The sequence below is a fragment of the Scyliorhinus canicula genome, chromosome 12 (genome assembly GCF_902713615.1).
Source record: "Scyliorhinus canicula chromosome 12, sScyCan1.1, whole genome shotgun sequence".
In the NCBI taxonomy this organism is placed as follows: domain Eukaryota; kingdom Metazoa; phylum Chordata; class Chondrichthyes; order Carcharhiniformes; family Scyliorhinidae; genus Scyliorhinus; species Scyliorhinus canicula.
In genome coordinates this window covers 146,385,756-146,457,844 of record NC_052157.1, presented here as the reverse complement: position 1 = coordinate 146,457,844, position 72,089 = coordinate 146,385,756, and the positions used below count along the sequence as shown (strand labels likewise).

At 45.1% G+C, this 72,089-nt stretch overlaps 2 protein-coding genes across 2 annotated transcripts in view; both read right to left on the bottom strand.

The window, feature by feature from the left end:
• Positions 1–9,318, bottom strand: part of cuedc1b (CUE domain containing 1b) — a 150,203-nt gene extending 140,885 nt beyond the window's left edge. Inside the window, exon 1 of the mRNA XM_038813108.1 lies at positions 9,091–9,318. The gene's annotated coding sequence lies outside the window, so the exon portion shown is untranslated. The remainder of the gene's footprint in view (positions 1–9,090) is intronic.
• Positions 9,319–41,691: 32,373 nt separating this feature from the next.
• On the bottom strand, positions 41,692–71,653 carry LOC119974337 (vascular endothelial zinc finger 1-like). The gene is given in 9 exon segments (XM_038813107.1): positions 41,692–41,822; positions 44,409–44,645; positions 50,840–51,034; positions 54,182–54,353; positions 58,172–58,235; positions 63,180–63,487; positions 63,489–63,681; positions 63,683–63,852; positions 71,636–71,653. Coding segments are annotated over 8 exon segments (1,338 nt in total). The 3' UTR covers positions 41,692–41,822; positions 44,409–44,427.
• Between the last annotated feature and the right edge of the window lie 436 nt (positions 71,654–72,089).

The following is a 72,089-nucleotide window of genomic DNA, read 5'->3' as shown; positions in this document are numbered from 1 at the left end:
TCGCAGGAAGTCGTACAGGTCACCCAACCAAACCGCTACCCCCGGTGGCGATGCCGACCGCCACTCCAGCAAAATTCATCACCGTGCAATCAGAGAGGCGAAGGCCACGACATCGGCCTTCCTCCTCTCCGTGAGCTCCGGCTTCTCTGAAGCCCCAAATATCGCCACCAAAGGGTCCGGGTCCACCCCCTCCCCCACTATCCAGGCCAAGACCGCGAACACTCCGGCCCAGAATCTTCCCAATTTTTCGCAACTCCAAAACATGTGCGCGTGATTCGCTGGCCCCCGCCCACACCTCTCACACTCATCTGCTGCCCCCTGAAGGAACCCACTCATTCTCACCCGGGTCATATGCACCCCGTGCATCACCTTAAACTGTATCAGGCTCATCGTTGCACAATAGCAACTCTGATCTGCTTTCGGATTGTCTGATTTGCTTGGGCTTGCAATGAAAAATCTGCTATTTCATAGCTGCAGCTAGAACACTGGCATCCAGCCAGGAGAAAGATTGCCCATATATGTTATAGCTACAAATATCAGGATAAATCAAACCTCAGCAGGAGAAATTACCACTTTATCAGCCTCCTCTCAATCTGCAGTAAAATGAGGAAAAGGAATCATCAGAAGTGTCATTAAATATCCATCAAGTAATAACCTGCTCATTCCCGGTCAGGGAACGAGCGTTAAGGGCAGCACGGTGGCCTAGTGGTTAGCACAGCTGCCTCACGGCGCTGAGGTCCCAGGTTCGATCCCGGCTCTGGGTCACTGTCTGTGTGGAGTTTCTCCCCGTGTCACTGTCTGGTTGAAGTTCTCCCCGTGTCTGCGTGGGTTTCGCCCCCACAACCCCAAAAAATGTGCAGAGTAGGTGGATTGGCCACGCTAAATTGCCCCTTAATTGGAAAAAATAATTGGGTAATCTAAAATTTTTTAAAAGTAATAACCTGCTCATGAACACTCAGTTCAGGTTCCACAAGACTTTTGGATCCAGACCTCATCCCAGCTTTTGATTATGAGACATGCGCAAGAGCTGAATATCCGAGGAGAGGCGTGGGTAACTGCCCTTGATATGAGCTTTCCTCCATCAGAAGATCAGGATCTGCACTGACGATTCCACAACCCCCAACTCCATTCACTATTCCTCTGATAATGAAGCAACTCATGACCAGCTTAGAGCAGGGCCTGGACAACATCCAAGTATGGACTGACAAGTGACTGTACGTCATCTAACAGCAATTCTCTTAATCAGACCCACTGCCACCGAACTCAAATGTCCACCGCTCTATCAGCCATTGTGGCCGCACGAGATGATTGACTGCATCAACCCAGTACTTCCCTAAACTCAGTTTACCATCAAGAAGGACAAGACCAGGGCAGCACGGTGGCCTAGTGGTTAGCACAACCGCCCCACGGCGCTGAGGTCCCAGGTTCGATCCCGGCTCTGGGTCACTGTCTGTGTGGAGTTTGCACATTCTCCCCGTGTTTGCGTGGGTTTCGCCCCCACAACCCAAAGATGAGCAGGGTAGGTGGATTGGCCACGCTAAATTGCCCCTTAATTGGAAAAAATAATTGGCTAATCTAAATTTATTTTAAAAATAAAAAAAAAGAAGGACAAGACCAGACAATGTCGTTGGACAATCATCACTCGAGGTTCACGTACCATTGCTACTTAGAATCATAGAATTTTACAGCACAGAAGGAGGCCATGAGGCCTATCATATCTGCACCGGCACCCGAAACAGCAACTTGGACAGGTATTTTATTGTTACTGGTTAAGTACTGTTCCTTCAACATCGCTGGGTCAAAATCCTGACCCAAAACCATTGTGGGGCTACCCTCCTTCAAGAGGGTAAAGATGGAGAGGGGAAAAGAGGGTCACCACCTCAGAGTAACCAAGAATGGGCAACAAAAACGCGGCCCTGTTGGCACTGCCCGCATTCCAAGAGTGAACTAGTGCAATGTTGCTTTTCCAGAAGTGTCTGAGGTAGCCTGTGCACTCTCTCAGTGTCCCAACCACCACATTGAGCTAAGGTAATCCTATCCTACCAAGGCTTTGGAAGTAATCCAAAATCAGAACACCAAGAAATGCCGGTGCCAGTAATCCAAGACCATGAAAATTAATGGAAACATGGATTTAAACTTTGTAAATGGCCCTCGATGCTCCAATGGGCTACAAGTACAAAAAAACATTAACCACTCCATTGTTGTTGGTTTTTCCTGACAAAGAGGGAGACTTTGTTGTGTTCCTCTTTCCCCCCCATACATTGCAGTTGCTGATCCATCATTCAACCGTCCTCTGGCAAGCAGTGAGCAGGCAATATGCCAGGATGTGCTCTGCTTTACTCAAGTCAATTAAAAGATGAGGAGAGCTAATCAATCTATCTTAGGCTTTCCAACCCAACTGACCTTAAAGTACCCCGCCCTCTCCAGCATTCAACAGTTCCCGATAGATTCCTGGGATCTTGCCCCCAGACATTGGTTGATCTATTCCAAGTTTTGATCGCTCTTTATATGATGGATATCAAGTATAAATTTGCCTTTTGAACTCTTGACCCCCTTACCTTACTCTTTGTAATTTAATTGTCCAGATTTAACATTTCTTCATTAACTTAACTCCATTTAACTATTTTTATATCTCTATATAGTCGTCCGCTTAGACACCTCCCTTGCATCAGAACGTTGACATGTCTCCAGTTTTTCTTCGTACCTCAGATAGCCAGGATGTTAACTCGGAACATTAGGATTTCATCAGCAGCTACAAGAGTGATGGCCTACTTGCCAGATTTACAACAAGCCCACTGACATTCTAAATGCACTGAGCTGGTGCACTTGTAACAGCTTCCTGCTCATCTCATGAACTGCCCACACTTACTGCTCCCCTCTAAACCGGAAAAAAAGGCTGATTCAGGGATCAGAGTCTTCCATGCAGACTCCAACAACAATTCGCACTTGCCTGTCACACCAAATCCTCAGGAGCTTCACAGAAGCATTGGCAGACATTTGACACCGAGATAAAAAGGAGTTAGTATGAAATGAAAATGAAATGAAAATCACTTATTGTCACGAGTAGACTTCAATGAAGTTACTGTGAAAAGCCCCTAGTCGCCACATTCCGGCGCCTGTTCGGGGAGGCTGGTACGGGAATTGAACCGTGCTGCTGACCTACCTTGGTCTGCTTTAAAAGCCAGCGATTTAGCCCAGTGTGCTAAACCAGCCCCTTAAATGGGATATCGAATTAAATGGGATATTGGGGCGGTACGGTAGCACAGTGGTTAGCACTGTTGCTTCACAGCACCAGGGTGCCAGGTTGGATTCCTGCTTGAGTCACTGTCTGTGTGGAGTTTGCACGTTCTCCCCGTGTCTGCGTGGGTTTCCTCCAGGTGCTCCGATTTCCTCCCACAAGACCCAAAAGACATGCTTGTTAAGTGAATTGGACATTCTGAATTCTCCCCGTGTAGCCGAACGTGCGCTGGAATGTGACGACTAGGGGCTTTTCACAGTAACTTCATTGCAGTGTTAATGTAAGCCTACAATAAAGATTATTAGGTGGTTGGAGGTACTTGAAAAAAAAAACAGTACAGTTTAAAAAGTACAGAGGCTTTAGGGAGGTTAATATATATTATTTTGTTTAGAGTGCCCAATTATATTGTTCCAATTAAAGGCAATTTAATGCGGCCAATCCACCTACCCTGCACATCGTTGGGTTGTGGGGGTGAGACCCACGCAGACACGGGGAGAATGTGCAAACTCCACACGGACAGTGACCCGGGTCCTCGGCGCTGTGAGGCAGCGGTGCTAACCACTGCGCCACCATGCTGCCCTCCAGAGGTTAATATATAACCATGAGAAGAAGAAGTTCATGGATGCAGAAAATATTGGAGGAATTCAGCTAATCTTGTAGGTCGCAGGGTTGAACGGCATCACAGAGAGGGGGGAGAGCAAGGCCGTGAAGGAGTTTAAACAACAGGATGTGGATTGAAATCAGAGGTGCTGCTGGACTGCGAGCCAATGTAGGTCGAAGAACATCTGAACTTGTGCACCACACATAGCTCAGGTTTCCTTATTCTACCAATAAAACAGGGGGAGTGTGGTTCAGTCAGATGTTGAGGTTTTAAGAAGGTGACCGAGGTGGCTTTGTTCCAGTTGTAAAAGACAAAGTAGTAACGACATTCGATATCCCATTTAAGTCCTAAGTCTGGTCGCTCTCTCAGCCTCCATTCTCTTCCGGCCTCTTTTCAAGGCTTCAAACAAATTATCTGGAAGCCCCCGCCTCGCACCCGTTCCCCCAGTGTGACCCTCAGTGCATGAAATGAAATGAAATGAAAACTGCTTATTGTCACGAGTAGGCTTCAATGAAGTTACTGTGAAAAGCCCCTAGTCGCCACATTCCGGCGCCTGTCCGGGGAGGCTGGTACGGGAATTGAACCGTGCTGCTGGCCTGCTTGGTCTGCTTTAAAAGCCAGCGATTTAGCCCAGTGAGCTAAACCAGGTCACATGCGGGTTAGACTCTGTAACCTTATTTATTACCTTAGCATTGGGCCTGACACAACCTCAAACCTACTCCCCCGAGTGTTTGAAGAACTTTGGCTGCATAAGTGACCAGCAGTTCCTGAGGAACCTGTCTATATAGCAACAAAAGACCATTCCGGGGGGGGGGGGGGGGAGGGGGGTGCACAAGCACAGGAAATGGAGGGGGGGTGAAAATACGGGGGGGGGGGGGGTGAAAATACAGGAAGGGAGGGGGGGTGAAAATACAGGAAGGGAGGGGGGTGTAAATACAGGAGGGGGGGTGAAAATATACAGGAAGGGGGGGGGTGAAAATACAGGAAGGGAGGGGGGGTGAAAATACAGGAAGGGAGGGGGGTGAAAATACAGGAAGGGAGGGGGGTGAAAATACAGGAAGGGAGGGGGGTTGTGAAAATACAGGAAGGGAGGGGGGGTGAAAATACAGGAAGGGAGGGGGGTGAATATACAGGAAGGGAGGGGTGGTGAAAATACAGGGAGGGGGGTGGTGAAAATACAGGGAGGGGGGGGTGGTGAAAATACAGGGGGGGTGAAAATACAGGGGGGGGGGTGAAAATACAGGGGGGGGGTGAAAATACAGGGAGGGGGGTGAAAATACAGGGAGGGGGGTGAAATACAGGGAGGGGGGTGAAAATACAGGGAGGGGGGGTGTAAATACAGGAAGGGAGGGGGGTGTAAATACAGGAAGGGAGGGGGGTGTAAATACAGGAAGGGAGGGGGGGGAATATACAGGAAGGGAGGGGGGGAATATACAGGAAGGGAGGGGGGGAATATACAGGAAGGGAGGGGGGTGAAAATACAGGAAGGGGGGTGAAAATACAGGAAGTGGGTGAAAATACAGGAAAGGGGGTGAAAACACAGGAAAGGGGGTGAAAACACAGGAAAGGGGGGGAAAACACAGGAAAGGGGGTGAAAACACAGGAAAGGGGTGACGAAAACAAGGAAAGGGGGTTGTAACAACACAGGCAAGGGGTGTAAACACAGGAAAGGGGGTTTGGTGAAAACACAGAAACGAGGGGTGTGAAAACACAGAAAGGGGTGAAAACAACAGGAAAGGGCGTTGTGAAAACACAGGGAAAGGGGGTGAAAACACAGGAAAGGGGTGAAAACACAGGAAAGGGGTGAAAACACAGGAAAGGGGGTGAAAACACAGGAAAGGGGGTGAAAACACAGGGGGGGGTGTGAAAACAAGTGAGGGGGTGAAAACACAGGAGGGGGGGTGATGAAAACAACCGGAGGGGGGTGAAAACACGGGTGGGGTGACAACCCGGGGGGTGAAAACACAGGGGGGGGTGAAAACACAGGGGGGGGGTGAAAACACAGCTGGGGGGAAACACAGGAGGGGTGAAAACACAGGGGGGGGTGAACACACAGGGGGGGGTGAACACACAGGGGGGGTGAAAACACGGGGGGGGGTGAAAACACGAGGGGGGGGTGAAAACACGGGGGGGTGAAAACACAGGGGGGGTGAAAACACAGGGGGGGTGAAAACACAGGGGGGGGGTGAAAACACTGGGGGGGGGTGAAAACACTGGGGGGGGGTGAAAACACGGGGGGGGGGTGAAAACACGGGGGGGGTGAAAACACGGGGGGGGGGGTGAAAACACGGGGGGGTGAAAACACGGGGGGGGTGAAAACGGGGGGGGGTGAAAGCACAAGGGGGGTGAAAACACAGGGGGGGGTGAAAACACAGGGGGGGTGAAAACACAGGGGGGGTGAAAACACAGGGGGGGGGTGAAAACACAGGGGGGGGTGAAAACACAGGGGGGGGGTGAAAACACAGGGGGGGGGGTTGAAAACACAAGGGGGGGTGAAAACACAAGGGGGGTGAAAACACAGGGGGGGTGAAAACACAGGGGGGGGTGAAAACACAGGGGGGGGGTGAAAACACAGGGGGGGGTGAAAACACAGGGGGGGTGAAAAAACAGGGGGGGTGAAAACACAGGTGGGGGTGAAAACACAGGGGGGGAACACAGGGGGGGGTGAAAACACGGGGGGGGGGGGTGAAAACACGGGGGGGGGGGTGAATACACGGGGGGGTGAAAACACGGGGGGGTGAAAACACGGGGGGGGTGAAAACACGGGGGGGTGAAAACACGGGGGGGGGGGGTGAAAACACGGGGGGGGGGGGTGAAAACACGGGGGGGGGGGGGTGAAAACACGGGGGGGGGGGGGAAACACGGGGGGGGGGTGAAAACACGGGGGGGGGGGTGAAAACACAGGAAGGGGGGGTGAAAACACAGGAAGGGGGGTGAAAACACAGGACGGAGGGTGAAAACACAGGACGGGGGGTTAAAACACAGGAAGGGGGGTTAAAACACAGGAAGGGGGGTTAAAACACGGGAACGGGGGTTTAAAACACGGGAACGGGGTTAAAACACGGGAAAGGGGGTGAAAACACAGGAAAGGGGGTGAAAACACAGGAAAGGGGGTGAAAACACAGGAGGGGGGGGGTGAAAACACAGGAGGGGGGTGAAAACACAGGAGGGGGGTGAAAACACAGGGGGGGTGAAAACACAGGGGGGGGGTGAAAACACAGGGGGGTGAAAACACAGGGGGGGTGAAAACACAGGGGGGGTGAAAACACAGGGGGGGGGTGAAAACACAGGGGGGGGTGAAAACACAGGGGGTGTGAAAACACGGGGGGGTGAAAACACAGGGGGGGGTGAAAACACAGGGGGGGTGAAAACACAGGGGGGGTGAACACATGGGGGGGGGTGAAAACACGGGGGGGGGTGAAAACACGGGGGGGGTGAAAACACGGGGGTGTGAAAACACGGGGGGGGTGAAAACACGGGGGGTGAAAACACAGGGGGGGGGTGAAAACACGGGGGGGGGGGTGAAAACACAAGGGGGGTGAAAACACAGGGGGGGGTGAAAACACAGGGGGGTGAAAACACAGGGGGGGGTGAAAACACAGGGGGGGTGAAACACAGGGGGGGGAACACAGGGGGGGTGAAAACACGGGGGGGGGAACACAGGGGGGGTGAAAACACGGGGGGGGTGAAAACACGGGGGGGTGAAAACACGGGGGGGGTGAAAACACGGGGGGGGGTGAAAACACGGGGGGGTGAAACACGGGGGGGGGTGAAAACACGGGGGGGGGGGTGAAAACACGGGGGGGGGGTGAAAACACAGGGGGGGTGAAAACACAGGAAGGGGGGTGAAAACACAGGAAGGGGGGGTGAAAACACAGGAAGGGGGGGTGAAAACACAGGAAGGGGGGGTGAAAACACAGGAAGGGGGGTTTAAAACACAGGAAGGGGGGTTAAAACACGGGAACGGGGGTTAAAACACGGGAACGGGGGTTAAAACACGGGAACGGGGGTTAAAACACGGGAAGGGGGGTGAAAACACGGGAAGGGGGTGAAACACGGGAAGGGGGTGAAAACACGGGAAGGGGGGTGAAAACACGGGAAGGGGGGTGAAAACACAGGAAAGGGGGGTGAAAACACAGGAAAGGGGGGGTGAAAACACAGGAAAGGGGGGGTGAAAACACAGGAAGGGGGGGGGTGAAAACACAGGAAAGGGGGGGTGAAAACACAGGAAAGGGGGGGTGAAAACACAGGAAAGGGGGGGTGAAAACACAGGAAAGGGGGGGGGGGGTGAAAACACAGGAGGGGGGGTGAAAACACAGGAAAGGGATGGTGGAAACACAGGAAAGGGGGGGTGAAAACACAGGAAAGGGGGGGTGAAAACACAGGAAAGGGGGGGTGAAAACACAGGAAAGGGGGGGGTGAAAACACAGGAAAGGGGGGGTGAAAACACAGGAAGGGGGGGTGAAAACACAGGAAAGGGGGGGTGAAAACACAGGAAAGGGGGGGGTGAAAACACAGGAAAAGGGGGGGGTGAAAACACAGGAAAGGGGGGGGGTGAAAACACAGGAAAGGGGGGGTGAAAACACAGGAAAGGGGGGGGTGAAAACACAGGAAAGGGGGGGGTGAAAACACAGGAAAGGGGGGGGGGTGAAAACACAGGAAAGGGGGGGGTGAAAACACAGGAAAGGGGGGGGTGAAAACACAGGAAACTTTTAAAACCCTGAGCCACTGGGGAGAGTGGGAGAAAACCCAATAAACTTTCATTTGGATTGAGAATTCCTCTGCACACTGATACAATCCGACACTGTAACACATGGGAAATGTTTCCTGCTGGAGGAATGCTCTTTAAATATTAAAACAGCAAAGGCTGATACTGACTGGGGGGAGTGTTAGTTTCAATGCTGGGGGACCGGAGAGACAATAAACAAAATAAATAAATAACCCCCCTCCCTCCCCCAAGACTGAAAGGCCCTGATTGTTGCCCCCAGGAGTGCTGTCTTTAACAATATCCGCCGTCGCCAAGACGGAACTGAGGAGGCCGATTGTTGTTTCAATATTATACACACATCGATACATCAGTGAAATTACAAATCATTGCAACCGGCCCGAGCCACAGAGAAGGGGGGTTTAAACCCCCCTCCAGGACAGCTCTGCTTCCTGTTGTAAAGCGGAGAGCCCCTCGGAGCTGTAGCTTTGACAAAGCGCTGATTGTCCCCAGTGATCTCCCCTCTCCCTCCCGTTTTCTACTCACCCTGCGCTCCAGAGAGAGGGAGACTCTCACTCCCCACAAGCGGCCCCCTCGCTGCTCCTGCAACCACTCTGACCAAGTTTGTCGGCGGCAGGCAGGGAGAATGTACTTCCCTCCTCTCTATCTTCGGCGTCGAGGTCAACAGATAGAAATGGAGATGGAAAGGACTCAGAGAGGATCTGGCAACACACACACACACAGGGAGAGAGAGCAATGCAGCTTCCTAGTGGAGATCCGGCAGAAATGCAGCTCCTGCACGAATAATTGAACCAGGCGGGATTAGCAAAAGATTCTGGTTTATTGAGCACTGATTTATTAAACACTGGAAAAAAACTGATTTATTAAGCACTTGCGAAAGCTCTGGTTAATTAAACGCTGCAGAACACTATATTAAACCTTGGTTTATTAAATAACGCAAAAACTCTTGGTTTATTTCGTCTGTGCGCCCTTAACAAGGTCTAGCTCTTTTAAAATTAGTTTTATTAAATTTCCCAGTTTATTATTGCAGTATAATTTTTCAGATATTGTACATGCTGCATTGAATGCCTTTGCTTTGGTTTCTTAAGAGATCCAATTTGATATGGTAATCAAGATTTTCTTTGTTTTTAAGATTTATTTATCTCACTAAAGAATGAAATGCCAGGTTTATCTTTAGGGTGGCCGCATTTATTGCCCTTCCCGAGGAGCACTGATCTGAGAAGATAATGTTGGACCTTCTCCTTAAATCACAGCAGGGTCTCTGCTGTTGATAATCCCAGAGTGGCCTGAGGTCAGGAATCTGGGCAGCACAACGGCACAGTGGTTAGCACTGCTGCCTCACAGCGCCAGGGTTCGATTCGGGCTTTGGATGTCTGTCTGTGTGGAGTTTGCACTTTCCCCCCGTGTCTGCGTGGGTTTCCTCCCAGTGCTCTGGTTTCCTCCCACAGTCCAAAGATGTGCGGATAATGTTATGGGGATAGGGTGGGGGGTTTAGGTAGGGTGCTCTTTCAGAGGGTTGGTGGAGATTTGATGGGCAGAATGGTCTCCTTCTGCACTGTAGGGATTATATGGACAAGACAACAACAATGAAGGAAGGGTGATTATATATCTAAGTGAATCATTTTGGTAGGAGCATTGATATGGGGCAACATGAAATAAAGGGTCAATTCTTAAGGGTGCATTGATAGAGGGACCTGTGTGTACATGTGCATAAATCAATGAACGTGGCAGGACAGAATGAAGAGTGGTGAATAAGGCATGTGGGGTCCTGGGTTTTATAAATAGAGGCATAGAATACAAAACATAGGAACTTAGGTTCAGAAGTCGGCAATTCAGCCGTTCGAGTCTGCTCCGCCATTCAATCAGATCAGGGCTGATCTCTTCCTGGTCTCAAATCCACCTCCCCACCTGCTGCCCATATCCCTGTAACCCGTTTTTTAAATCAAAAATATATCTATCTCCTTCTTGAAACATTTAATGAGGCAGACTCCACCGCACTGTGGGGCAACGAGTTCTACAAATTCACCACCCTCTGCAAGAAGTAGTTCCTCCTCATCTCAGCTCTAAATCTACCGCCTCTCAACCTATATCTGTGACCTCTCGTTCTAGATTTCTCCACAAAGGGGACCATTTGATCAACGTTTACTTTATCAATCTCTTTTAGTATTTTATATACCTCGATCAAATCTCCTCTCATTGTTCTAAACTCCGGCGAGTATAAGCCCAAACTGTATAATCTCTCCTCATACGTCAACCCTTTCAACCCCAGAATCAATCTGGTGAACCTCCTCTGAACTGCCTCCAATGCCACCACATCCTCCCTCAAATAAGGAGACCCAAACTGGACACAATGCTCCAGATGTGGTCTCACCAATACCCTGTACAATTGCAACAATACTTCTCTACTTTTATACTCCAGTCCTTTTGCAATAAATGCTAACATTCCATTTGCCTTTTTAATTACATGCTGTACTTCCAGTGACGGCGGGCGGGAGGCAGCCACGCAACTGAGGGCTCCTGCTCGGGAACGGCATTTTGGGGGTTTTAAGCCCGGTCCCAGGGTCCACGGTCACATAAAAAGCAGGCAGAAGGCACGGAGAAGGCACAGAGGAGGCACAGCAGAAGAGGATGTCCAGGATCAGTAAGAAGACGGCCGTTAAAAAGACAGCTGAGGGTCCACCAGGGAATGGAGAGGTCACCACGGGGTCACCAAGGAAAAAGGAGGCTGGAGCACCAGGGGAGGCCGCATTGCCTACGGCTGAAGAGATAACCAAGGTGATGGCTGCAGAATTCGAAAGGCAGTTTACAAAACACTTGGAGGCGATGAGGAAGGAGATGAGGGAGGTTTTGAGTGTGCTGGTGGAGGAGGCGATTTCCCCGGTGACGACGGCGGTGGCGAGTGCAGTGGCGGAGGTGCGGGAGCAAGGGGAGGCGCTGAAGGTAATGGAGGACGGTGGTGCAGCACGGTGATCAACCTACCTCGATGGGGAAGGAGATGCAGAAGGTGATGGAGATTAACAAGGATCTACGAGGCAAAATGGAAGGCCTGGAAAATAGATCCAGACGACAGAATTTGAGGATTGTGGGGCTGCCCGAAGGAGTTGAAGGGCCGAGGCCGACTGAGTATTTTGCTGCGATGCTGGCGAAACTATTGGGGGAGGGGGAGGATCCCTCCCGTTATGAACTGGATCGGGCTCATCGGTCGTGGAGGCCTATACCAAAGGCGAGTGAGCCGCCAAGGGTAGTGACTCTGTGCTTCCGTAGGTACAGTGTGAAGGAGAAGGTCCTGTGCTGGGCCAAGCAGAAGCGGGTGGTGCAGTGGGCTGGAGCTGGTATACGTGTATACCAGGACTTTACGGTGGAGCTGGGGAGGAGGCGGGCTGCTTTCAACCGGGTGAAGAGGGCATTGTACATTAGCAAGGTGCAGTGCGGCATTGTATATCCAGCGAAGCTGAGGGTGACTTATAAGCTCAAGGACTTTTATTTTGGAACGGCGGAGGCAGTGGAGGAGTTTGCGAAGGCAGAAGGACTGTGGCAGAACTGAGAAATTGAGAAATGGCCATGTGCCGATGTAACCTCAGGACTGTAGTTTCTTCTTTTTTGTTTCACTGCGTGCGGGTGTATGGGCTAAAGGAGCCAATGGTGTATATATTTGGACAAGGGAGGTGATGGGACTTTCACTCGAAGTGAGGGCTCTTTGGGGTGTGGGTGGATATGCGGGGTGTGTGTGCTAAAAGGGGATTTCTGGGCTTTCCTGGGGCCGGGCAAGGGGAAAGAGACCCGGGCGGGGCCTCCGCGCTGGCCGGTTTAAACCGGCCAGTGAACGGGAGTGAGGTAGGGGGAGGAGCTGCGGCCATCGGAGCCTGGCAGAACAGGGTCCGAGTGGTCTAGCCGGAATGGAAAGTTGGGGGGAAGGAACCGAGGTTGGGGGGAGGGGTTTTACATGAGGCAGTGGACAGGAGGAGTTGGAGAAGGGGGGGGGGGGGGGTTTACAACTCTTGGGTATCACGTACGGCACTCTTTCAGAGGTTGGACGGCGTTGAGTGTGGGGGTGGGGGGTGGGTGGGGGGAGTGGACTCTATGGTGACCATGGGCGGTCCCGGACTCCTTTTTTCTTTTTTTTTCCTTTGTTTTTTGTTTCCACCATGGGAGGGTTTGTTTTATTGGATGCATATATTGACAGGTGGGCCGTTGTTTGGGGTGGTGGGAGGATGGGATCGTTGTTATTGTTAAGGGGATTGATTTTGTATTTGTTACCATTTACTGTTTGTGGGCGGGTGTAAATTTTGGAGGAAAATGTGAAAATGGAGAATAAAAACATTTATAAAAAAAAATAATTACACGCTATACCTGCACACCAACTTTCTGCGATTCATGAACAAAGACACCCAGATCCCTCTGCCCAGATGCATCTTGAATCTTCTTTCCATTTAGATAATAATTTGCCTTTCGATTTTTTCAGCCAAACTGGATAACCTCACACTTATCTACATTAAACTCCATCTGCCAAACTTTGGCCCAATCTCCAAGCCTATGTATATCTGTCTGTAAAATCTTTATCTCCAGGGGCAGCATGGTGACACAGTGATTCACACTGCTGCCTATGTATTGCTATATTTATCTGGTTATAAATACAGCGGTCAATATGGTCGCCTTCCTTAATCCTAATTATGTTTTGCTGTAGAGTCGCCAGGTATCTTTCGATACCGCCACAAGGTTCAAACCCGAATACTGATCAAAGAACCAATGCACCAGTTAGTTAGTTCAAAGTCAATACTATTTATTTACACACACGATAATATCTACTCATGCACAAAATACCATAAACTAAACTATCTCTAACGCTAATGCCTATACTTAACTTCGGGTGCCCACTCAGTCAGAGGAACAATGGCCGTTGTTCGGATCTGAGGCTGTTGGGTACGAAGGGGTAACAGGAGAACAGCTAAGGTCGTCCATCTGATGGCGAGCGTTGAACTTGGACTTACTGCTTCTGATGATGCTGGTGGACGGGTCTCTCTGCTTTGAGAGACGAGTCCAAGAGAGCGATTCTCTCTCGGGGGCTTCTTCTTATACCTGAAGGGGCTTCGCGCGCTTTTGGACGGGCCTTGAACCTGGCCCCGATTAATTGGGCCGCATCTTGATCACTCGTATGATCTTGACCAATTAAAGGTGTGGGTGCCCTGATGGCTGGGCGTGTCCTAGGTGGCCGTTGGCCTTGCTTTGTTTGTGTCTTTCTGGCGCCGGGTGTCTGCAATAGGATCGGTTACTTGAATGTCATTCCTTTGTTCCCGGAGATGGGCCTTCAATATGCTAATTACCTTACAGTTTCAGTCTCGTCTGGGAGTTGCTTTCTCAATACGCATTCAGGGTCTGTGCCTGCTTGCTTTCCTAACATTGTCCATATTTCCCCACAGTCATTGCAATCATCCATTTTGTATTCTGGAAGTGGCCATCCCAGATGGCTACCTATGGCACTGAAGATCCAGGTTCGATCCCGACCCTGGGTCACTGTCTGTGTGGAGTTTGCACATTCACCCCGTGTCTGCGTGGGTCTCACCCCCACGACCCAAAGATGTGCAGGGTAGGTGAATTGGCCACGCTAAATTTCCCCTTCATTGGAAAAAAATAATTGGGTACTCTAAATTTTAAAAAAATCTTTATCTCCTCTTCCCTGCCTGCTTTTCCCACCTATTTTAGTATAATCTGCAAATGTTGCTATGTTACACTCTGTCCCTGCTTGCAGATCATTTATATAGATTGTGAACCGTGGAGGTCCGAGGACTGACCCCTGCGGTGATAAAGCAAGGTGATTTGTAGAACACTGATTCAGCCTCAACTGGAATATTGTGTCCAGTTCTGAGCACCATCACTTGGGCAGCACGGTGGCTCAGTGGTTAGCATTGCTGCCTCACAGCTCCAGGGAATTGGGTTCAATTCTGGCCTTGGGTGATTGTCTGTGTAGTGTTTGAACCTTCTCCCCGTTCTGTGTGGGTTTCCTCTGGGTGCTCCGGTTTCCTTTCACAGTCCAAAGATGTGCACGTTAGGTGGATTGGCCGTGCTAAAGTATCCAAAAGGTTAGATGGGGTTACTGGGTTTCGGGGATAGGATGGAGGTGTGGGCTTAAGTAGCATGCTCTTACCAAGGGCTGGTGCAGACTCAGTGGGCCGAATGGACTCCTCCTGCACTGTGGGGCTCTATGAAAGAACCAAAACATTGGAGAGAGTGCAAAAAAAGATTCACCAGAGGGTTGAGGAGCTTCAGTTATGCGGATAGACTGGAGAATCTGGGACTTCTGTCCTTGGAGGAGAGAAATCGGAGAGGCGACGCAATAGAGGTATTCAAAATCACAAGGGGTCCGGAGAGCGGACAGGGAGAAATTGTTGCCATTGATGGAAGGATCAAGAGACAGAGGGCACAGATTTTGGCAAAGGAAACCATGGGGACATGTGGAAAACGTTTTACGCGGGTGAGTGGTTAGGATCCGCAATGCAGTGCCTGAGTGTGGGGACGGAAGGTTCAATTGAGGATTTCAAACAAGAATCAGATAATTATCTGAAGAGATATATTGTGAAGGGTTGCGGGGCAACGGTGTGGAAGTGGGACAAGGTGAGTTACTCTTGCAGAAAGCCAATGCAGGCACGCCCGGTATGTTTGTACGGCTGGAAAAATAGTTCGGTTTTGAAGTTAACAATCCATTCAACGACCTGAGCTGATGCAGTGCGGAGAGTTGTGATGTCACCAGGAATGGATCTCTCGGGGCAGGTGTGTGATAGTTTGACTGGGACACCCAAAGTCATCCTCCAGCGGTTGAGGGTTGCCCAGGTTATCCATGGAATGTTGAAACCTGGGCCTTCACCAGTTGGGCCAGTTCCCAGGTTGTGGCTGGTGATGTTTGCAGCCAACCAAGAAGTGCGCCATCGGTCAGTGGAGCCCTGATCAGTTTGTGGAGTGCGGAGTATGTTCCAGCAGGCTGTGAGATTTCACATGTGGGGCTTTTGGAGATCCTATATCAGTGGAAGCGCTTTGTTGGCCGACATTCCTTGAGGGAGATGTTTACCCTCAGATGATGGGGCCGAATGGCCTCCTTTTGTGCTGTAACCATTATTCAATTTAAGGGAAATGCAAGTGGAAGTGAGGCATGCGTGGTTCAAAGTCTTTCTCTCCCTTTCATAAAAAAATAATCCTTTACTGTAACACATTTTTTCCAAAAGGATTTTACCCCCTGGGCCAGCCCCCTCCTTCTTTTTTTAAAATAAATTTAGAATACCCAATTGATTTTTTCCAATTAAGGCATGATTTAGGGTGGCCAATCCACCTAGCCTGCACATCTTTGGGTTGTGGGGGGGGAGGAGACCCACGCAGTCACAGGGAGAATGTGCAAACTTCACACGGACAGTGACCCAGAGCTGGGATTCAACCTGGGACCTCGGCGCCGTGAGACTGCAGGGCTAACTCACTGCGCCACCGTGCTGTCCTCCCCCTCCTTCAACCAACAGGTAAAGAAGTCCGTCTGTCCGGAATAAATGTAGGGGAAGACAGGTCTACATCACAGGACTACTTACATGGGCACTGCGATAACCTGATTCCTCATATGCCCTTTTGTTGGACATCAGTGAAATCAAACAGCGAGCTGTCTTTGGGACAGATGAGACTCAATCTACAGACCCACCAACCTAGGTAGAGCCCGGCACCAGCAGAAATCTTCAATGTGCCAGAGAGGGTGGTTCTCCTTTAAGAAGTTTGCCTTTAATTAGCACTTTTCATATCGAAAAACTCTCTCTGTGCTTCAGGAGCATAATCAGACCCAGGTTTGAGACTAAGCAACAGAAGACTTTAACGGTGTACTGGACACTCGGCTCAAGGTCAAGGCCTCAGTCTTTGAGTCCCTCAAGGGTGGCAAAGGCAGTTTTGGCCTTCATGGAGCAGATGGGGTGGGGGGAGACCCATGGAGATTTTTACATCCAAAGGAGAAGGATTTTTCTTTTTTTCTCTCAGGTACATCAGGTCTACTCTCAGACTGACTATTTTGTGGTGGGTAGGTCTCTGCTTCCGGGAGTGGTGGGTGCGGGGTCTTTGGCAATCGTTATTTCAGATCATGCTGCACATTTTGTGGATTTGATGCTGGAGGCGGGCCCCGCTCAGCGCCCCCTGGAGGTTGGTTAGGACGTTGTTGGTGGATGAGGAATTCTGAGTGGGTTTCCTCCGGCATTGGGGAGTCCACTGAGTTTAATAGGAGTGAGGAGATTTTGCCTTCCATGTTGCGGGAGGCTCTGAAGGTGGTCACTAGAGGGGAAATAATCTCTTATAAGGCGTGTAAAGAGAAGAGTAAAAGGGTGGATAGGCAGAGGTTGGCGGAGGCCACCCTGGAGGTGGATCACCAATACTCGCTTACCCCGATGTCGGAGCTGTTTGCAAGCAGGACTAAATTGCAGTTGATATTTGGGCTGCTTTTGATGGTTCGCGCCGTGCACCAGCTGTGACACTCGAAGGGCGGGGTGGGTTTTATGAGCATGGGGAGAGACCAGCCGCCTGTTAGCGCACCAGCTGAGGCAGCCTCTCGGTAATTAGTGTAGGTGAAAGCCTCAAGTGGCAAGTTAGTCTCCGCCCCAGGTAAGGTCAGCAAATATTCCGAGGCTTTTTATCAGAGCCTTTATAAGTTGGAATCCCCGGAGAATGGGTTGTCCATGATGGAATTTTTGCCTGTCTATCCCAGTTGTAGAACAGGCGAGAAGGGAAGAGTTGGGGTCCCCATTGAGGTCATGAAATGCATGGGTTTGATGCAGTTGGGTAAGGTACCAGGCCCAGATGGATTCCTAATTTTACAAGAAATCTGTGGGTCAGCTGGTCCTATTGTTGTTCGAGATGTTCAACCATTCCATGTCCCGGACGATTCATGCAGGCATCAATTTCTTTGATGTTAAAGAAGGATAAGGATCCGACAGAGTGTGGGTCGTATCGTCCTATTTCATTATTGATTGCAGAAGCAAAGTTGTTGCCGAAGGTTTTGGCCATGCGCTAGGAGCCCTGAGGTTACATCGGAGGAACAGACTGGGTTTGTTAAGGGCAGCCAGCTGTCAGCCAACATTGGGTGGTTGTTTAATGTCATTTTGTCCCCCCCTCTCCAGTCCCAGAGCCAGAAGTAATTATCTCAATGGATGCTGAAAGGGTGTTTGATAGGGTGGAGTAGTGGTATCTGCTCGAGATCCTTGGAAGGTTTGGTTTTGGACCTAGATTTATACCTTGGACCCAGCTTTTATTTGGAGCCCCCACCCCGAGCATTCATATGAATGCAGGAGCTCGATATATTTCCAGCTGGAGAGAGGTACGAGGCAGAGTTGTCCATTGTCCCCGCTATTGTCTGCCTTGGCAATTGAGCCTCTGGCAATAGCATTCATGTCATCTTTGAGGTGGAGGAGGATAAGGAGCATAGTGACTTTGTACATGGATACTTTGCTGTTGTATGTAAACAATTGCATTGAGAACTTTTCAATCTAACATGTAAAACTATACCACACAGGAAATACAATTCCAGACTCAACCACCAGAATTTACCACCCCGACCCACACCAAAAAAAGAAAATTAACCAAGACAAAACCAGAACGCCCCCGCAACATCTGGCTTTGACCAGCTCCCTGAAATAGAAATGAAAGGTTGCCATTTCGAGTAGAACCCTTCTACCGGCCTCCTCATGATATACTTGACCTTTTCTAAATGCAAAAACTCCATAAGGTGACTTAACCAAGATGAAGCACTGGGCGGAACCAGAGTCCTCCACCCAAACAGAACTTGCCTTCCAGTGTCGAGGAAATAATGAAGCTGCTTAGGAGTGTTGGCTCCTTCCCGGGACATTAATTGAACCTGGGCAAAAGTGAATACTATCCGGTGAATCTCCCAGGGAGGGGAGCCAATCTGGGGAACTTACCTTGTCGTCTGGTCAGGTCCAGCTTCCATTAGCTGGGAATCCGAGGCGGCCTATGATTGGGCCTCACTCCACAAACTAAATGTTGCGGGTCTGCGAAATGGGGTCAAGTCTGACTTGAAGTGGGAAAGCCCCCCTCTCCCCCTGGTGGGCAGGGTCCAATCGGTAAAGATGAATATCCTCACAAAGTTTTTATTTTTGATGGTGTCTCCCAGTTTACCTTCCCAAATCTTTCTTTGTGAAAATCAATATTTGGGTGGGCAAGACTCCACGGATTTGTAGGGTAGTATTTACAGAGGGAAAGAAAAAGGGGGAGATGGCTAGCGTTGCACAATCTATTTTATTAGTATTTGGAAATACATTGAAAAGATACGGCGGGGGGGGGGGGGTTAAGGGTACAGAGTCCATATGGGGGTGGGTGGAGGGGAGTGTCTGTCGAGGCACTAGTTTGAGGGCCTTGGTTATTGGTCTGCTTCCATCTCCCCTGCAAAGTGGACTTCAAGTCTGGTGGTGGCCGCCGTTTGGAGAATATGGAGACAGTTAAGGCAACATTTCAAGCTGGGTGTCATGGTGATGTTAGCCCCCATTGTGTGTGAACCAGTGCTTTGGTCCAGTGGTTTCGCACTCGCCATTTGGAGCATGTGGGGAGGAGGGGTTGGAGCTTTCCGGGGACATGTCTATAGAAGTGAAGTTTGCTGGTTTTGAGGAGCGGTTGGGTAAATTCCAGCTTCCGAGAACTACTCTGTTTCGTATTATCAGGTGTGTAACCTTTTGTGAAAGGAGGTTCTTTCCTTCCCCTTAGCACCCTCGCCCTCTTTGATGGATAGAGTTTGTTCGGCGGTTGAGTTCGGGGAGGCGAAGATATTGGATATTTATAGTCAGCTTGTGTTGATGGAGCAAGCTCCGGTGGATGTGGTTAAAGGAAAGTGGGAGAGGGAGCTGTGCCTTGGTTTTGATTGGGGGGGCGGGGCCAGGGGGTGTGGAGTGAGGCTTGACACAGGGTCAACTCCACCTCCGCACGTGCTCAGTTCACCTTGATTCAGTTCAAGGTGGTGCATAGGGCACATCAGACCAGGGCACAGATGAGTGGGTTTTTTTTCTGGAAGTAGGTGCGAGTATTGTTCATGGGGTCCAGGGAATCACAAGCATACGTTCTTGCCTTGCCCTGAACGTGTGAGCTTTAGGGTCTCCTTCTTCAGCACCATGTCCGGAATTCTTGGGATTGAGTTGGAGCCTTGCCCATTGGTGACTATTTTTGGGGTCTCACACTCTCCGGCGCCGCAGACAGGGTCGAGGCGGATGCTCTGGCCTTCACTTTGCTAATAGCCGGAAGGCAAGTTCTGTTTGGGCGGAGGACTCTGGTTCCGCCCAGTGCTTCATCTTGGTTAAGTCACCTTATGGAGTTTTTACACTTAGAAAAGGTCAAGTATATCATGAGGAGGCCGGTAGAAGGGTGCTACTTGAAATGGCAACCTTTCATTTCTATTTCAGGGAGCTGGTCAAAGCCAGATGTTGCGGGGGGGGTTCTTGTTTTGTCTTGGTTGATTTTTTTTTGGTGTGGGTGGGTGGGGGGGTTGTGGTTGAGTCTGGAATTGTATTTCCTGTGTGGTATAGTTTTACATGTTAGATTGAAAAGTTCTCAATACAATTGTTGGTACAGCAGTTAGCACTGCTGCCTCACGGTGCTGAGGACCCGGGTTCGTTCCAGCCCCGTGTCACTGTCTGTGTGGAGTTTGCACATTCTCCCCGGGTCTGTGTGGGTCTCACCCCCACAACCCAAAGATGTGCAGGTTAGGTGAATCGGCCACACTAAGTTGCCCCTTAATTGGAAAAAAAAGAATTGGGTACTCTAAACTTTTTTTTAAAAGTCCTCGACCCTTCAGATTCAGAGAGATGAGAGCTGCCAATCGAGCCATGGTTGACACCATTTGATGGTTACCTTTTAAACTTTTAATCTTGCAGCTAGGAATGTAACAATGCATCCTCCAAACCAGCTCTTAGAACTGTGCATGCATCATATCACTATTGCCTTGTTTAGTCTCAATTTACACAACATCCAGTGAAATCCTCCTCCTATTGTGGATAACGTTACTGAAGCATTTAAACAACTTCCAACAATAATATTTGACATCTGTTCCCTTTTGCAATAAAAAAAATTAAATATTAAATGTAAATTAGGGCAGCAGGGTAGCATGGTGGTTAGCATAAATGCTTCACAGCTCCAGGGTCCCAGGTTCGATTCCCGACTGGGTCACTGTCTGTGTGGTGTCTGCACGTCCTTCCCTTGTGTGCGTGGATTTCCTCCGGGTGCTCCGGTTTCCTCCCACAGTCCAAAGATGTGCGGGTTAGGTGGATTGGCCATGCTAAATTGCCCGTAGTGTCCTAATAAAAGTAAGGTTAAGGGGGGGTTGTTGGGTTACGGGTATAGGGTGGATACGTGGGTTTGAGTAGGGTGATCATGGCTCAGCACAACATTGAGGGCCGAAGGGCCTGTTCTGTGCTGTACTGTTCTATGTTCTATGTTCTATGAAACAAAAATGATTTAAGGAAAACATATCAACTTTTCAGAATCAGTTTGTCCACTGTTTGAACAATGCTCCATTCTGCTCAGAAAAGGCTGCCTTATGTTGCCCACAATGTCCATATTTGGTTTACGATAGTCTTGCCAATCACAGCCACTGAACTCACCTCCCTGGCTTTTAGTTGTTCATGTTAACACATTTTAAATTTTCTCGACCACTGAAATCGTATGATTCCAAAGTGTTTGTAAAAATATTTGCCTGATGGCAGCACGGTGGCGTGGTGGTTAGCACTGTTGCCTCAACAGCGCTAAGGTCCCAGGTTTGATCCCGGCTCTGGGTCACTGTCTGTGTGGAGTTTGCACATTCTCCCTATGTTTGCATGGGTTTCACCCTCATAACCCAAAGATGTGAAGGCTAGATGGATTGGCCTCGATAAATTGCCCCTTAATTGGAAAAAAGAATTGGGTACTTTAAATTTAAATTTAAAAAAAAATTTGCTTGAAAGTGTAACATTTTCTTTTAAAGATTCACCAACAAACATTCAAATCCTCCACCACCGAAGAACAGTGGCAGCCGTGTTACCATCTACAAGGTGCACTGCAGTAACTCGCCAAGGTTCCTTTGACAGCACATTCCCAGCCCATGATTGCTACCACCTGGAAGGACAGAGCAGCAGATACCTGGGAACCCCACCACCTGGATGTTCCCCACCAAGACACTCATCATCCGGACTTGGAAATATATCACCGTTCCTTCACTGTCGCTGGGGCAAAATCCTGGAACTCCCTCCCTAACAGCACTAAGGATGTACCTACTCCCCAGGGACTGCAGCGGTTCAAGAAGGCAACTCACCACCAACTTCTGAAGGGCAAATAGGGATGGGCAATAAATGCTGCCCTAGCCCACGACGCCCACATCCCTTAAATTAATTTTTAAAGAATTTATTGGTACATAAACTCATACTGAAATGTGTGTATTCAAAATGGAATTGGGGAATAGGCGGAAACGTTAAACTCAAAACATGACTAAAATTTAAAGGCGGCAATGTGCACGGTATTTTAACCAAAATCCTATTTCCCTGAACATTGGAACCGCGTGCAAGTGAATTTTTATTTTAAATTTTGTTTTATTCCCCCATTAAGGGGCAATTTTAGCGTGGCCAATCCACCTACCGTGCACATCTTTTGGGTTGTGGGGGTGAAACCCAAGCAAACACGGGGAGAACGTGCAAACTCCACACGGACAGTGACCCGTGGCCGGGATCGAACCCGGGACCTCGGTGCCACGAGGCAAAGTAAGTGAATTTATTAGGTCCCGAAACAAGTTCATTGCCTGCTGCCTCAGTGTGATTCTATCCTCATTAAATGGACAATGGGCAGGGGCAGCACGGTGGCAGTGGTTAGCACCGCTGCCTCACGGCGCCGAGGAACCGGGTTCGATCCCGGCCCTGGGTTACTGTTCTCCCCGTCTCTGCGCATGTCTCACCCCCACAACCCAAAGATGTGCAGGGTAGATGGATTGGCCATGCTAAAATTGCCCCTTAATTGGAAAAAAAAGAATTGGGTACTCTAAATTTATTTTTAAAAACCGGGAATGGACAGGATGCTCAACGGAGATAAATGCTAAAGTTCAAATCATTATGCTGCACCCTTATTACTGGACAGGATAAAATGCATTGGTGCGCAACTTCAGGGTCACGCCTCCAGGCGACCAAACTTGGGAGCCGAGCCACTCCTTTTCTAGGATCGCCAACCATCCAGGATTGGCCTGGTGTCTCCAGGAATTAAAGATTCAAGCTCCAGGTCACTGCTGTGGTAAACCCTGAAGAAAAACCCCAGGGACATTAAAATATATATATTTTAAACTTTCTTTGAGCATTTCTCTTTACCAGATATAAAAATATTGAAAATGGGAATAAAAAAGGATGTTTGGCTGACAATCAAGCATCATTCAATTGGGTTATGGATGTTTTTGCCTTTCAATTGGCGTGTGAACACACAGAGATGGATGTTTTGGCTGATAAATGGCCGGAGCTTGGGTGCGAGTTATGTGATTATATTTAATACATTTAAAAGCAGTCGACAACCTTACTTTGCATTCACCCAACAGAAAGGGAACAGAATCAGGTCTCCTCCTCCCTGGACTCTTGTGATCCAGAGAATCCTGCTGGATAGCGATAGTCAATTTACATTGAGTGAGGGTAGGGTCAGGCTCAGCTATATAACCACTCAGTGGACAAGTCAATGAGCATTCACCGTCCAGGGTCAAATGTGAAGGACGGTCCTTTACAGCTCTCAAATGAGAGGGCAAAAAGCATTGCAGGCCATTGATTAGTCACCCACCCTGCCTATCATGCACCAAACAACTCATCAGAATCAATAGAAATTTATGGAAACTAAAAATAATTTGCTGCTTTTGCACTCTTTGATTAAACATCACAATTATTAATTCACCTTAGACAGAAGGAAAAAGAATAATAGGTGAAAACCCAAATGTTTGGGGGGAAACCAGTCAAGCCTTTTCAAAAATTGTAATATTCCTTTAAATGTGCAGTTTTGGATCTTTACGCGCTGCTGATTCCAACTGTAAATGAATGTTTCAGTTTCCCCTTTGTAAATATTAATCCGGTAATTGTTTATTTAAATAGGTCAGCCTAACGCGTCATTAAAATCCAGGCTGACATTGCTAAACACTGCCTTATCAGGCACGTTATCCTTTAGGTAAAATGTTAAACCGAGACACTATCTGCCTGTTCCAACAAGTTCAGGTGGATGTTAAAGATCCCGTGGCACTACTTGAAGCGTGGCATGTGGAGTTATCGTCCCACTGTCATGCCCAACATTCATATTAAATTAAACATTAATAAGTACAGATTAACGGCTCATTCACTTCATGACCTTTTGAGACACTGTGTGCAAAATGACAGTGGTTTGTTTTAAATAACAATTCCTTCATCTCCGAACAATTGGGACATCCCGACGATGTCAAATGCACTATTTGAATACTTTTATCAAACGTAAATTGTCTTAAAATTTGTTTCATATTGCATAAATCAACGTTTCCTAAACAAGTCTGCACCGCATGTGTGTATTTTCCTCATTGCGCAAGAAGATAAACTTGCCTTTCACAATCGCATGAGATCCCAAAGTGCTTTACAGCTAACAAAGTCAATTTGAAGTGTTGATACCGTTGTAATGTGGGAACGTGGCAGTCAATTTGTGCACAGAAAGGTCCTTGCACCAAAAAGATAAATGCCAACTTGATTTAGGCATTGGTTGAAGGAGACATGTTGATCAGGGGACCAAAGAGAATTTCCCTGCCCTTTTTCAAGTCGTGTGTTTGGACCTTTCACATCCACCCGAAGGCAGATGGGGTGCCGGATTAACCCCTCACCCAAAATGCAGTGCGTTCAACGTTGCAGCACTCCCACAGTACTGCAAAGAAGTGCCACGCTAGTTTACGCGCTCAAGTCTCTGGTATGGGTTTGAAGCTGCCGACTTCTGACTCAGAGATGACACAGAGTCAATTACAGAACATGTAAAATCAGCTCTCTGCATAGCCAGTTACACAATGAAATTAAACGAAAATGAAAATCGCTTATTGTCACGAGTAGGCTTCAATGAAGTTACTGTGAAAAGCCCCTAGTTGCCACATTCCGGCACCTGTTTGCGGAGGCTGGGCGTATTTAAATATTACTTTCACTTGTACAGGCTGTTTTGTTAGCTTCCTTACTCAAAGTGGCTGCCTACAAAGCTTTACTGATATGCCTGTGAGACACAGACCATCTCAGTCCTCCCAGGAATAGGATGATAGGGGCCAAAAGCAGGAAAATAAATACATTTGTACAATCCTGTTCTGACACAAAGAAACATAAAATGAATGCTCATCTCAAGGAGGTCATTGTAAAGTGAAGTGACAAATATACCCTACCCAGATCCAACTTAAAACAACTTTGTTCTGAAATAAGATGTAACAGATGGTGAACCAATAAATCTGGTATATTGATTAAATTCTGTCTTAAACCCTCGTTTAGGCATTTCTAAAAATCTTTTCCCTTTCTTTTTAAAAATTTTTTTTAGAATACCCAATTCATTTTTTCCAATTAAGGGACAATTTAGCGTGGCCAATCCTTGCACATTTTTTGGTTGTGGGGGCACACACGGGGAGAATGTGCAAACTCCACCCGGCCAGTGACCCAGAGCCGAGATCAAACCCGGGACCTCGACGCCGTGAGACCACAGTGCTAACCCACTGCGCCACCGTGCTGTCAATCTTTTCCCTTTCTGAATACAAGCAATCAATGTGCTCACAAAAATTTTAATGAGGGCAAAACTTCAATCGATAATCCCAGCTTTCCAGAAAGACCAACTCATTCCAATGCCCCGGCCTCACAGCGAGTTGAGAAGTTGATTGACTTCAGCTGATTATGGGACCACAGCCATTTATGCTTTTCAAGGGCAGCACGGTGGTGCAGTGGTTAGCACTGCTACCTCACGGCGCCGAGGTCCCAGGTTCGATCCCGGCTCTGGGTGACTGCCTGTGTGGAGTTTGCACATTCTCCCCGTGTTTGCGTGGGTTTCGTCCCCACAACCCAAAGACGTGCAGGGTAGGTGGATTGGCCACGCTAAATTGGAAAAAGGAATTGGGTACTCAAATCTTTTTTATTTTTAAATTAGACTTTTCAGCATCAGAAATTACTCGCCTAAATCATTGCTTTAAACTCATTTCCAACCAATTCTAACTCTCTTTCCTCCTCCTCCCCCATTAACTGGGCTATGGTCCCACTGTTGGCGGCAGGTCTCCAGTACTCAATGAAATGACCATTCTTCATGCAGGGCAAGACTGGGAATTGTTCAACTGTGGACTACATCCCAACCCAGCTCAATCCTGTTTTCATCCAACATCTCCAACTAGCTGGTAGATAATGATCAAGATTAGACAATCCAAGGGCAGCACGGTGGCCTAGTGGTTAGCACAACCGCCTCACGGCGCCGAGGTCCCAGGTTCGATCCCGGCTCTGGGTCACTGTCCGTGTGGAGTTTGCACATTCTCCCCGTGTCTGCGTGGGTTTCGCCCCCACAACCCAAAAATGTGCAGAGTAGGTGGATTGGCCACGCTAAATTGCCCCTTAATTGGAAAAAATAATTGGCTAATCTAAATTTAAAAAAAAAAAAGAAAAAAAAAAAAGATTAGACAATCCAGCTGATTCTTTATTTGCCCCCTTTCTATTGTAGGGGCACTAAGTCCGATTGTAGAGCACCAACGTACATATCAGATGAGATCAACTATGCTACATATATCCAGATTTTAACTAGCAATCATTTTTGGCATTATAAATGGGGACATAAATGAAAGAGCAAGGGCAGCACGGTGGCGCAGTGGTTAACATTGCTGCCTCACGACACCGAGGTCCCAGGTTCGATCCCAGCTCTGGGCCACTGTCCATATGGAGTTTGCACATTCTCCCCGTAAAACCCCAAAAACACAAACTGTGCAGGGTAGGTGGATTGGCCACGCTAAATTGCCCCTTTATTGGAAAAAATGAATTGGGTACTCTAAATTTATTTTTTTTAAATGAAAGAGCAATAAAGTGGTGTATGAGATTATAAAAAGCATTACCATATCTTTAAGCATGCAAGATTATTGAAGTGAAACAATTTCCTACTTCTTTCCAATAAGCAGTAGATTGATAATTCTCAGATAAGTAATGGTTGGGGGAAATTTAAAAGTGAATATTAATCAAATCAATGAGGTCAATTATATATGAATTGAGTATTGCTGTAAAAAGAGACATGTTATTGAAGCTAAACAAAAGCTTGGGGGACAACCATTCATTCGCTGGTTCATTCCTCTAGGGCACAGCCTTGACCAGTCAACCTGCCTGGTCCGAATTTAAACAAACTCTTGGCAATTAATTGTTCCCTGTGCATTCTCCATGGCAATGCCTCTACCAAAGACCTCCTACCAACCAATCAGCACCCTCTTCTCATGCAGTATAGAAAGCTTTGTTCCCTCTTTAGATTGGTATTCTTGGAAATCTGAGCTGATGAGTACAAGATGAAAAGCTTTGACAGCTTGTCTCTTTTTTCCGCAACACTCCAGTTCTGTACTACCAAGTTCTATACTGATTCCTTATCTAAATCAGGAAAGCAGTTCATTCCTGTTCTGTTGTTGGAGGGAGAAGGATTGTGAAATTTGCAACCGCATCAGTAGTTTAGAATCACAAATAAATTTTGACTGCTCCCAGTAATTGGATGAATTTTCATTCCCATCACATCTTCCGAAGGATTTTGCACTCATTAAAACCGGGCTGAACAGAGCTGGCAATGGAAACAAAATATACAGTGACAAAGCCTGACAAGATTCAATATTTTTGGGTCTTTCAGTTCATAACAAAGCTATAAATATCTAATGAGATATTAATAGGACATCTGGAGCCAAGCTCACAACTTACAGTAGATCTTATTTGACTAAATGGAAATTGGGTTACTTAAAAATGAAAGAACAAAGTTGCAACTTTCCTTTAAAGCAGAGCCCACCCGGGGATTCGATGAGGGATACATTTTCTTGGCCATTTTCTCCCCTTAAGGTCATCACTTTCACAAAGCCAAACTGATGGCCATTACACTCTGGTACCGTCCCTATTAACCATGTGAAGCTCGATGATGAATAACAGACCACTGCACTGCAAAAGGCATCGTATCGGAGTGCAGTCTTCTGACTTGAGGTCCACACATACTGATCTAATAGGAGGCTGCTGCCTCACAATCTGGAACAGGAATCCAGGCAGCTTTTCCGCCCCCTAATCCACAGCAGGGTAGCCCCTCCACCGCACCATACTGCCAGTTAGCAGCCAACATATAGCAGAGACCAGAGAATTTTTTTCTCTTATAAATTTAGAGTAGCCAATTATTTTTCTTTTCCAATTAAGGGGCAATTTAGCGTGGCCAGTCCATCTGACCAGCACATCTTTGGGTTGTGGGGGTGAAACCCACGCAGACATGGGGAGAATGTGCAAACTCCACACGGACAGTGACCCGGGGCCGAGATTCGAACGGGTTCTCAGAGCCGCAGTCCCAGTGCTAACCACTGCACCACATGCCACCCAAGCAGAGATCAGGGATGATGACAATTTACTGATCCAGCATTCACATACCCAATGCTAAGAGGTCCAATATTTTTAAGCTGCAGAGCTAACTCTTTCCTATCTCTGTGACCTCCGCTAACACTACAACCCTCCAAGATGCTGGCAGTCCTCCAATTCTGTCCGAGCCCTTGCACATCCCCGATTCACTATTGGCAGCCATGTCTTCATGCCAAGCCCTGAAATCTCTTCCTGAAATTTCTCCTTCCCCCTTCGAGATGTTCCTTAAAACCTACATCTGACCATGCCAATGGCAGGCATAGTGAAATTATAACTGGACTAGTAATCCACAGACACAGGGTAATGTGCTGGAGACCTGGGTTTCAATTCCATTCGACAGATGGTGAAAGTTGAATTCAATAAAAACACCTGAAATTTCACGTCATGAAACCAGTGTCGATGTTGTAAAAACAAATCTGGCTGTTTAATGCCTCCCTGAAAATAAACCCCCCAAAAATGAATGTTAAACTTAGCAGGACTGGCAGCACCTGTGGAGAACGAAACAGGGCGAAGGTTTTGAGTCCTATGACTTCTTCAGAACCGACAGGGGTAGAGTTATATGGTTGGAGAGAGTGGAACACTATAAGTCAGGCTAGGTCGGAGCGAAGGAGTGAACTGGGCAACCTTGCCTGGTCTGGCCTACACCACAGTTCCCTAATGTGGTTGACTCCTGAGTGACCGCTGAAATAGGGCAGCACGGCAGCACAGTGGGTAGCCCGGTTGCTTCACAGCTTCAGGGTCCCAGGTTCGATTCCCGGCTTGGGTCACTGTCCGTGCGGAGTCTGCCCGTTCTCCCCGTGTCTGCGTGGTTTTCCTCCGGGTGCTCCGGTTTCCTCCCACAAGTCCCAAAAGACGTGCTGTTGGGTGAATCGGACATTCTCAATTCTCCCTCTGTGGCAACTTGGGACTTTTCACTATAACTTCATTGCAGTGAGGGCAGCACGGTGGCGCAGTGGGTTAGCCCTGGTGCCTCACGACACCGAGGTCCCAGGTTCGATCCCGGCTCTGGGTCACTGTCCGTGTGGAGTTTGCACATTCTCCCCGTGTCTGCGTGGGTTTTGCCCCCACAACCCAAAGATGTGCAGGCTAGGTGGATTGGCCACGCTAAATTGCCCCTTAATTGGAAAAAATTAATTGGGTACTCTAAATTTAAAAAAAAACTTCATTGCAGTGTTAATGTAAGCCTACTTTTTTTTTTTTTTTTAAATTTAGATTACCCAATTATTTTTTCCAATTAAGGGGCAATTTAGCGTGGCCAATCCACCTACTCTGCACATTTTAGGGTTGTGGGGGCGAAACCCACGCAGACACGGGGAGAATGTGCAAACTCCACACGGACAGTGACCCAGAGCCGGGATCGAACCTGGGACCTCAGCGCCGTGAGGCGGTTGTGCTAACCACTAGGCCACCGTGCTGCCCTAATGTAAGCCTACTTGTGACAATAAAGATGATTAAACAGCCGAGCAATCCACTCAGTTTGTGGGAAACATCACATGAATTATATTTTTAAAAACTATACCCAGGTTTGAAAAGGGGTGGCACGGTGGTTAGCACTGCTGCCTCACAGCTCCAGGGTCCCAGGTTCGATTCTAGGCTTGGGTCTCTGTCTGTGCGGAGTCTGCACGTTCTCCCCATGTCTGCATGGGTTTTTTCCCCACAGGCCAAAGATGAGCAGGCTAGGTGGATTTGCCATGCAAAATATCTCCTTAGTGCCCGAAAAGGTTAGGTGGGGTTACTGGGCTATGGGGATAGGGTGGAGGCGTGGCCTTCAGTAGGGGGCTTTCTCAGGTCCGGTGCAGACTCGATGGGCCGAATGGCCTCCTTCTGCACTGTAAATTTTACGATTCTATGAAGAACAAGAAATCGTATTGCTAACTTAAATTAGGTAATTGTGTTCTATAATAAAACAAAGGACAAGGCTGATTATACTTCCAACCTAACAGGTCATTAAAATCTCTTTGGAGCAGAACGGACAGGATTTTGAAAGTCCAGCTGCCTCTGGAAGGGCATCCGGCTGATCGGGTTACAAATGCTGTTTAAATTTGAATTTAAATTAGCACCAAATTTCAGGCAGCATCAAAGAATAAGTGAATAATCAATGCTACTGCAACCATCTCAGAAAGTATCAGGGCGAAGGTAAAGTTGTGGTACTAAACCCGTGCTCACTAACAGCATTAGCATTTAAAACAACAAACTGTCATTAGACACAAATCTATTCCCCTTGTAGCCTCTCAACTCATTAGAGGATTTATTTTAGCCTTGCGCGTGTGCTCACTGGAGCTCTGTTCCTGCCATTGAAAATCTTGTCACACTTTCAGAAGTTTAATGATGCATCCCGGTTGCCCATCGCCTCACTGTGGAAACGAAAACCTTCTTTGCTTTAGTTGGAACTGGTCAGCAACACAATTGGTCAGCAACACTAGTCTCCTTAAAAAAGACTTAAAAGGTAACTTTGTGGATTACAAGCCAAAAGAATTATGTAGGAGCGTTCTCCAATCTGCACAGTGTCTGCACCAGTTCATGCTAAATCAGTGATCTTGCATTCCTATTCCAGATTTTTTGTCTACCCCCCCCAGCTTGCCTATCCTTTCTGGGTTCTTCTAGTGCTGTACAGAGCATAATGTGCCTTCTTTGCACGGGGTGCTTCCCAGCCTTATTGGCAGCACAGGGATAGAGAGAAATGAAAGCAGATGCCATTTCTGACTAGTCTCTCACACCATCTAGTGGCTGATTACTGTGAAGCATCGTCTTATGATAAATGACATGTTAGAGGCACACACTGTATTGGAATGCCATAGAAATATCATGCAGAATACGAAATGATAAAGTTACCCAAAACTTCTAATCTGATACCACTTTTTTTGCTGGAACTGATGAATAAACTGATGAATCACAGTAACTTCATTTGAAGCCTACTCGTGACAATAAGCGATTTTCATTTCATTTCATAAAGTCCCTTGGACTTCAGTTGATGCTCGCAGTTACACTCATTTAAAGATATAGATAGGCAGCATGGTGGAGCAGTGGTTAGCAGTGCTGCCTCATGGCGCCAAGGTCTCAGATGCGATCCCGGCTCTGGGTCACTGTCTGGAGTTTGCACATTCTCCCAGTGTTTGCGTGGGTTTCGCCCCCACGACCCAAAAGATGTACAGGGTAGGTGGATTGGCCACGCTAAATTGCTCCTTAATTGGAAAACATGATTGGGTACTCTAAAATTAAAAAAAAAATCTAAGGATATAGATCTAGATTTTCCTATCACACTCCAACTCTCCGTGATGTGCATACCATAGAATCCCTACCATGTCTAAGGAGGTCATTTGGCCCATCGAGTCTGCGAAAGAGAATCCTACCTAGCCCACTCCCCCGCCCCGCCCCGCCCCACCCCTGTAACCCTACCTAATCGGCACATCTCAGGGGCAATTTAGCAATTCTGCACACCTTTGGATTGTGGGAGGAAACCACAGCGCTCGGAGGAGACCCACGCTGACACGGTGAGAACATGCAAACTCCACAGTCAGCCAAGGCCAGAATTGAACCCTGGTCCCAAGTGCTTTGAGGCAGCAGTGCTAACCACGGTGCCACCATGTGCTGTCCAAAGTAATTCTCCCCCCCCCCCCCCCCCCAATCAAGTGGTCTTGAATTAGAGCAGATTGGCAATTGAGCTATTTGGTGCAAAGTGGTGTACACTATGGATGAGTCCAATTCTATGAACACTTCCAGGGGAGGCAAGTGTGCAGTGACATTGTCACTGGATTAGTAATCTAGAGACCCAGGGTAATGCTCTTGGGGGTGGGGGTTGGGGTTGGGGGGCAGGTTCAAATTCCACCACAGATGTTGAAATTTGAATTCAATGAAAATCTGGAATTAAAAGTCTAAATGAGGACCACGAAAGCAGTGGTAAATTTTGTAAAGACCCATCTAATGCCCTTTACCCATTCTTACCTGGTCTGGCCGACGTGATTCCAAAACCACAGCAATGTGGTTGGTTTTTAACTGCCCTCTGAAATGGCTGATAAGCCACGTGGTTCAAGGGCAGCTGGCCTTGCTGGGGGTGCACAGATCCCATGCACGAATTATTTAAAAATATATTTCTCCATGAGCCTACCAGGAATGAACGTCCATTAAATAAAAAGTGAGTCACATCTCTTAACAAAAAAGATTTATTCAAAATTTCAATAATACATACTGAACAGGTTATCTACAAATCTATGGTCAGGTAATAGTTTCTTCCTGCTAAACATTACACTGAATATACAGCACGAGATATAAAAAGCAAAAGTTATCAGAACACAATATAACAGGAAATAATTTTTATTGTGACACAATTCTGTACTATACGCAAATATTAGGCAGAAGAGTTGACAAGAGGGTAGTTGTAAGAATTTAACACAAGCAGAGAGAAAGTATGGCAGCTGGTGTCTTCACTGCACACAATGTGACTTTGACAGTCAGGAATAAATCTAGTATACTCAAAAACCTGATGGAGAATTCAATATAAAAATGTTAAAAAATTTGTAGGCAATAACTTGAAAAGCACGGGGTACAAGGGCTGGCAGAACCACGGATGATGCTGTATGTGTTCCAGCAGTGCAGCAACCAATCACGGCCGGTTTCCCACAGTTGTTACCGCAGGAAGTTCCGAGGCCAACTTTGCTGAAAATACACATTTCACGAGTTCACACTCAACCTCCACCCTAACCCGCCATAGTCCTGGAAGGGGTCAGAAATTAAATAGAGTGCAGCGTATTTATCTTGGGAGTGATTTACAAATACTGCAACCTAATCATGGAGGTCCCAGGACAAGTGACTGCAAAGGTAAACCTTTGAAATCAGTTCCAGGCATTTATTACTTTGCACCATATGTGCAGGTTACATTTTTGTTTGAAGAACAGGAATTTCTTACAGATGTATGGGAGCTGCACAGTCAGAGCTGCCATGTCTGGACCCCTTTGTGACATTGTGGTAGTACAACCAAAAAAAATTAGGAGACAAATTCTATGGACAGCACAAATATTAAGCGGTCTTTGTTATAATCAGGTTGAGAATGGTTTCTGTAAATTAGCATTCTGTTTTGAGATGTGGCAAATCTTCACAAGTTAAACTGTATATTGTCTGTTACTTAGAAATGGTAAATTCCAAGTCTGGAGTACACAATTCTTGGATTAGTGTGTAATGCTTCATGATCATGGACAAGGGGGAAGGATTTTCTGGTACTGAAATGTCATCGCACTGAAATGGCGATGTACCATACATACTCGCTATCATCTTGTGCAAGATCTGTGTCGAGGGCTTTTTTTTGTAAAATTCATCGGGATGTTTAAAAAGAAAACGCCAATAGCTGCTGTACTTTTCCTAATAGCGAGAGGATATACAATCTCTCACACATAATGGTAGCAGCCTATATTAGTTGGGGAAAATTTCTGGTTGAGTTGAGTCTTGGCATTCATTGCTTGTGAAATTGGAATGGGGAGGATTCCAAAAGAGCAGAGATTATAATTGAGTAAACTAAAATAATCTATCAGTTAGGGAAAGTTTTGGTTAGTTAGTTAATTGTGGTTATGGCCAACGCACAAATAAACCACCAAGGTAAAATCACTACATACACTGATGCTTGTCCTAGAAAGTCGTATAAATTTTGGCTCAAGAGACCAGATAACCAATTCAAAAGCAGATCTTTATTCGTCAGCGAGCAAGTTTCTTTGTAATAAAACGCAAAAATTGCTGACCTCATGATTAACACTTCAATAACGTAACTACAATATTTCACAGGGAGAAAATACAAAGCAGTTGGCAACTTTTCCTTAGAAGAGGTAATTCAGGCTCGTCCAAATCAGAAGCAACAAGAATGAACGTATTCTACAACAAACGACGTTGCTTAGCAACCTATCTCCTTGCAATGCCGCCTTGCAATGGCATCAACTTCCAGGCCTACTTTAAAATCGCCTGCCCATTTTATATAACAATTAGGAGCAGGAATGGGCCATTATGCCCTTCAAGCCAGTGTTGCCATTCAATAATCTTAGTTGATCATGTGCCTCAGTTATAGTTCCCCACAATCTTCCCATATCTCCAATCCCTTCAAAACCAAAAGTCTTTTGTACCAATTTGTATCTTGAATACATTCAACAGCTGGAAACCCTATGCTCCAGATCTCATACAGAGTTTCAAAGATTTACAATCCAGACATTTCTTGTCTTAATCCTAAATGGTTGAGCCTTATCCTGAACCTATGGTCTCTATGGACAGCATAATGGTTAGCACTAAGGCTTCACAGCACCAGGGTCCCAGGTATGATTCCTGGCAAGGGTCACTGCCTGTGCGGAGTCTGCTCGCTCTCCCCGTGTCTCCCTCTGGGTGCTCCGGTTTCCTCCCACAAGTCCCGAAAGCCGTGCTATTAAGTAATTTGGACATTCTGAATTCTCCCTCAGTGTACCCGAACAGGTGCCGGAATGTGGCAACTAGGGGCTTTTCACAATAACCTCATTGCAGTGTTAATGCAAGCCTACTTGTGATGATAAAGATTATTAAATTAAAGCTAGACTCCCAGCAGGGTAAACAGCCTTCCAGTATCTACCCTGTCAAGCTCTTTAAGAATTTTATGTTTCAACGAAATTACCCCTCATTCTTCCAGACTTCAGAGAATACAGACCTAGTCCAACTTCTCTTTCTGGGACAACGACTCACCCCAGGAATCCAGCTAGTGAATATTAGTTGCACTCTCTCAAAGACAAATCTATTCTCCTTGGGTAAGGAGACCAAAACTGTACACGGTACTCCAGGTGTGATTTCACCATGGTCCAATACAGTTGCAGTAAGACCTGTTCAGCCTCCAACCTCTTGGGAAGTTCAGAATTATACAGTTATTTGGCCCTGAAGATATTGTCCACTCTCAGGTGACCATCCCCAAGAGCAGTGCTTAAAAGCAAAGACAAACATGAGTGGCTTTCCCCCCACGGTTTTTAAAAGTTTATATTTTTTCATTTCCCGATAACATCAGAACCAAGTTTCCCATTTCAAATGAAGAATTATTTATGCTTTTAATTCAATGGGGAAAGCATGGCCTAAATGAAAGGCAAAGTTATAGCATATCCTTTAACATTAAACAGATACAAGAACCGGGAATGTGCCAATGCTTCGCCTTTCCTGACAAACAGAAGCTCCCAAGAGTTTATTTGTATACTTTTCTTTTTCGGTTTCTTCCCCCACCTGACTATTTCTTTTTCAAAAAGGGATTTAGTTATAAGATCTACGCCCTGAACAGTATGAGTACTTTTAGCAGAGGTTGTGCAAGTACTTTTAGCAGAGGTTGTGCAATGGAAAGGCGCAAATGCTTTGTGCTGCTCCATATTCACCAACTGGCAAGTTGATTGAAGTGCCTACAAACTACAAAGTGTATCTCACCTTGTGGTCATTCTTCCAAGTTGTACAATTATTGACATTTTGCTGCCAAAATATATATATATTTTAAATATGGATATAGGAGCCAGAGCCCCTTGTGCCTGCTGTCACTTAGATCGCGGCTGATCGGTAACTCCATAACCCTGGATATTTTTATCCAGCATAGATCCATCAACCTCAGTCTTGAAATTGCCCCAGTAGTCTCAGCCATTTGCGTCAGATACGTTTTGGATTTCTGCTACCCTCCCCTCCCCCAGGTGCAAAAGTGCTTCCTGGTTTCACTTCGAAATGGCCCAGCTCCAATCTTTACTGTTATGAAATGTGACCAGGTAAAGCATTTATTACAGCACTGTTTTGGTTGCGGGTAATTCCAGGAAAAGCATTACAGGAGAAAGACAATTTTATCAGCGTAATTGAGTCAATCAATGTTAAGTAGTTATAATTACACACTTGATTTACATAATGAGGAACTGCAGGAAGCTATATTGAACATGCAAGTTATTTTACCAGATGCAAAGCCAAGCTCCCGCCCCCCCCCACCCCACAGTCTCAAGAACCCATAAAATGCTTGCTGGAAGAAAAAAATGTTGTTTTGAGTTTCACTACAGTGCTATCTCAGTAAGCTTGAGCTAGTAACAAAAATCTGACCATTTCTTTTCCCCTTCCTCTGAACGCTCACATGCTTGGTTTTTTTCCCTTTCTCAGCAGTTGGGATTGCTGACAATTTGTTACCTATCCCTAAACTGCTCTGAGGGCATTAAGAATCAACCATGTTCACGGCACCGAAGACCCGGGTTCGATCCCGGGTCACTGTCCGTGTGGAGGGGGGGGAAAACAAAATCACAGTACAACTGAAAATCACGGTGGTACGAGCTTTCCACACTTGAACGTGATCCATCCTTAATTGCCCTCGAGAAGACAGTGGTAAGCTACCCTCCTTGACAACCGAATGGCATGCTAGGACATTTCCACGGCTAATTCAAAGTCAACCACATTGCTGTGGATCTGCAGTTATATTAGGCCAGATAAAGGCGGCAGATTTTCTTCTTTTAAAGGGCTTTAGTGAACTGGGTGGGGTTTTACAATAATCCAGTAGCTTGATGGTCACCTTTACTGATATTCACTTATTTATTTATTTTTTAAATTTCCAAATAAGGGGCATTTAGCATGGCCAATCCACCTATCCTGCATATCTTTGCGTTGTGGAAAGGAGACCCACATAGACACGGGGAGACTGTGCAAACTACACACAGACAGTGACCCGGTGCCGGGATCGAACCTGGGTCCTCGGTGCTGTGAAGCACCAGTGCTAACCACTGCATCACCGTGCCGTCCGATACTTTTTAATTAATTGTTTTTAATTTAAAGTGCCCAATTTCTTTTTTTCCCACAATTAAGGGGCAATTTAGCAGGGCCAATCCACCTACCTTGCACATCTTTGAGTTGTGGGGGTGAGACCCATGCAGGCATGGTTTATTTAATTAATTTATCTACTAATTATTTAAAATTTAGAGTACCCAATTACTTTTTTCCAATTAAGGGACAATTTAGCGTGACCAATCTACCTAACCTTATCTTTGGGTTGTGGGGGTGAGACCCACGCAGACACAGGGAGAATGTGCCAAAACCACACAGACATCGACCCAGGGCCGGGTTCGAACCCGGGTCCTCAGTGCCGTAGGCATCAGTGCTAACCACTGTGCTACCATGCTGCCCTACTAATTTTACAATTAAATTCTGCAGCTGACATGGTGGGATTTGAATTCACGTGTCCCGATCATTAGTTGAGACCTTTGGATTACTAGTCTAGTAATATAATCACTCTGCTACTGTGTTAATCTACACAAGAAAATTATCCCAATCCAAATTGTAAATGGCTGACAACCACTGAGCACCAGAGTCGAGGATAATATTCTCAGTAATTCTTAACCAACCCATGCCGAACCTCAGCTTAGCAAATTGAATGTGCATCTGGATGTTAATGTCCACATATTAACGGAAGGTTTCGGCAACAATACCAGCTGGAATTAACTACACAAACAATACAACAACCTGCTGGGTTCAATTATGTATCACAGTAAATTTCAAAAATATTTCTCATATCTAGGTGATTTAGTTTAAAAACAAGAGTTTTCTTTTTAAAAAAAAGTCCATCAGAGGACCCAGAGGTGATAGCTTCAATGATGCAAACAAGACAGTATCTTGCACACTTAACAGCAAAGTATCAACTTTTTAGGCCATGATTAATTGTAAAGTAAGGTGATAAAGAAAAGCAAACTACAGGTTAATCAATGCATTATAAATATACACAATGTATAATCTTAACAAAAATACCAAGTCTGAGAACATTTTAAATTTACAATAGGGTGCATAATTCTTCAACAACTTTCTAAAGTGTACCAGGTTATGGTGCTTTACTTCCCAATGAGGACAATGAAAAGGTTGCTGAGGTAGTAAGCAGCACTACTGTACAGAGCGTAGTTGTAAACAGTTTTCAAACATCTTTGTGTGAAAAGCAATGGTATCGGGAAACTGAAATTATACCTCTATTTCATGATCATTAATTGCACAAAGAAGGAGATGTGGCAAACTTTTTCGGTCTTAGATTCTAAAACATTAATCTGGTCTGTTTCTCTTTAGCCAAGCTAATGCGCACATCTCCAGCATAGAATTTTAGTTTTTTGGTTATATGTTCTGCTCACACTTTTGTTCTTTTCAAAAGCGCTTCATTTGAAACCAAGACATTTTCAATTCCTTCATACAGCTTGATCAAATTTATATTTTTTTCAAGAGCGATACTTTTAAAGGAAATAATGTGTTTCAATTGTACGTCATCTCTCCAAAGGGCACCTTTCCAAAATTGAAAATTAATTTGACCTCCTGCAACTATAATCTGCTTAACCCTGTACAAGGAATTGGAAAAAGATTGGGTAGAGGGCCAAAGTTGGAGGAAAGTAGCTCAGCCATGTTTAGACTAAAAAGAGAGGTTCAGAATACACAGTAAAATGTCCATCACTGAAATGTGGTTATTAAACACATGAATATAAATGTAGACATATTACGAGCTCTGGACTTCCAAAAAGCAATAGAAATAAGTACATTGAAGATATTACTTGTGCGCTTGCAAGAATTTTTAAATTATGGACAATCCCATAATTGCAAAGTCCAATCATTAAAATATGAGGCAGATCAGTCCTTTTCCAGATGAAACAGGCTATAATATTGCATGGTTAATGAATATTTTTTTTTTTATTTTTATAAATTTAGAGTACCCAATTATTTTTTCCAGTTAAGGGGCAATTTAGCGTTGCCAATCCACCTATCCTGCACATCTTTTGGGTTGTGGGGGTGAAACCCACGCAGACACGGGGAGAATGTGCAAACTCCTCACGGACAGTGACCCAGGGCCGGGATTTGAACCCGGGTCCTCAGCGCCGTAGGCAGCAATGCTAACCACTGTGCCACCGTGCTGCCCTGGTTAATGAATATAGTACATTTTAGATGTTAGCATATTAGATGCCAGGACATACAGTGGTATGGAAATAAACTACAGCATATTAATACTGTACCTCACTAAAAATATTTTAAAACAAAGTAGAAGTCCAAACTGCTAAGTCAGGATCACTAGAGCATTCTAGAAATTTAGGAAACTATTCCCAAAATACTAGACATTTTAAAGAGTCAAAGAAACAATAAGTGACATCTGGCTTTAGACAACACCGATTGGTTGTTAAACATCTACCAGTAAAATCCTGGCAGGTTGCTTTTCTTACACTGGTTGGCATACCGTGCATACGGCAGAATGATGGAAGGTCAATTAGTATTTCAGACAATCACTTTTGACAAAAAAGCAATTTGCAGAATAAAGTGCACAACACAAGTCAATATTTTTTCCATCTTAATAAATCTTTTCTCTTCCAGACCATAAAAGGTGGAGACACCTGCCGCCATATTGTACCTCACCGAATTGTCCATGCTTCATGCATGACCCTAAGCAATGAGCACTGGCTGGCTATTCCACCACGTGGGATATCTTGTCATCATTCTCAAGCCCAATAATGTCATCAGTCACAGTCCACACATATTTCCCAGCAAACGGAACTGAACAGCAACACGTGCCATTCCTTACCCACCAAGTCCTCAAAATATCTTAAATGGATTTACTACTTTACTTGCTTCTGGAGGGTCTAGGGGGGTACTGCAATCGGCGCCATGAGGCAAAGTAGGAACCCAACACATTTAAAGCGTACGGTATAGAGGGGAAGATTCTGTAGGCAATATAACCAGAAGGATGAATCCGTCTCACTTTGAAAGATTTAAAATAAAGTTGGATTTCTTTGTATATAGAAAATCATGATTCTGTAAGTTTCAATAAGATGTTTGGGGTGGGACAGGGGAAGAGAGAAATTGTACAAACTATTATTTAGGAGAAACTTTAAAGGTAATCACTTTCATTTGCTTAGATATCATTATGGGCGGCACAGTAGCATAGTGGTTAGCACTGTTGCTTCACAGTACCAGGGTCCAGGTTCGATTCCAGCTTGGGTCACTGTCTGTGCGGAGTCTGCACGTTCTCCCAGTGTTTCCCCGGGTGCTCCGGTTTCCTCCCACAAGTCCCGAAAGATGTGCTTGGTTAGGTGAATTTGACATTTTGAATTCTTCCTCGGTGTACCCGAACAGGCGCCGGAGAGTGGCGACTAGGGGGATTTTCACAGTAACTTCATTGCAGTGTTAATGTAAGCCTACTTGCGACAATAATAATAAAGATTATAATGATTTCAGGAGAAGCAAACCATGACAATCATTTACTTTCTGAACCAAAACTCGTCTGTAGTTCATGGGGGCGGGGTGCTGGCACAGTGGCCATCACTGTTCCTCAGGGTACAATTCCAGCCATGGGTGACTGTGTGGAGTTTACACTTTCTCCCAGTGCCTGTGGGCTTCCTCCCACAATCCAAGGATGTGCAGGTTAGGTGGGGTTACAGGGATAGGGTGCACTTTCAGAGGGATGGTGGGCCGAATGGCCTTCCTCTGCTCTGTAGGAATTCTATGGTTCAATAGCCTGGATTTAAGGGGCACATTTCATTGATACCCCTGGGTATCAATATTACGAAGCAAAATAGAGTGAGACATTATGAATTGCCATTTGTCTGTGGGAACACTGGTGCGTGACTGGATCCAAAATTAATAACTCAGAGACGTTGGACAAGTAGAACTGTCCATACCTGTATGCCAGGCAAACAGAGCCCCAACACTTGCAGATACAAAATAGTCAAATTCCACATTTGAAGACTAAAAGAAAAAGCATAAGATGGGTAACACTTCTATAACACTCCAGCTGAACAGCAAAATCAAATGACTATAGTCACAGAAGAAAGGGTACAGTAAGAAGCAGGACCTGCTTGTACATGATACTCATTTCAAGCCCTCATTGATATAGGGGAACAACTTATGCACCAGTGCAATGCAACACCAATGTGATTCAGAGCATTCTTTAAAACAAGGTTGCAACTTTAAACGCGTTGATATAGTAAATTATGATTTCCGGGTGTGCAGATTCTAAGAAAAGTGCAGGTACTATATAACATTTCAAATACCTGCACATTCCAGGCTTTCCACGTAGGAACTGTCTATTTTTCTTACAGTCTATCTTTTCAGTGTAATCAGTTAGAATTGTACAAATTGATGCAACATTGAGCAGTGGTGACAAAAACAACCAAATAAGTGTAACGCAATTACTCAGCCTTCCACTAATTAAAAATCATTTCATGTTCTTGTCTGACAGAACAGGATCCATTAAGCTTTGTCTATGTACATATTTAGACATTAGTACGTGTGTCCATTTTCCAACACAAACCACCAATCTATTCCCAGATGGAAGTACAGGAATGATGCAGACAGATGTACAACCTACCTTTTAACTAGTCAATAAGTCCAGAACCTGGACATTAAGACCACAATTTTACATAGTTGGTAAAAAAAAACCACAAACTGATTTTTTTATTTCCCCTCCCTGGAGACAAGACCGCTCGACAACTCTTCATCTTCTTAGTAGAATGAGGAGATCCTCTGTTTAATTCGCTTTAAGCGCCAGCGTATCCAGTGGTCCTCATTCATCCATCGCTATTGTGGTACTTGCCTCTAATATCTTTCACCATGGTGGAGATGTCGGCAAGACCTGGGACAGAAAAGGCACACTCTCCACAGGCCTAATTGATATATTCACTGGACTTGCGGCAGGAACTGCAGTGTGGCAAACCTCACCCGTGTCTGAAAGAATAAAGGATTGAGGGAGGAAAGTGGGAAAAAAAATTCATTAGTAGGCAGATAAGTCTTTTAAAAAAAAAAAAATCACGCTTTTAACACCACAAAACTAAAGTGTGCTCGATTTAATGATGGGAGTTTTCTTGCTCTATCCCAAACAAGTGAAGAAAAGCGGACTTTGCCAAAAGATCCTGTCTCTACAGCCTGGTTTCTGGTAACAGTAAGAGGACAATTTCTTGGTATTTTTATTATGTTAACTGACTAGCATCGAAATGTTTACGATGTGGGGAGATATTAGTTAATAGTGTGGATATTCAAAGCCTGGCACGATATCAAGTAGATGTAGACATTATGTACACATTTCCAATGACAAAAAGTTTCTATCTTTAAAAAATAAGGTTTTGCTCACATCCATTTTGACATAATGTCAATTCGGAATGTCTTCAGGAATTGGTCACTGCAGAGGTGTGCACAAAACAAGTTCCATTCAGATACAGTGTATATTATAATTGGAAATCAATATCACATAGCTGTACAAAAAAGTAATCGTCAGCACAAAGTGCCAGTTAACAAGAGGGCTCTATGAAATATTAAGCTTATTCAAAACGGTTTTGCCATTTATAGGTAATGGCATAGATGAAAATTGTTTTTGTTCTTTAAAATGATGTTTTAATACCAAAATATTCTGGCAAGGCGACATCCTATGCTGTGTATTTAAAAAGAGGAAACTAGGAATGTCACCATTTATCAGGAAGGGACAAAAACATGAACTAGAATCTTTAGAAGGAAATAAAGCAATATTTGCTTGGAAAGCAAAAGGAGGTGGGGTGGTAGATCATGAACGTGCAGGCACAAGACCCTTTTGTGGAGGGGTCTCGAGCCAGGCTATGCATGTTTCCTGGAAGGGCAGGTTAAAAGAGGATATGGAAGGAGGCATCAAACAAAAGCCAAACTCTTTCGCATTAGGGGTAAAGAGAAGCTAAGCAACCTGCTCACACACACCAAATCAAGTGGATGAAAACACACTGAGAAAAAGCCTGTGAACCCGCTTCCTTGATCTGTTGGAAAAATATTGAAGTGGCAATGGAGAGGGAGCTGAAGGGGGCACTGAAAGCTTGACGCAGCAACATGCGGATGGAACCAAAATGACGAGGGCAACCCAATGTTAGATATCAAACGTGCAGGAAAAAGCTTGCCTGCTGCTCTACTTTCTCCCGCCAGCAGTAACTTCAATTTGTCTTCATTCTGAAATCAAACCAGGTCTCTTTTGTTTTTTTAAAAAGTGCAAGCAAAGATACAGAATTCTCAACAGTTTGAGAGAACGACAGCAGCAGTGCTTCAACGGAGTTCCAATGACAGGTAAACAGCTGAGTTTATCAGTCACCTGTGGACCGCCAAAGCTGTTGCTCATGGCAAGTCACAAAGCAAATTTTACTCAGAGCATCAGTGCTACTGCAGGGACACGTATAGGGGTCTTCAGCTGTTTGGAACTTACAGAATCTGCCTAAAAGCTGAAGTACACAGCCGCAGGTGTGATTGTGTCACAGAAAACAACGTCTCAGTAATGAACAATCAACAATTTAATATGGTGTTAAAAATCTTAGACCTGCACATATTTCCTATCCACCTTTTTCACAGTAAGTGCCATATTATAAACAAAATCACTGATGTAAACTCATTATGCTAGAATTACACACTTGCAACTTGAGCATACAGCACAAAAATGTTTTAAATTTTTAAAATATAAATTTAGAGTACCCAATTTATTTTTTCCAATTAAGGGGCAATTTAGTGTGGCCAATCCACCTAGCCTGCACATCTTTGGGTTGTGGGGGTGAAACCCACGCAAACACGGGGAGAATGTGCAAACTCCACACGGACAGTGACCCAGAGCCGGAATCAAACCTGGGACCTCGGCGCCGTGAGGCAGCAGGGCTAACCCACTGCGCCACCGTGCTGCCTGCAGCACAACAATTTATAATAAAAATATTTTAAAAAGGATAGAATGGATGACTTTAAAATGATGACTGAATTACAGCTGCGTACCATCGTCCAATTACCCATGTCAACTATCTCTGATTCACTTGAAGACTTGGCTTTGACCACCCTGTGCAATGCCATCGGGGCTAGACTACTTACACAGAATGTGTTTCTTTAATAGCTGATCAAAGACAAGTTAATCAGAAATTTAGACCGATTTGTAACCCATTATCTAGCTAATCGAAATCAAAATTGTCTCAAGACATTTTCACCCAATACTTCAAATAAAAATATCAAATGAAAATTTAGCAATAAATGAAATGGGCACAGGGATCCCTAAAAAAAAGGAAATGCTGGGGGAATATTATCACAGTTAAGGTAAATAACCAGTCTCCACCCCGCCCGCCCAAATTATTACATGCCACTAAATTGCACCTACATTATCAAGCAGTATTAGAAGGAACACTGCCAGCTACAACCCCTCAAAATCTTTCTGCAAGTTAACTCCCTCCCCTATGTAAAAAAAAAAGACCACAGGCAACCCAATAGCCTTGCAAACAAAGCTCGCAGGTTTTTGAGTCCCAAGACTGCCTGTCACTCCAACTCACTTGCCTCAATCTGGTAAATTTTGTCAGTTCTCAACTGGGCTGCTCGATGAAGCGCCACGCAGTACCAAGGCATTCCATGTCAGGTGGGGTGAGGTGGCAGGAAAGCAGGCAGGATCCAACTCGCCCCATTTCAGTTGCGTTTCCTGCTGGCCAATTGTGGGGTGGCACTGACAGCAGCTGTAGTGAAGTCCTCCCCTGAAGGGGGATGCGAGGGGAAAAGTGGAATCCATGGGAGGAAAATCTAAATTAAAAAAGCAAACTCAGGCAGTTGAAACTATTAAAGTTTGTCACAACACTAACAAAATAATAAGCAGCGTCAGCTTGATTTCTGATGCCTGTAATTTGAGTCAAGTTGAACTGAAAATGGAAATTTGGAACTGGCACGTAAAAGTTTAAAGGACAGCATTTTAGGAAATGTGTACTAAATAAAATGTTCCAGTCCCAAAACATAGCAATCGTTAACTCATAACAAAGGATTCATTGCAACGTTGAAGTTACCAAATATATTTTAAAAATAGATATTAATAAAGAAAAACATTTGATGGAAACATAAAATAGAGACAGACATCACCACACAACATATTAAAAGCTACCAGGACAACACTGCCACTCCCAGGACACTTTTGAAGCTTTGCATTGGGGGAAACAAAAAGATTTGCCAAATGTACCGCCAAACAGCTTTAGCCTAATTCAGTGAAAGAGAACCACCTACACTGTACAGATTAAGCAAATAGGTTTACATTTTTAAAGTCGCAGGTAGTGCCCAGCTATTAATATCTACCCACTGTTTCAGCGTCCATTCCTTGTGAGTTAGCCACTGATGCCAGGGAATAGACAGCAGTGTAAACGGGTACAAAATTATCCAGCTTTCAGTAAAATGGGGAAATAGCAAAATTGAAGTTTAAAGACTAATCTCAGCAACTTTCAAGTTGTTGGTTGTAACTTTTGCTCTTCCCTATTAAGACCTGTCATTTTGTATGACTACGAGAACCCATATTTTTCTTCCTCCTCAATATTCTTCTACAACCTGACACTAGCACAGCCTTGTTTGAAAGAGCTACTATTTTAATTGTTTCATCAAACGAATTAGCTGACCTTTAATTTTTTGCTGCTTGAATTCAGCACTCCCAAGTCTGATCGAGGATGGACATATGCAGAATAAAGTTCCTTTTACTCTGTCCCAACACCAGAAAATTACTGGTCTGTGTCAAATTCTAAGCAGTTGCTGGCCTTAAAATTCACAATGAGGGGGCAGCACGGTGGCACAGTGGGCTAGCACTGCTGCCTCACGGCGCCGAGGTCCCAGGTTCGATCCCGGCTCTGGGTCACTGTCCGTGTGGAGTTTGCACATTCTCCCTGTGTTTGCGTGGGTTTCGCCCCCACAACCCAAAAATGTGCACGTTGGGGGGATTGGACACGCTAAATTGCCCCTTAATTAACAAAAAAAACTCACAAGGGACTGGGATGAGACTGTCCAAACTAATTTCATGTAGGACATTAATGACCATGAGGGAGGGAAAGTCTTCCATTATATCAGTCAAGTTTAGAATTCAAACTCAAATCCCCAGAGGTGAAAGCAGAGTGCAAATCTAACACAATATCAAATTCTAAAAGACAATGTAAATAAAAATATACAATTTGTCAACACATCTAGGGGAGGTAGTGCCGCAATGGTATTGCCACTGGACTGGTAATCCAGTGACCCAGGGTAATGCTCTGGGAACCAGGTTCGAATCCTACCATGGCAGATGGTGGAATCTAAATTCAATTTAAAAAAAGAAAACCTGGAATTAGGAGTCCAATGATCATCATGAAACCATCGTCGATTGTTGTAAAAACCCATCTGGTTCACTAATGCCCTTAAGGGAAGGAAATCTGCCATCCTTACCTGGTCTGGGCTTACATGTGACTTCACACTCATAGCAATGAGGTTGACTCTTAAATGCCATCGGAAACTCTGCTCAAGGGCTATTAGGGATGGTCAATAAATGCTGGCCTAGCCAGTGACGACCACATCCCTTGAACGAATAAAAAACAATAGCCATGTTGTAAGTAAGTGATCAGCCCAGCTCTTCCACTGCCCTCAATGGCCATTAAGTGCAAGATAGCTGCCTCCTCCAGTGTGTAGAAAGCCTATTAACTCAGTATTTCTTAGTTAAGATAGATATTGCTAACATACTATGAGGAAAATTGAGTATAAATCAGCACCAATCACCCAATGGCATTTCAATGTTCACGCTCAAATGTACTGCACAAAACTGTTGGCATTCAGAACTTTAACATGACAATGGTGCAAATGAACAGCAGACAGTATTGCAATACTTAAGGAATGCAACATGCATTCATGTTAAAGATCTGATATAGTTAAATAACTAAAAGGAATTTAGTTGATAATGTTTTCAAGAATAACGGGTTGACTTTTGGGCACATTTTAATTTCAAGAAAAATGTAACCATAGTGGATGGATTTGTTAAGATGATACCAGGAGGACCCGGGTTCAAATCCCGGCCCTGGGTCACTGTCCATGTAGAGTTTGCACATTCTCCCCATGTCTGCATGGGTTTCACCCGCACAACCCAATGATGTGTAAATTAGGTGGATTGGCCATGCTAAATTGCCCCTTAATTGGGTAAAATAATTGGATACTCTAACTTTAAAAAAAATGATGATGCCAGGGATGAGAAGCTATACTTATGATAACAAAAGAGAAAAACAGAAGCTCTTTGTAAGAAAGAAAGGTTAAGGATTTTGATAAAGTAAATAGGGAAAAGCTATTTCCAATCATAGCAAGTTAGCAACTAGGGCGTACAAATTTAAGAGCGCCAACAAATAATTCAAGGAAACTGGGAGATATTTGAATGCAAACAAGTGGTGAAAATAGAACCTGCAATAACATTGCGGATAAATATTTGAAAATTAAAAATGTAAAAAGGCATTGGGTAAAGGCTAGCAGATTTGGACCAAATAGATGTATTTTTCAGACTGCCAACATAAGTGTGATGGGCTGAATGGCCTTTCACATTGCTGCAAAATATCAGCATTCTACAGAACAATATTAAACAAGGTCCAGCTGGAAAAAGCTGAAAAAGAGATTTTAAGCACAATGGGCATCTTTAAACCAAAAAGCTTGGGGGCAAAACCCACATTTATTTCCTTCTTCAAAATTTATCAGAATATCAAAAACTCTGAATCAGAGGATGCTTGATTTTTAAAATTAATTTGTTCATTCACTCACTCACAGGATGCAAGTATCGCTGGAAGGTCAGCATTCATTGCCCACCTCTGACTGCTCCAAATGTAGTGGTGTGCTATCTGCTTGAATTGTTGTCATCAGTCGCAGCGGTTTTAACACAACTGAGTGGCTTGTTAAGCTGTTTCAGAGGGCAATTAAGGGACACCCACATTGTTGTGGGGTCTGAAGTCCACAAACTGGCCAGACTGGGTAAAGACGGTAAGCATCCTTCCATAAAGGACATTAGGGAACCATTAACTGTAGGTTGAATGCATTCAATTACTTTTGTGTACCAAAATCAAAAGGGCAGCATCTCCCCAACAGCAAATTTAAATCACTTGGTCGCAATTAATCTTTATTACCCTCCTTTCCTTCTGATCTTCCTTTAAAATCACCAGTTGTTTGATGGTCATTTCTCAGTAGAATATTCTGCTCAGGTTGCCTTACTTTGTGTATCAACTCGAATGTTATGGCAGACTATTCTCCAGTAGGAGTGCAACATCCAAGGCCACTCGCGTTCTTACCCAATACTCAAAAAAAGCTCTTACAGCAGACACTGCAGAAATGTTGCAGACATCTTCCCCTCCTTGACAAAGCATTTATATTAACATTTTTCAGGTCTGGATCCCAATTGCGGAGCCTGTAGTTTTCAGTTTCAAACGCCAGAATACAGCTATAATTAGCAATTAAACTGTGTCACTTTAAAGTCTCAATCTCAGTTTAACAAAATTCTCCCACCTGGTCAAAATAATTATTACAACTACCAAGCCACAACCATGTTATGTAACACCACATTATTTTTCTCAGAAATGCACCAAATGAACAATTAAAACGCTGTAATTATTCTTAGAAAGATAAACATTTTGCACACTGCAAGATTCCACCAAAGGTAATGAGAGGATTGAGCAGTTTGAAGGTAAAATGTTGACTAAGACACCAGAAGACTTCTACTTTTTTTTAATACTGCCAAGGGATCTAAAACATCCGCCTGGATGAGTGAGACAAAGAAAGGGACTTGGTAAGAACATGTCACTTGAAGGTTGCTGGCACCACAATGCAATAGCTCCCCCAAAGGATCAACCTTGATGACATGCTCAAGGCCTGAGAGTGGGACTTTATTCCACGACTTTCTACCTCAGAGTTATAAGTGCTACCAAACGAGCCAGGCTTAACTGAAGATCTTGACACATGCACACATCTTCAGTAACTCAATGTGAATCAGCATCCTTTCATTCCAGGAATTTAACCTTAAATAAATACATAGCCAAATAAGAATTCAGAACATCCCAAATAACTTTACATCAGATGATGTCACTGTCCGTGTGGAGTTTGCACATTCTCCCTGTGTCTGCGTGGGACTCACCCTCACAACCCAAAGATGTGCAGGATAGGTGAATTGGCCATGCTAAATTGCCCCTTAATTGGAAAAAAAAGAATTGGGTATTCTAATTTTTTTAAAAAAGTATATTTGTGCAGGACAATATGACAACTAATTAGCACACAGCAAGGCCCACAAACGTGAATAAATGTAAGATGGCATAATCAGATTTAAGTGACAGCTGAAAGAGGAATGCTAGCCAGGACACCGAGAGATATTTGCCCTTCAACTGGATATTGCCATATGATCTTCTATGTTATACTTGGAGGTAAACTTGGTCTGGGATTGACATTTCATCTAAAAGACAATTTAGCACTCCCTCAGTACCAGTTCATATTGTAGAACGAAATGAATAGTAGTACTGCAATACTAATTAAGTAATTTGAATATTGCCAAAAAAGATACATGCTACCAAAGCTTTTTGTCTTGTATTCATCAGGACAATTCGCAAGAATACCAAATTGTAACGGGAACAATTTATACTGCATGAGAATAGAGCACTGGTTGGTTGGCAGGTGGACTGATTGTTAAAGGCATTGCCATGAATGATGCATCAGTTAACTGATAACTGGCAAGCTTTAAATTCAAATCAGGCAAGTTGACCATGAACCAAGGAATGGTTGTTGCCTATTTTATGGAGTTGAAAAAGGAACAAACTGTGCACATGTTCCTTATGTCTGTAAAGGACAGGACCGTGTGTATTAATATATGTAACTTCTAGCACATGTAATTGAACCACACTGCAAACCCAACCGAATCTTAAATTGGCTGTCAGTGTAATTCTTAGCACACTTGGGATTGTTTAGCAAATGTTGTCCAATTGCGGAATCATATCTAATATTGGACACTATGTTTAGAGTTTTGCAAGCAACGGATGGTTGGGTAGGGTCAGTTCTGTGCCTGTTATAAACAGCCAAGGAGACATGCTGTTTGATACGATTCACCAGTCTTTGGAACACACAGCCGACAATACCTAGCATCACACGGGCAATCAAATTGATTGACCACATTACTCACTTCTGTTAATTAAGGAGCTACTCTGCAGTAGTTCTCATGAATGAAAGGACACTGATCTCATGGAGTCACCTGCTGACTTGTAAAATAATTATCAACTCAGTGTATATTAGGGCTGTCCCCAGTGTATCTTGGTGGTGGTTGCCACTGGTAATTAGCTGAAACCAGTAGTATTTCTGTAAATCCAATGTGGAAACATTGGAAGTATTTTCCCATTGACTATCCATCGTTTTTAAGATGTGTTGTTTCGAAGCAGTTACCAGTTATTATAACCCGAAGAGGCCAGCAAGATTTTATATCACTCAATTCAAGGCTGTAAGGATTAATTCGAAATCTGAGATAGAGTATTTAAATCCCCATCACTTCTGAAATTAATGTTCCATATAAACTGGAGGGTTATTTTCATAAATTGCAAGTTTATTTCAAGGAGATGGACAATTTAAAATGAAATCAATTTTGCAACCCAATCTTTTTGATCAGAAATTAGAAAAGGAGCAAAGCTTAAAGGGTTTCTGAATTTTACACGATCAGTCGAATTGATTCTAAAACCTTGCTCTGCGATCCCAGCAGAAAACAGCATTTCAGATCAGTATTTAATTACACCAAAAAAAATGAAATTCCTGCTTTATTAAGAATTATATGTCCAGAATTACATATTGAAGCACACAAACTACCCTGCAAGTTCACACCCCCCCCCCCCCCCCCACCATCTTCCCCAATATCCCCACAACAATAGAAGGGCAGATTTTAGCTACAAAATGACCTGGTAGGAGTGGAGCATTCTCCGGGTACAGATTAAGGAGATGCTTGCCTTTTAAAGCCACTGCTGCCACAGGGGGGGCACTGGAAGCTGGGGTCTCTCCCATGTGACTTTTCTTGTGGCCAATCAGGTGGTTGTGGGACTGACACTGCAGGCCGCACTGATCACACACAAATCTTTGAGACTTGTAATGGACACCATGGTGATTTCGAGCATGGACCCGAAGATAGGCAGCTGTGGTGAAACCTACACAAAAATAGGGATTTCAGCTGATGAAAAAAATAAGCACAAACACCTTTACATCCACAATCTTCGGGACATCAAAATTCTGATCGGCTTTGTCCAGATAAAGATCATAGTGTTAGCACTTTTCATCATTACAAAACAGCTCAGGATTACAACAATGAACCGTGTGATATTATAATTTGAAATACAAAATTGCATGCAACATTCGTTTAGAACCCTTTTACAAATGGTAATAAATTTCTGATCGCAACGTTTTCCAAATATTTCCTTCAATGAATTGTTGCATAAAATCATACAATTCAACAGTGCAATCATTATAATTCAAAATGGCATCTGTGAGTAACCTTATTGTTAAAGCATTCAAGAGTTATGATATTCCTGCAACAATTGTGTGCTGGAACAGGACTCAGTGGCCCTGTGCGAGTAAAGGAGGAATGGTTGGAGGGAAAATGGACCCCATGCCTGATTGCTATCTCATCACCTCTCCAGGCGATTCACCTGGTGTCAGGATCCAGGTGAATACAGAATTGGGCTTGAGCATGTGTAGGTATCCAGCATAACCAGACAGCCTGCTAGGACACAACTTTAAACTCACAAAAGGAAGGTGACCATCTGTCACATGTTGAATTATACCCCAGTGGGGGGTCGATGTCATTTTTGGAAAAGGCGGCAGATACTTGAAAACAAAAACTGCAAGTTACAAATAGCTAATAGAACAACATTCCTGTTAATATTGTAGTGGTTTTACAAAAAGGGGGGAAGCCCAGTAACTGAGAACAGGATGTGATGGTACAAACCATGTCAAAAGGAAGCTAAAAATATATCAATTGGAGATACGTTACGATAGAATACAGATTTTGAAAAATCACAAAGAGGAAATAATGAAACCCCTTTGACAAATCTCTAGCATCAGATGGTTTCAGATTGGAAACTTGCAAATGTGTTCATAATAATGTTCCAAAGATCTCTAGTCAGGAAATGTCACCTTGAATTGGAATGTCCCTCTATTATTTAGGACTGGAGGGCAAAAAAAACCCAGGAAAACATGGACCTGTCAGTTTAGTATTGATTCTAGGGAAATAACTACAATTTATCAGATGAGTGATTGAGCTTTTAAACAAATATGAGCTGATCAGAGAGTCAGCATGATGGGGATATGACTCCATTTATAGCCCTTCTTGTCTCTCAGGCAAGTTGCCATTCTTCATGTTTCAGTGCAGAGAAGTGAATAGGGTCATGCTAACAAACTGCAATAGGTACTTAGTTGATGTCCTTATTTGCATGCCTTACAGTACAGGGCACTGAAAAGCAATCATGAGCAGGAACACTGCCCGATGCATCGCTTTTCCCTTTTCCCTAATTTAAGGCACTTTAAGACCAATTGCAACACCCTTCAAAAGCTCACCTGAGATTAGTCAGCTAAGTAGCGAGCAGGGCAGGCAGAGTGGTTAGCACTGCTCGCTTCGCGAGGGCAGCACGGTGGCGTGGTGAGTTAACCCTACTGCCTCACGGCACCGAGGTCCCAGGTTCGATCCCGGCTCTGGGTCACTGCCCATGTGGAGTTTGCACATTCTCCCTGTGTTTGTGTGGGTTTCGCCCCCACAACCCAAAAGATGTGCAGGGTAGGTGGATTGGAGACGCTAAATTGCCCCCCTTAATTGGAAAAAAAATGAATTGGGCACTCCAAATCTATTTTTAAAAAGCACTGCTGGTTCGCATTGCCAGGACTCAGGTTCAATTCCGGCCTTGGGTGACTGTCATTGTGGAGTTTGCACGTTCTCCCAGTGTCTGCGTGGGTTGCCTCCAGGTGCTTTGGTTTCCTCCCACAGTCCAAAGATGTGCAGGTTAGGTGGATTGGCCCTGATCAATGCACGGGGTTACAGGGATAGAGCAGGGGTGTGGGTCTCGGTAAAGTGTTCTTTCGGGGAGGGTCAGTGTAGACTCGATGGGCCGAATGGCCTCCTTCTGCCTTGTAGGGATTCCATGGATATAACTCAGGAGTTCGTTTTGTATGGTTCAGTGATCATCAGGCACTGATTACCCACTGAACAGTGATAACTGTAAACATATGCTATCCTGCTACGAGGATGCAGCACAGCTAGAACAATTCCGTGGATGGGAGTTTTACACTTTAAGAACTTGAGGTGACTAAAAAGCCTTAAGGAACAAGGTTGGGGCAGAGGGAGGGGAAGAGACTTTGTTTGAACAAAAATCTCTTCTGGGACAATTCTGATCACCACGGATCCTTCATAATAGAGAATAGAACACTTTGATCGGGATTTCAATTCTCTGCAACCACCAAAAATACTTAATTTATAATTGGGTTGGCAAGGAAGACAACGCAAGCAGAGATAACATCAGATATTTTCAGAGTGTTTTCTTCTCAAAGATGGAAGTCAAATAGTTTGACACCGAACACATACGCAAGGTTTAATTGAGAAGCAACAATGGGCTTCCAACGTGAAACCTTAATGTCAACACCTATGCAATCCGCCGCTCACAACTGCAGGCTGGAATTCCTTTTGTAGGGAGTCGGTGGAGAAGGAAGAGGAAGAAATTTATTTTCTAGTTACACTTTTTATTAAAAAGGAAAATGCCACCACAGCACCACCGTCAATCAATCCGCTTCCAAATGCTTTCCAATTTCACCAACACCTGACTGAAGGGTAACAGGGAATTATTGAATAGTGAAGCTATTGATGTCAATCAGTAGCATTGATAGAAGAACCAAGTTTTTTTCTAATCTTGTCACTTCTTGATTGCAAGGTTCGTGTTTAAAAGACTCAATTAGCAAGGTGATTGACTACAAGTTCCCCACATCAATTAGAGTGAGTTTACTGGCACCCAATTTGCTTTAAAAAAAACCTCCACTAAACAGATGACAGTTTTAGAAAAAATAGTGATGAGCTAAAGCTATTCCCAGGTTAAGCTGGAGTTTAATAAACTGATTAACCGGGAAAACTGATGCGAAGAAAGCTCCACAACGATTCTATATTTTGCTCACCTCACAAACAGGCAAAATAATAGATCAACTATGAATTATTTTTGTAACAGATTTTCACATCGTATTTTTCCAGCCTTATATATTACCAATCAGCCTCCTTTTGCATTTAAGGCTAGCCGGGAAATCTGCAAAGACTACTATACCTTTGTTACAAACATTGCAGTTGTGATTTTGGTTGTGATTATGCATTTTGATGTGGTTGGAGATGTAAGCTGCACTCAGCAGTTTACCACAGATATGGCAGGACACTTTTCCCTCATGGCGTATCATGTGTGAGCGCAGGCGGTCTTTGGTGGCAAAGGCTGCATCACAAGTCTATAAGAACATAAGTCAAGCATTAACGTTTTTTTCTTGCAAGCTATTGTAACAGCTTTCTTTTCAAATCAAACTATTGACTATTTGGAAAAGGTCAGAACATTTAACAGTCTGACACCGCTAAATAATTCAATCATTAAAACTATTTTGCAAGGCATTCTTTTATACTGTGGAAGCAAAAACTAGCTCCAGAAATGTCAATATATTCCATCGATAAACCTTGCAACCGGGCCAATAGAATATAAAGCAAACGATCCTTCCATAACTTGCGCCAATTCTTCAAATCTCTGCACTTTTATGCAACAGTACGTGTGCAGATAAAAGTATTTGATCCATACAGTGTACAACAGATATGCAGAATGTATTCTACAGACATAACATAGATAGGCAGTGATAGCAACAATGCTGCAAAGTGGCAAGGACACAGTTCCTTCCCCACAATTTCCCCCAAGACAAGTTCCTGATCTCAGTCACACTGTCAGGGAGAAACTGAGCAGATGAGCATGAAGTAATAATAAAAAGAGAAAATGAAACAAATCACCACGAGACAGTCTTAACAGCCGTTGGTAGCTGGTTAGAGTGGCATTGGAAGAACCGAGGAAGCAGGCAGGCTGCTTGGTTACTTAGCTGGGGAATGATCACAATAATATGAAATGAAAAGGGCATGGAGCCTCATGCAATTTTTTTTTTTTAAATTGCATCTCATCAGAACTAGGCTGGCAGGCCACAAACCATGAGAAATCTAGAAGAAGGTTTTTAATATAAATCCCGCCCATATGGGTAAAGTTGAAAAAAATGACTGGTTTGTTGGGATATATTGAATGATTTATTTATTTTCTCTTAAGAATTGAGCCTTCCGTTTTGGGCCTCCAACATTGTGGCACTTTGCTGAAGTCAGATATAGCACAGTTAGTCAGTACCATTTAAATTAGTACCCAGGGTAAATTATTCAACCCCTTGAGCCTGCTCTGCCATTCAATGTCATAGCTGATCAGAAGTATTTACCCACCTCAGTTCTGTAATCTTCAGTGTACCCAATTATTTTTTTCCAATTGAGGGTAATTTAGTCTGGCCAATGCACCTAACCTACACATCTTTGGGTTGTGGAGGTGAAACCCAAGCAGACATGTGCAAACTCCACACGGACAGTGACCCAGGGCCGGGATTGAACCTGGGTCCTCGGCGGCGCGAAGCAACAGTGCTAACTACTGCACCGCCGTGCCACCCTTTACACAGTAGATCCTTTTTTAAAAAATTTAGATTAGCCAATTATTTTTTCCAATTAAGGGGCAATTTAGCGTGGCCAATCCACCTACTCTGCACATTTTTGGGTTGTGGGGGCGAAACCCACGCAGACACGGGGAGAACGTGCAAACTCCACACGGACAGTGACCCAGAGCCGGGATCGAACCTGGGACCTCAGCGCCGTGAGGCGGTTGTGCTAACCACTAGGCCACCGTGCTGCCCTTTACACAGTAGATCTAACACAACCGGATATCACCCTATGCAAAGACATGACACAAAAAATTTAACACAGAAAAAAGTATGCGATAATGCATTCTGGTAGGAAGGCCAAAGATAAAGAATGTAAGCTAAACAGGGCTTTAAAAGAGCTGCAAGATCAGAGAGACCTGGGGGTGCTTTGGCACAAATCTTTGAAGGTGACAAAGAAGTTAACAAAACAGGTGTACAAAGTAAAAAAAAAAGCTGTGAAGAAATTAAAAGCCTTTATAACACACCACAGCGGACCCAGTTAGAATACGGTTTCCAATTCTGGGCACTATACTTTAGAAAGGCTTTGGAGAGGATACAGAAAAAAATTTCAGGAATTACTGGTTATCGGATAGGCTGGAGAAGCTGAGGGTCGTCTCCTTTAGAGCAGAGAATGCCAAGATTCAAATTTTAAAAAAAAAGTTTTAGAGCACCCAATTATTTTTTTTCCAATTAATGGGCAATTTAGCGTGGCCAATCCACCTAGCTTGCACATTTTTGGGTTGTGGGGGTGAAACCCACGCAAACACGGGGAGAATGTGCAAACTCCACATGGACAGTGACCCAGAGCCGGGATCGAACATGGGACCTCGGCGCCGTGAAGCCACAGTGCTAACCCACTGCGCCACCGTGCTGCCAGCCAAGATTCAATTTGATGATGTTTAAAATCATGAAGGTTTAGATAAGCGCAAATAAAGAACCTGCTGTAAAACACTGAGGGTCAATAATCAGAGGGCACAGGTTTAAGACGATTGTCCAAAGAACCAGAGGTAACATGGCAGAAAATTGGAATTCACTGTCTCTTCGATGGAAAATACAGAAATTACAGCCTTCAAAACAGGTCTGGTTAAATGCTTAAAGAAAAAAAAAAAAATGTCTCCAGTTTTGGAGAAAAGAGTGGGACTAACTGGATCACTTTCCAAAAACGTCGGCACAGATTTGACGGGGCAACTTGTGATATTATTCTATTCCAGGCTTTACTCTTATCGGGCAAAAGTCTAAATCTCAGTTAGACACTTTCAATGAACCTAGCGAGCCTCAGCACATTTCCATGACTCGTGTGTGAAGAAGCACTTTCTGACATTACTCGCTCTAGTTTTAAGGTCATATGCCCTAGTGTTTCCATCTCCAATGGTGAGCAAGGAAACATCAATGCGAGCGAAGGACAAAACCATCCAAAACGTAAGCAATGCCCTTTCAGCTCATGCACTGACATTCCAACAACTGATGCCAGCTGAGTAGCTCCCTGAACAGCAGGGCAACCTGAAACAAAAAGGTCAAAATGGGGAAAATAAATAAAACCGGATTGTAAGTACGTTCTAATAACGCACTTGTTCAACCATCGAGTCTGCACCGACCCTCTGAAAGAGCACCCGACCTAATCCCACTCCCCCTCCCTCTTCCCTGTAACCCCATCTAGCCTAATATTCTGACCTTACTGGCTAGTATTGTTCTTCACACTTTTCTCTGGCTTCTCTTTCATAACATACATGCTTGCCCTTCTCCTTTCTGCCATATCTGGTCAAACGCACACGATAGCCCATTTTATATCCTTTCTTTTATTCACCCGCACTTCATAAAAACCTTTAGGGCTTCAGAATCATAGGAAAGAGTAATTCTCAAAATATCTTGTGCCTACCAATTCAAAAGAAAATACCAGTTGTTCTATGTGTTCCCCCGTTAAAAGTTCAGAAGATTGTTTCAAAGGTACCTGTGCACCTTTGCAGCAATTCAAGTCACACATTTGTTTAATCTCAGTTTATAGAACCTTTCCATGGTCACCCCCAGCTCCCCTCAAACAAGCTAGCAACATCAGAGCAATGTGGAGTAACAAGCTCACAAACCCGACTTAAATACGTGCAGCTTTGTTTATTTTTTTATCCCCCTCAAAACTGGAAGTGCATTCATTAGAGGCGAAAAAGGCAAAGCGGGTAACTGTGGTTTCTAGTGAGCAACAGGTGGACACCAGACTAATGAACTTGCAATTCACATCTCAACTTGTTTTGGACTTAAAGTAATTCTCCAGTCTCCGGAGGAGTGGGTGCGGAAACTGGGACAAGCGGAAGCAGCAAATCTTTCCCTCACACCTCAGATTCGCTGGCAGGTCACAGGAGCTGCTGCCCTGGGAGCACTCGGCAATGGAGCACTCCGCCCTCTTCAAAATGATGATAGCAAATGCGTGCAGGAACAAGAATCAAAAGTAGTAGTTTTACTGAAAATAGAACAGCTTTGGAACTTTTTGAAATAACAATCTTTGAACATTTATCCAGGTGGACAATATCCCTGAAACTGACTTTTTAAGACAGAAAAAAAAAATAGAAAGTTACTTGACATTTGAAGGGTCTCTCTGTGGAATGAACATGCTTGACATGACAGCTCAGATGGTCAGGCCTGGAGAGAAAAGAAGGGCCACAGGTTAGATGGGAAAAAAATAATGTTTTCATTTTATAATTAACATCGGCTCCATGAGCATATGAACCATGCAGGGGACTACTAAGCACAAGTCAGAAAGCCTCAAGTTATCATCCTGTGCCGTGAGTTGATTTCTGCCAGGACAGCAGATTGGGACTGGGGCTGCCAACATTCAGCTTCTGATTGATGTCCATAAATTCAGATAAAGGCCAGTATAAATTTCTGAGTCCAAGTTGGCCATTCGTGTGCACTTGTGGGCCACTCTCCGTGGAGCCTTGGCAACCGTATCTAGTTTACATTTATTTTACTTTTAATTTATGCCTCCATCAGCTTATTGATACTAAAAGGTTTATTACAAGTTACTTGTTTAAAACGTCTCTTTTCGAAGTGGCAGACTCATAAAATTCTAACAGTAAATGTACGAAAGATAGACGCAACCAGATCTGAACTGCCTGGACTGAGGGTTGGATGGCCAAGGCTCAAAGGCTCCGTGCAATCCTGCAGCCGGTGCTTAGCCAGCTCTCTCTGAGCTGCTTGAGTGATTAGCTGCATAGCCACCCTGAACAGACCGCACACAATGAAAAGTATATATTTTTTTTAAATTTAGAGTACCCAATTATTTTTTTTTCCAATTAAGAGGCAATTTAGCGTGGCCAATCCACCTAACCTGAACATCTTTGGGTTGTGGGGGTGAAACCCACGCAGACACAGGGAGAATGTGCAAACTCCATATGGGCAGTGACCTAGGGCCGGGATTCGAACCCGAGTCCTCAGCGCCGTAGTCACAGAGCTAACCACTGCGCCACGTGCCGCCCCCACAATGAAAAATATGAGGGCACATTACCCTGAACTATGTATGTATTTTGCAGCTGGAGGCACAAACCTTATTCCAGAGAAAAGAACAGTGCCAGCAATCAGCTGTCATTCTCAAATTCATCTGGGACATGTGTACAAAAAAAATATACAGAACAAGCCCCAGGCAAAAATCCTCTTAAGTCATAATCAAGAGACAAGTGTAGTTTTGAATGGAATAAAGCAGGGGAATTAAGTGATTATAGTAGGACTTGTCATGTTCTGTAGGCTGGCTAAAGTGAATGATGAACTACAGAAATGTATTTTAAAATAATTTATTGTCAAGCAAATGCGTGGTAAGATGACTAGGATAAATATGATAAACAACCAACACGAAACAACTATTGTGGAACTAGTGCAAATACATCTATCTCCCAGCACGACTAACTCCCAACTCCCAGATCACATGGTGACAGGATGGGTTTAAATGCCACCTAGTGGTCGGAGATGGTGCCTAACATTATGCACAAACTTACATTATGTATATCATGGCAGGACTGGAATTTGACTGTGTTCACAGTAGACACACAGGCATGGTTGTTGCCTCCAAAGTGCCGCAATGAAAGCAAACGTTGCTTTTTGATACAAGTTATTTACTTTTGCATTAGTTGGACAAACTTATCACAAAGACGAGCAATCAGGATTTTATCTTTAATATTTGTTCATTCTCATAAGTTTGAAAGTCAGCAAAAGGTTTAGACAAAGCAACATAGTGTATTATGTTGTTGGCAGTCAATTACAATACCAAACTTCCAAAGCTTGTAGTCATGTTTTCCACATCCAGCTTGCAATTCCAATTTCATTCTAATCAACACCAACAGTAAAAAGCTACTGAACCAAATTTTCAGAATGTGAGCATCCAAGCGGGCAATTTCCTCAGATTTATTTGGTTAACACAACAACATACAGAACAACTCCCTCAAACCCATGGGGCGGCACGGTGGCGCAGTGGTGAGCACTGCTGCCTCACAGTGCCGAGGCCCCGGGTTCCATCCCGGCCCCGGGTCACTGTCCCGTATTATACGGGTGGTTCTGCAAGTTTTACCCTCAATAGTTACTCTGAAAGAAATTTCTACAGTGCAGAGTCCATTGGGCCCATCGAGTCTGCACCGACCCTCTGAAAGAGCACCCTATGCAGGGCCATTTATAATTAACCGTTGTTAATTATAAAATGAAAACATTATTTATTTTCCATTTAACCGGTGGCCCTTCTTTTCTCTCCAGGCCTGACCACCTGAGCTGTCATGTCAAGCATGTTCATTCCACAGAGAGACCCTTCAAATGTCAAGTAACTTTCTATTTCTTCTGTCTTAAAAAGTCAGTTTGAAGTTTGCACATTCTCCCTGTTATGCGTGGGTCTCATTCCCCCCCGTCCCCGCCCCCATCCAAAAATGCACAGGGTAGGTGGACTGGCCATGCTAAATTGCCCCTTAATTGAACAAAAATAATCAGGTACTCTAAATTTAAACACCCTCAAACTCATAACTTCCTCGGAGTGGCAATCAGTGGCAGAGTGCCACTCTGCAGGGACCAACATAGGTAGCACGGTAGCATTGTGGACAGCACAATTGCTTCACAGCTCCAGAGTCCCAGGTTCGATTCCGGCTTGGGTCACTGTCTGTGCGGAGTCTGCACATCCTCCCCGTGTGTGCGTGGGTTTCCTCCGGGTGCTCCGGTTTCCTCCCACAGACCAAAGATGTGCAGTTTAGGTGGATTGGCCATGCTAAATTGCCCTTAGTGTCCAAAATTGCCCTTGGTGTTGGGTAGGGATACTGGGTTATGGGGATAGGGTGGAGGTGTTGACCTTGGGTAGGGTGCTCGTTCCAAGAGCTGGTGCAGACTCGATGGGGTAAATGGCCTCCTTCTGCACTGTAGATTCTATGATAATCTATGATAACATCCACTTAAAATCTAAAGCCACGGGCAGCACGGTGGCCTAGTGGTTAGCACAGCTGCCTCACGGCGCTGAGGTCCCAGGTTCGATCCCGGCTCTGGGTCACTGTCCGTGTGGAGTTTGCACATTCTCCCAGTGTCTGCGTGGGTTTCGCCCCCACAACCCAAAAATGTGCAGAGTAGGTGGATTGGCCACACTAAATTGCCCCCTTAATTGGAAAAAATAATTGGATAATCTAAATTTATAAAAAAAAAATTTAAAAAATCTAAAGACACTATCCAGCTGCTGTAAAGCAAACAAATTCAAAATGACCATTGAAAGGGAGAAGCAGTGAATGGGACGGGGGAGTTCAGAAATAAGTAGGGTGGAGCTGGGCCAGATCCGGACACTGTAGAGGGGACGTGAAGAGTGTTGGTTGGTTGAGTCCAGTTGGGTTGGGGATGGGGACGGTATCCCGTGCGGAGTTCGTTCTGGGTCTTTAAAATAGTTACTCTGAATACTTTTCTCCCCCTTATAACTCTATCAGAGTAACTATTGAGGGTAAAACTGGCAGAACCATCCAAAGTTAGCTATTCAAAACGTTGTTGATGAATCCCAACCCAGTGCAATTGTCTCGGGGAAGTTACCATTTCTTGGCAATTGGCGGGTATCATAGAATTTCTACAGTGCAGAGGAGGCCATTGGGCCAATCGAGTCTGCACCGACCCTCTGAAAGAGCACCCTACCCAGGGCCACTCACCCACATTATCCCCATAACATAACCTGCACATCCTTAGACAGTAAGGGACAACCTAGCATGGCGATCCACCTAACCCGCACATCTTTGGACTGTGGGAGGAAACCGGAGCACCCGGAGGGAACCCACACAGACACGCGGAGGAAGTCCAAACCCAACACAGACAGTCACCCAAGGCTGGAATTGAACCCAGGACACTGGCACTGTGAGGCAGCAGTGCTAACCATTATGCTGCCCCCTTACACGGGTACTTCCCAGAGGAATTCAGAGCGCATAACCCACAGGTGATAATCAGTAAAGATAGGCACAACACCTCCTCCACGATCATCCTCAACACACGATGCCCCACAAGGCTGTGTCCCCAGCCCCCTACTATAATCCTTATACACATATGATTGTGTGGCCAAATTCCCCACCAACTCAATTTTCAAATTTGCTGATGACACCACCATAATGGGTCAGATTTCAAACAATGACGAGACAGAGTACAGGAATGAGATAGAGAATCTGGTGAACTGGTGCGACGACAATAATCTCTCCCTCAATGTCAACAAAACGAAGGAGATTGTCATCGACTTCAGGAAGCATAGTGGAGAACATGCCCCTGTCTACATCAATGGGAACGAAGTAGAAAGGGTCGAGAGCTTCAAGTTTTTAGGTGTACAGATCACCAACAGCCTGTCCTGGTCCCCCCATGCCGGCACTATAGTTAAGAAAGCCCACCAACGACTCTACTTTTTCAGAAGACTAAGGAAATTTGGCATGTCAGCTACGACCCTCACCAACTTCTACAGATGCACCATGGAAAGCATTCTTTCTGGTTGTATCACAGCTTGGTATGGAGCCTGCTCTACCCAAGACCGCAGGAAACTACAAAAGGTCATGAATGTAGCCCAGTCCATCACGCAAACCAGCCTCCCATCCATTGACTCTGTCTACAATTCCCGCTGCCTCAGAAAGGCAGCCAGCATAATTAAGGACCCCACGCACCCCGGACATGCTCTCTTCCACCTTCTTCCATCAGGAAAAAGATACCAAAGTTTGAGGTCACATACCAACCGACTCGAGAACAGCTTCTTCCCTACTGCCATCAGACTTTTGAATGGACCTACCTCGTATTAAGTTGATCTTTTCTCTACACCTTGCTATAACTGTAACATTATATTCTGCAGTCTCTCCTTCCTTCCCTATGTATGTTATGCATTGTTTGTACAGCATGCAAGAAACAATACTTTTCACTGTACACTTATACATGTGACAATAATAAATCAAATCAAAGCATCATTGGGGAACACCCCAAATCTGACACTGGGGAGCCAGGAAGTTATGGGCCGATGAATTTAATGCTCATACTATTCCTCATCTTATATGTAATGACACCCACCTACCTTTCCCCTCTTTAAGAGTTACCCATAGCTTCCCAACCCGTTTTTAAACTTACCTGGAAAATCCTTTCCCACAAAGGCTGCAGATGTATGGTTTGTTGATGCCCCCTTCATGTGAACGCACATGATAACTCATGCGGTCTTTCCTTTTGAAGCGTTGCTGGCAAACTGGACACTCGAACGGCTTTTCATCTGAGTGAGAAAGTTTGTGTCGGTTGAGGTGGTAAACGTCGCGGAATGCTTTTCCACACAGTTCGCAACCGTGATTCTTCTTCACTCGCCTGTTAGCAGTCTTGCTGACCGTGACGGCTGGGGTGCTGCTGGTGACGGTGGAAGTGGAAGCGACGGTTGGAGTCAGCATTCCCTGCAACACTTGACACCAATGTTGCTGTGCCACCAATGTTAGGCGTCGATGACATCAGCGAAACCATAGTCGGTACTTTCCTCGGCCGTGAAACTAACTTGATTCCTGTGTGGCATGACTCATGTCGCCGGAGGTGATAGCTGTCTCTGAACGCCTTGCTGCAGTAAGTGCAAATCACGGGTGTCCTGGTCTTCTCCTTTCTTCTCTATTATGGACTGGGCCGTTTCTTTGGGATCCAGAGGTTTCTGAACCTGGGGCAGCGTCGTCACGGGTGCTTGCTCACGTGGCTCAGTTGCTGAATGCAATATTGGCAGAAGGTTATTCTGCACGTGCTGTTGGTGTTGCTGCTGCGAGATGTCAGCTGCCTACAAAATAGAAGTGAAAATTAGCCACGCTTCCCTATAGACCCTTACTGGGCCTGTAAACTTATCCATCATTCCCCAATTCGTGAACCTGACAATCGGTGTTCAAAGCATCTTGAAAATGAATTAAATGAAAATCGCTTATTGTCACGAGTAGGCTTCAATGAAGTTACTGTGAAAAGCGCCTAGTCGCCACATTCCGGCGCCTGTCCGGGGAGGCTGGTACGGGAATCGAACCGTGCTGCTGGCCTGCTTTAAAAGCCAGCGATTTAGCCGAGTGAGCTAAACCAGTCCCTGTTATGTTGGGCTCCGCAGTTAGATAGTCTTGGGAGTTTCCCCACCAGTATATTCAACAAGCAGAAGAAAGCTTACACAAAGGAAACCATAGCCGGTTGCAGGATTTGTGCAACCTTGACCTGTAACCACTGATAAAAGACTTACTGAAATCTTAGCACTTTGGCCAAACTACCCCTGCCAATATATTGAAACACAGCAAAACCAATGGCCTACATTTGAAGTGTAGTCACTATTTTCTGGGGAAACACTGCAGCCAATTTGCCCAAAGCAAGTTCCCCGAAATATCAAATAACCTGAATATGCTGTCTGTTGTTGGTTGAGGAACGGACGTTGGACAGGATATTGATTTTTCATCTACACAATTATTTTTCACCCTCACAATTATTTTTCTATCTACTTAAATAGATAATCTACTTAAACAGTTTTAATGTCTCATCTGTATGAAATGTATGGTGTGGGACTTGCAATACAAAACTGCTGCATTTTATAACTTCGGTAACTGTTTTTTTTGAAGTGCAAAAACTTCAGACTGCAGATCAGACTTCGCAGTCACACGTGTACCCACTGAAACCGTACAAAACATTCCAAATAAAGAACATGGTCACCTTCGCCTCAAAGGATGAACAAGCAGCTTAAAAATATTCTTATCTATTTCGAGGCATTTCCCAAATTTCGGCCATGCAAAAGTTATCAGTGCTCTCAAAAGTTCCAGGGTCCCCAAATTAAGGCTCCATTCACGTTTTTGATATTTTACACATTTTCATACTGATATTTGATTTTAGTGCATGATGATGAATCATGGAGTATGGGCATTTGGACAAGATGCTAAGAGGCTGCAACATAGCCAGGGTAGTTTAAAATAAGTATGCCCCACAATGGAGATCTTGCTGTGCAGTGGGTAGCATCCCTGCTTCTGAGCTAGAAGCTCCAGGTTTGAGTCTCACCCCAGGACTTAACTCCCAAGGAAGGTGTGTTCATAGGCTGGCCCACCTGCAAAAACCTTCCAGCACATGGCAATATCAGGTGGTAAGAGTGGGGGAGACTTTTAGTCAGCCATGCTTGATGCGAGGCGGTGACCCTCAAGCTAGAAACCTCTGGCGACAGATTAAGGGACTTGTTCCAGGTACAATTCGCTATGGAATCAGATGAAAGTCTGCCTTGTGCACCACTAGGTGAAATGAAAATCGCTTATTGTCACGAGTAGGCTTCAAATGAAGTTACTGTGAAAAGCCCCTAGTCGCCACATTCCAGCGCCTGTTCGGGGAGGCTGTTACGGGAATCGAACCGTGCTGCTGGCTTGCCTTGGTCTGCTTTCAAAGCCAACGATTTAGCCCTGTGCTAAAATGGCCCTGCGGGAAGAGTAACAACGGAGAGGTGGTGGCATAGTGGTACTGTCACAGGACGAGTAATCCAGAGACGCAGGATAATGATCTGGGGACCTGGGTTCGAAACCCACCACGGCAGGCGATGGAGCTCAATAAAATATCTGGAATTAAAAGTAGAATGATGGCGTAAAAAAAAAAATCTGGTTCACTAATGTCCTTCAGAGAAGGAAATCTGCAAGCTACTCCGTTGTATTCAACAGCTACAAAAACAAAAAAAAGGAATGAAACCGAGTTTGCACATTCTCCCCGTGTCTGCGTGGGTTTCACCCCCACAACCCAAAGATGCGCCGGTTAGGTGGATTGCCACTTAATTGGGGGAAAAAATAAGTGGGTACTCTAAATTAAAAAAAAAGAAGAATAAAACCTGACGGACCACTCGGGAACGACAATGGCAACCCCAACCCTGTCGACCTTGTGCTAAAGTTGGAAGAGCTGTCTCACAGACTAGTTAAGCAACAGCCTGCCATACTCACAGAATCGAACCTTACAGGCAATGTCCCAGACACCACTATTACCATTCGCGGGTATGTCCTGTCTCATTGGCAGGACAGACCCAGCAGAGGTGCGGCACAGTGGTATAAATTGGCAGCACGGTAGCACAGTGGTTAGTACTACTGCTTCACAGCTCCAGGGTCCCAGGTCGGTACACTGTCTGTGTGGAGTCTGCATGTTCTCTCAGTGTCTGTGTGGGTTTCCTCCGGGCGCTCCCACAAGTCCAGAAAGACGTGCTGTGCTGTTAGGTAATTTGAACATTCTGAATTCTCCCTCTGTGTACCCGAACAGGTGCTGGAATGTGGCGACTAGGGGCTTTTCACAGTAACTTCATTGCAGTGTTTTTTTTAAAATTTAGATTAGCCAATTATTTTTTCCAATTAAGGGGCAATTTAGCGTGGCCAATCCACCTACTCTGCACATTTTTTGGGTTGTGGGGACGAAACCCACGCAGACACGGGGAGAACGTGCAAACTCCACACGGACAGTGACCCAGAGCCGGGATCGAACCTGGGACCTCAGCGCCGTGAGGCGGTTGTGCTAACCACTAGGCCACAGTGCTGCCCACTTCATTGCAGTGTTAATGTAAGCCTACTTGTGACAATAAAGATTATTATAGTCCAGAGGGTGTTGCCCTGGGAGTCCTCAACATCAACACTGGACCACATGAAGTCTCATTGATTCAGGTTAAACATGGGCAAGGAAACATCCTGCTGCTTACCATGTACCAGACACCATCAGCTAATAAATCAGTACTTCCCCCATGTTGAATACCACTTGGAGGAAGCACTAAGGGTGGCAAGGGCACAGAATATGCTCTAGGGGAGGGAATTCAATCTGCATCACCAAGAGTGACTCGGTAGTATCACCACAGGCTGAGCTGGCCTTGTCCTAAAAGACATAGCTGCTAGACTGAGACTGCAGCAGGTGGTGAGGGAACTGACAAGAGGGAAAAACATCCTCACCAATCTGCCTAATGTAGATGCATTTGTCCATGATAGTATCGGTAGAAGTGACCAGCGCACAGTCCTTGAGGAGGCAAAGTCCCCTTTTCACATTGAGGATACCCTCCATCCTGTTGTGTGGCACTACCACCGTGCTAAATGGGATAGACTTCGAACACATTTAGCAACTCAAGACCGCGCATCCATGAAGTGTTGTGGGCCATCAGCAGCAGAATTGGCAGCACGGTAGCACAGTGGTTAGTACTACTGCTTCACAGCTCCAGGGTCCCAGGTCCCAGCTTGATACACTGTCAACCTAATGGCCCAGCATATCCCCACTCTACCATTAACACCAAGCCATGGGGGTCAATGCAGGCTCAATGAAGAGGGCAAGAGAGTATGCCAGGAGCAACATCAGGCATACCGAAAAATGAGGTGCTAACCTGGTGAAGCTACAGCACAGGACTACTTGTGTGCCAAAAGCATAAGCAGCAAGCAGTAGACAATATCCCAGCAATACTGAAGGCTTGTGCTCCAGAACTGCGCCCCTAGCCAACAACACTGGCATCTACCCAGTAATGCGAAAAGTTGTCCAGGTGTGTCAAGAAACAGGACAAATGCAATCCAGCCAATTACCGCCCTATCAGGCTACTCTCCATTAGAAAGTGATGGAAGGAGTCATCAACAGTGCTATCATGTGGCACTTACTCGACAATAACCTGCTCACGGATGCTCAGTTTGGGTTCTGCCAGGGTCACTCAGCTCCTGACCTCATTACAGCATTGGTTAAAAAGGGACAAAAGAGCTGAATGCCAGAGGTAAGTTGAGAGTGACTGCCGTTGACATCAAGGCAGCATTCAACAGAGTATGGCATCAAGGAGCCCTAGCTAAACTGGAGTCAATGGGAATCAGGGATAAAACTCTCCGTTGTTGGAGTCATACCCGGCACAAAGGAATATGGTTGCGGTGATGAGAGTGAAGGTCAATCATCACAGCTCCAGGACATCACTGCAGGAGTTCCTCAGGATAGTGTCCTCAGCCCAATCATCTTCAGCTGCTTCAGCAATGCCCTCCCTTCCATCACATGGTCAGAAGTGGGGATATTTGTAGATGACTGCACAGTATTCAGCATCAGTCGCGACTCCTCAGATAATGAAACAGTCCATGTCCAAATGCAGCAAGACCTGGACAATATCCAGGCTAGGGCTGAGAAGTGGCAAGTTACATTCGCGCCACACAAGTGCCAGGTAATGGCCATCTCCTACAAGAGAGGATCTAACCACCGCCCCTTGACATTCAATGGCATTACGATCACTGAATCCCCCACAATCTACATCCTGGAGGCTACAACTGATCAGAAACTGAACTGGAATAACCATATTAGTACTGTGGCTACTAGGGCAGGTCAAAGGGTAGGAATCCTAAGGCGAGTAACTCACCACCTGACCCCCCCCCCCCCCCAAAAAAAGTCGGTCAAACCTCTACAAGGCACAAGTCAGGAGTGAAAATGGATACTCTCCACTTACCTGGAAGAGTGCAGCTCCAACAACACACAAGAAGCTCGACACCATCCAGGACAAAGCAGCCCGCTTGATTGTTCCTCCTTCCACAAACATTCAAACCCTCCATCACCGACAAACAGTGGCAGCCATGTATACCTCTACAAGATGCACTGCAATAACTTATTAAGGTTCCTTAAGACAGCACCTTCCAAACCCACGACCACTACCATCTAGAAGGACTAGATCAGCAGATACCAGGGAACCCCACCACCTGGAGGTTCCCTTCCAGGTCACTCACCACCCTGACTTGGAAATATATCGCCGTTCCTTCAATGTCGCTGGGGCAACATCCTGGAACTCCCTCCCTAACAGCACAATGGGTGCACCTACACCTCAAGGAGTGCAGCAGTTCAAGAAGGCAACTCACACGAGGGCAGCACGGTGGCGCTTTGCTTAGCCCTGCAGCCTCACGGCGCCAAGGTCCCAGGTTCAATCCCGGCTCTGGGTCACTGTCCGTGTGGAGTTTGCATTCTCCCCGTGTTTGCGTGGGTTTCGCCCCCACAACCCAAAGATGTGCAGGCTAGGTGCATTGGCCACACCAAATTGTCCTTAATTGGAAATAATTAATTGGGTACACTAAATTAAAAAAAAAAGGCAACTCACCACACCTTCTGAAGGACAACTAGAGATGGGCAATAAATGCTGGCCTAACCAGCAACCGCATGCTGTAAATTAATTTTTTTTAAAACAGCAATTCACAATAGGGAATGCCCTCATAGTGGAGATGCGAGAGAATTTGTCCTCAACGACTGCGTAGTGTTCACTTTTACCAATACTACTGCGGCGACCTGGGTCTACAATGGGTAGAAATAAAGCAACAGGTTCCTTCATGTGGATTAGACTAATGGTTGCATTACAAATTTACTGCTAATGGTAGACACTGAAATCCTCCCCTGCAGAGTACATTCCCTGTCCTTGCTTCCCTAAAAACTTTCTGCAAATGATTTTTCAACATCAAAGAGAACATATTATCTGTTGTGGGGTACTGAGGCATAAATGATCAGGAAGCCAGCAGGGAGGGTTCCTTAACCTTGATTAGATCCAAAGTCATTAAACTTCACAGGGTCCAAAGATTTTTTAAAAACATTTTCCAATTAAGGGGCGATTTAGTGTGGCCAATCCACCTACCCTGCACATCTTTGGGTTGTGAGGGTGAGACCCTCACAGACACGGGAAGAATGTGCAAACACCACACGGATCAAACCCGGGTCCTCAGTGGCATCGGCTGCATTACTAACCACTGGACCACCTTGCCCCCCCCAACAGGGTCCAAAGTTGATATGGACGACTCTCAGGGTCACTCCCATCATTGTACGGTCTATCAGCTGGTGGATCGTTTTGCAATGAAGGCCAGCAAGTAGCAGCTTTGCTGCATAAGATGAGTCGATGAGTGTAGTCACTTAAACCTTAACCATAACACAAGCAGGAAAAGTATTAGCTGATTAATCTGATTCTGTAAATACTACCGTGTCAGAACATTGGTTGGCCATCCTAGGCAGCAAGGCGAAAGATGACAAAAGGTACACTGGGAAGAACAGAGGAACTCGCAGCATCATAAACTGTGTCAATTTCCAGACTACATTACCTGCAATTACTATTTTCTGCAGTGGGATCCAGCATTAAAGCTTTGAGCAATCGTTAATCGTTCTGACAAAAACAGCCAGAATGAAAGAATGGCTGCTGTACAGTAGCTGCAATCAAAATCACTTCAGGGTATAGGCAGATAACATTTTCTTTATGAATAATTAATAGGGCAGTATCGCAGCAAGAGATGTATTTTTAATAATCGTTCAAGGGATTGCTGGCAACGTCATCATTTATTGCCGATCTCTAATTGCCCTTATTTGCAAGTTCAACTCCTGCCATGAAATGCTGTCTTGCTGCCAACAACGCAAACTCTATTTTTATTGGAAACACATACTACTGTTGATTTAATTAAGTAACATTTAACAGGAGGCACTTGTTCAGTCTTAATCATGGTGCTACAATGTTTTTAAATACCTTAAGGAATGGATAAAAAGGACCGTAACCAAGGCATTAAATCATGATGCAAGGCACACTTGTAAGAATCATAGAATTTACAGTGCAGAATTAGGCCATTCGGCCCATCGAATCTGCACCGGCCCTTGAAGGAGTACTCTACTTAAGCCCACGCCTCCAACCTATCCTCATAACCCAGTAACCACACCTAGCCTTTTGGACACTAAGGGGCAATTTAGCATGGCCAATCACTTAAACCTGTACTTCTTTGGACTGCGGGAGGAAACTGGAGCACCCGGAGGAAACACACACAGACACGGGGAGAAAGTGCAAACTCTACACAGAGTCACCCGAGGCCGGAATTGAACCCGGGCCTCTGGAGCTGTGAGGCAGCAGTGCTAACCACTGTGCCACCCACCTACATGCTAAGATACGGAGAGGACTTGACAAGGTAGATTTGGAGAGGTGCTTTCCCTCGTGGGAAAATCTATAGCTATGAGGTCAGTTTAAAAATAAGGGGTCTCCCATTTTAAGATGGAGATGAGGAGAAATGTCTCCTCTTGGAGGATCATCGGTCTTTGGAATTCTCTTCCCCAGTGAGTAGTGGAGGCTGGATCATTGAATATACTCAAGGCTGGATTAGATATTATTTTTGAGGCAGAAGGGAATCGAGGGTTATGGGAGGAAGGGTGGACATGAAATGAAAATCGCTTATTGTCACGAGTAGGCTTCAATGAAGTTACTGTGAAAAGCCCCTAGTCGCCACATTCCGACGCCTGTCCGGACATAGACAAGAAAGTGGAGTTAAGGCCTCAATCAAATCAGCCATGATCTTATCGAATGACCGTGCAGGCTTGAAGGGCCAAAAGGCCTACTCCTACTCTTAGTTATAATCTTATGATCTAACAGTCTGGAATTAGTTGCACTGCATCCATAAATAACCTGGCTCACATTCACCATCTCAGTTGGTAGAAGCAGCAAAGCAGAAGAGGTGCAATCTTCATCTGGCACTTGTGGAGACACACCCCAACAACAGCTACTATGTTGAGGAGCGATGGAAAGAAGGGGGGAATAGAAAAAAATAACAAGTAGATGTTTAAGGACTGCATCAGTGCGCTGGACATACCGCTGTAATCTTTGCCATGAAAACGCTACATCTAAAGCACCCTGTGTGGTTACAATATTATATTGACGACTACTACAGCTTTTAATAAAAAGTATAAGCTGTTTGTGCAGATTGAAGTCCTGCATTCACAAGTGAGCAAACCAGTTCTCTCACCTGTGCCAAGACTTTCTCTGCAATGTTAAGGTGCTACATCCCAGCACTGAGAGAGTTTGGAGCTCAGCGGAGCAATCTATATTCGACATTCACTTGCAATTATGCAGTGGACTGGTTCCAATCTCTACTTAGGTGAGCTCCGAAAATGATACGTCATTATTTCATACAGGAACTTTTCCACAATATGCATGCGTGAAAGAAAAACTGAAACTGTGCCAGTGTCATCCGTCGGTGTCCTTGTCACACAACAGAAGCATGCCAACACAAATTTAAATCAGCACATTTATAAGGCCAACAATGG